Source organism: Haliotis cracherodii, unplaced genomic scaffold (genome assembly GCF_022045235.1).
Source record: "Haliotis cracherodii isolate W230 unplaced genomic scaffold, xgHalCrac1.p SCAF_13, whole genome shotgun sequence".
Lineage (NCBI taxonomy): Eukaryota > Metazoa > Mollusca > Gastropoda > Lepetellida > Haliotidae > Haliotis > Haliotis cracherodii.
In genome coordinates this window covers 29387435-29459523 of record NW_027266268.1, presented here as the reverse complement: position 1 = coordinate 29459523, position 72089 = coordinate 29387435, and the positions used below count along the sequence as shown (strand labels likewise).

The 72089-nt window shown below is 40.1% G+C and overlaps 2 protein-coding genes across 2 annotated transcripts; both read right to left on the bottom strand.

Moving 5' to 3' along the window:
* Nucleotides 1–36998: 36998 nt before the first annotated feature.
* On the bottom strand, nt 36999–40123 carry LOC139458599 (snaclec 5-like). The gene is made up of 3 exons (XM_071240026.1): nt 39865–40123; nt 37718–37903; nt 36999–37210 (listed from the first exon to the last, which is right to left on the bottom strand). The coding sequence occupies exons 1-3, from the start codon at nt 40121–40123 to the stop codon at nt 36999–37001; spliced, it is 657 nt and encodes a 218-aa protein (XP_071096127.1).
* An 11136-nt stretch (nt 40124–51259) lies between these two features.
* On the bottom strand, nt 51260–58776 carry LOC139459154 (snaclec 5-like). The gene is made up of 3 exons (XM_071240610.1): nt 58518–58776; nt 52498–52683; nt 51260–51483 (listed from the first exon to the last, which is right to left on the bottom strand). Exons 1-3 carry the CDS (start codon nt 58774–58776, stop codon nt 51272–51274), a joined length of 657 nt encoding a protein of 218 aa, XP_071096711.1. The 3' UTR covers nt 51260–51271.
* Between the last annotated feature and the right edge of the window lie 13313 nt (nt 58777–72089).

Below are 72089 nucleotides of genomic sequence, written 5' to 3'. Positions count from 1 at the left end.
GAAGAAACTTCTTAGCAATAAGCCTTGAAAGCTTAATGAATGGAATTAATATTACTGAAACTGATATGCATAAACACTTACCATTAAATATGCAACACGATTGCCTGTGGAACTTTCACATTGGTAGTATTGTTAGAAAGGTAAGCCCTATGGTGAATTGTCTGCATAGTCTCAAATACTGCCTGTTACGTTAATCGATAGAAATTATGTCTCACATCGTGCCAGCCTTTGATTCTTGCTCTCATATTTGTAAAAAATGTACGAAAGAACAAGAAATGACAAATTACAGTTATAGACGCATTAAGGACGATAGGTTGTATGCTGAGAGAAAGACAGAACTAACTCTTTTCTGTAAAGTCGCTTCACGCCTGAATATCTTTCTAAGGTATCTGCTAACAGTATCTGTAGATTGAGATAGTCAAATTTAAGAGATTATGAGATGTAGGACAAATTATTATACTAAATCGTTTTTACCAGATACTATTAAGCGCTGGAACCATTTACCTGATGATGTTATTAATACACAAACTGTTGGTGAATATATAGAGGTTATTAAACCAGAATAAACATATCAATTTGTATATTGATCTAAATTGTGGAAGTAGCTTTGACAGATTGTACACTCTCGCCTTAGGCTCTGTTGTGGTGATGTAAATGCTCATCGATATGAAGGACACAATTCTGATAATGCAGCTTCTTCTTGTGGATATATACAATTTGTTTGGTTGGTTGGTTTGTTGTTTAACGCCGCACTCAGCACTATTTCAGCTACATGACGGTGGTCTGTAAATAATCGAGTCTGGACCAGAAAATCCAGTGATTGACATCATAAACATCGATCCACGCAATTGGGATCGATGACATGCATCAACCAAGTCAGCGAGCCTGACCAGCCGATCCCGTTAGTCGCCTTTTACGACAAGCATAGTCACCTTTTACGGACCTATTCTACCCCGGAATCTTCACGGGTCGGATGTATACATGAACATGTTTCACACTATTTCTTTTCAAATCCCATTTAAGATAATGGGAGAGATGTTTCATTCTTCTACTTTGAGGGAGATGATGTTATGTTTTGTCTGTTTGTTGTTTAACGCCGCACTCAGCAATAGTCCAGCTATATGACGGCGGTCTGGAAGTAATCTAGTCTGGACCAGACAATCAGTGATTGACATTATGAACATCGATCTCCACATTTGGGACACGATGACATGAATCAACCAAGTCAGCGAGCCTGACCACTCGATCCCGTTAGTTGCCTTTTACGACAAGCATGGGTTGCTGAAGACCCCTTCTACTCCGGATCTTCACGGGTCGAAGAACACAATATTGAATGGTAATGCTAGTTTTACAAAAGAACTAGTAATCTAGATACCAGTATCTGAAATCACTACAATCATACACACTTCATTCCAAAAGGTTTCAACTAACGTAATACTATAACTTCCGCATGTATACTAATCTTCGACCAATCACTGCACCAAACTGTTGTTCATAACCACTTGTATACTGCCCTCATGAATACAACCTGTACTTATTAATATAAGCCCTTTTGGCTTGTTTACAATCGAGATTCATTGAATAGAAATATGTTTAAATCAGATTCATTTTTCTTCCATGGTTTAAAAGAAAATCATAACTTTGGTGGCCTTTTCATTTAGAATTTGCTTAGTTTTTGTAAATTTGGTTTTTTTCTGAAACGTGACGCCACGGTATTGATAAGAATCAACATTAAATTTATCTTAAATATCATTACCAATCTTAAAGGATTGCTTATAATCCTTTTTCAGTCCCGCCAAATATCATTATTTTTGTCTTCGAAGAATTTATTTCTAACTAACACTAAACCTTTGAATGAATCTATTATAGTAACATATTTTGGAAATCAGGAGGATCGTAGGATAATAGAGTCGTATTGTCGGCATATAACAATGCAAAAATAGCAATCAAGCTTTCTCGACGGTTATCAGCAGGATGTAATGTAAACAATCACAATCTTGAAATAATTGCTGAAAAAGGTGAGCGTATCCTGAGCCACCGCTGGTACCCGTCACAAACACATGCAAAGTCAAGTCAATATTGTTCGACATAAAGGAACAGTTTACTATTGGGAAGTTAAAATACAAACAAAACGAAGAATGGGTTCTGGATAATCATGGTCCGCACAAACGTGATTTCACTGTACTGAACCACATGCAATTCAGGCAAATGTCTTTTGGAATTCATATTCAAACAGATAAATAGTATATTTGAAATCGAGTTGATATTTGTCGAGAGAGACGTCAATAACAAGACACGTTTAAACTCTCTTTGTTATAAGGGAATTCCTTAAGTCACGTGACAGTTAACGTCACGATTGGTCGTCACATCAGGATTTGACGGAACATCTTCCTCTGGGAAGGAAGAGTTGTCGTTCCTTGGCTTCCAGGATCCGCACATGGTGGGTTCGAATCGCGGAGTTAATTTCCACGAAATCGGTGACTTTTGTCCTTTTGCTCACATTAAGCTGCCACACCGTGATACAACTGAAATGATACTCTAAAGCGGTCTATCACATCCTGAATGCTAGATTTGTTCTTTTAAGTCAGGTACACTGGATGGCTTCGACATTTTTTTTATATTTTGCTATCATTCAGACACATGGGGCAGGTTTTTGGTTCAGAGTTAAAACAGTTGTTCAAACTGTGTTTATGGTTCTCACAAAATCGCTGTGTTTACAAAACACCGGACGGTGTCACTTCCTGGTGGTTTCTTTGACCATGGATCTAACTCTGCGTCTATTTAGATCATTGTATAAACTCTTCTACGTCAAAAAACTAACCAAATACATGAACATAATATTTTGAAAACAAAATATCAACATTTCATTTGTCACCCCAGCTCGTGGTTATTTATCATTTCGATTTAGTCTTCCAAGACAACTTTTTGTATCAACCTTATTTCCCAGGGTCTATCGATCACTTTCCGCTTGAAGGCTGTTCTAATCGATACTCGAAACAAACCCCGCGTACTCCTTTCTTTCCCATTGCTCCGCACAATACCTACTCAATTAGAGTGTCGACTTAGGATTTCCTTGCATACACAGTCAATGGAAAAACACGGAATTGAAAGTGAAAGGACAAGGAATCGGTAAGTGTCATCAAAAGCGGACAAGGATTGGATCTAATTTCTGATAATAAGTAACAAAAAGATCAACTTGGCAGATCAGTAACGAAGAGCACATCAAGAAACATTCGTTACATCGGAACCATCCATTCGCCCCCTTGTTGCATAGTCTTCAGGCTAACGGGGGTGGTTAAAGGCTTGCTGGATAATTCAATGAAGATGAAAAAAGTTCAAGGGGCACGATTTACGATGCCAGGTTGGAAATTGAGAGAACATTTGGGACTTGTTGGAAGATTGAGCATCTATTACGGAATTTAAAGGGCTCTCCTGAAACGAGAGTATGCAGCAAGGATTTACGAGCTGGTAATGATTCATTTTCGTCATAATGGGATTCAAATTTTTTTTTTTTAGTTCGAATTTAATTTTAGTTGTATCGCAAATGTATTGGTGTTGCAAGCGGGGTGTTAAACAATTGATACAGGATGTCTGAACAGAAGGTGTTATTATTTATTCACACAAGGAAGTGCTTTCAAATATCAATTTAAGGACCCGTCGACAATAACATTTGGTTGGTTGGTTTGTTGTTTAACGCCGCACTCAGCAATATTGCAGCTATAGGACTGCGGTCTGTAAATAATCGAGTCCAGACAATCCAGTGATTGATATCATGAGCATCGATCTACGCAATTGTGATCGATAACATGCATCAACAGAGTCAGCGAGTCTGACCACCCGATCCCGTTAGTCGCCTCTTCATAAACATTTTTTTATAACATGTATTTTCTTAATTAATGACAATTTATGGCAGAATGTTTAATTCGGATATGCTAAATCTTTGAATAATATAAGCCCGTACCGCCGACATCATGAACGTGGTTCCTGATATTTGCAATAATGTAATTCCTTGATTAAACGATCGAGATCACCTGGGGTAACACATGCTTCACGTAACGTTTGTGTTTTTGTTGTTAAACGCCGCACTCAGCAATATTCCTGCTATCAGACTGTTGTCTGTAAATAGTCGGGTGTGGACCAGACAATCCAGTGACTGACATTACGCGCATCGATCCACGCTGTTAGGATATGATGACATGGTTGGTTTGTTGTTTAACGGCGCACACAGCAAGATTCCAGCTGTGTGACGGCGGTCTGTAAATAATCGAGTCTGAACAATCCAGGGGTTGATATCATGAACATCGATCCACGCAATTGGGATCGATGACATGCATCATCCAAGTCAGCGAGCCTGACAACACGATCCCGTAAGACACCTTTTACAACAAGCATAGTCGCCTTTTACGGCATGATGGCATGCAATCAACATGATGGTACCGAGCCTGTCTACCCAATCCATACAGTCGCCTCATACAAACAAAGGTTGTTTGGGGTGTATTATGAAATGTGTAAAACGTCTACATGTCCAAAGTGGACTAACTCTCACTCACTCACTGTCAGAGACGGTTTTCACAAAGCGTACCCTACCCGTGAAGATAAGATCCGGGGTAGAATAGGTCTTCAGCAACCCATGCTTGCCGTAAAAGGCGACTATGCTTGTCGTAAGGGACAACTAACGGGATCGGGTGGTCAGGCTCGCTGACATGGTTGATGCATGTCATCGTATCCCAACTACATGGATCGATATGCTCATCATGTCAATAATTTGATTGTCTGGTCCAGACTCGATTATTTACTGGAATATTGCTGAGTGTGACGTTAAACAACTAACCGAACAAACAACACATGGTGTATCCACGTGGGGAGTCGAAACCGGGCCTTAGACGCGAGGATCAATCGCCTGGCTGCCCTACCGTCAAGGGTGAGTGAGTGATCCATGAGTGAGTGCCTGGTGGTTTGCGCTATAGTGTTTGTTTGTTTTGTTTGTTTGTTGTTTAACGCCCCACTCAGCAATATTCCAGCTATATGACGGCGGTCTGTAAATAATCGAGTCTGGACCAGACAATCCAGTGATTAATATCATGAACATCGATCCACGCAATTGGGATCTACATTAGGACACCGCCAAATGCTCAAGTTCCTACCTATTACATGACAAAACATAATACGTCCCTGTTTCAGGATCTAATTTTTCAATGGTCGAATAGTGGAATAGCGGTGGATTTGCAGAAGTGTATAAATGTCTTTTCTTGTAGTAAAAGGCGACTATGCTTGTCATATAAGAGGCGACTGACGGGATCGGGTGATCATGCTCGCTGACTTGGTTAATGCATGTCGTCGTATCCCATTTGCGTAGATCGATGCGCATGATATTAATCACTGGCTTGTCTGGTCCAGACTCGATTATATACAGACTGCCGTCAATAATAACAATGCTACCATAATATGCATTGGCGCTTCTACGTCGTTTGCGACTGATACCTATGTTGGGGCGACTGACTGACTGACTGACACTTCTGCGACGAGTTTTCTAAAACGAAATTCTTATACAATGTGAAAAATCAACCAAATCTCATCAAACGCGTCACTGGCATCGCCAATTAAGTACCAAACACAAACAATTCAATTATCATCCTGACAGAAATTGACATGACATTAAGATGCCATTGATCACTCCGTTTCAACCAGCTGTTTTGCCCCATCTACGTGTGACCCGTACGTAGATGTCAACGAGTACAATACGACTCCCAGATCACATATGTTCATCTTCACAGATCCAGCCATGTTGAAGTAATGTTTAGTAATAGGATCACCACCAACTGCTGTCCAAAACAACACCATACTCTTTTCATGTCACTTCACCCGCATGTAACGCAGACTTCGATGACCGCTAGGGGACACTAGTGGTCACAAGGGATCCAACCCGTATACTGCGCATGTGTGGCGCCGCGTGGGCTGTTTATGATCATTTACAGACAATCCGAACTAAATCTGACAAATATCATTTGATAATAAAATTGATACTATGCTGCCTTGCAGATCAGGCTGTCTTGACGGTTTGTGGTTTGAGAGCAAATCCTTCCCCCGCTGTCGTGGAGGATAAGTTTACGCTTCTTTGGGGTGTAGTAATCGCCATTTTTATACGGGACCTTTTACGCTTGAGCGCCTTCGCTCTGTCAAGTAGTGCAATTTTGTGTCGATTTCCATCAATCAGAACAGACAACGTGTGTTATTAAACAAGACGGTATAGCTTGACATGAGACAGACTGACGAACAGGCCTCCATTGAATCTCGCTTCGCTGAGCTGAGATGTTTGTCGCTAAAATCAATCCTTAGAGCACGCGAGTTTTGCTTGACAGTTTCAGAGGCAGGGTGTAATTTTCAGCCTAAACTGTTAGAAGCAGCACCTAAATGGCCCCTCGCTAATGTAAGGATGTCGCCAATCTGTTCTCAACACCGAGGTTTTTTATTACGAAATTAGAGAGTAGTTTACAGGGAAAGTGAAGATTGTATTGTTTCCAGCGCCTTCCGTGTCTCCAAACCCATAGGAGTTTTAAAGGAGGGTTTCATAGTGCAAGTAAAGGGCAAACGCAGTATCCGCTTTGTGACAATACGGATTATTGTTGAAATTTGAAATTATTCAAATTGAAAAACCTACAAGCAAAAATAATCTAAGATGTACTACATTACACATAGACACGATAAAGTACTGACTGAACATATGTTTGTTTATTTCAATTTTGAAGGATATAAACTAAGTATTTCTGGTGCCAATCAATAGTGATGCTGTATATTGAAACGTTGATCTACTGTGCCATTTCTGCCCCTGCTCCCTGAGTAGGGAAGTCTGGATCTAATTTAATCTAAACCAGTGTACGCATATATGGAATCAACATATTTCTGTTTTTGTTATTTAAAACAGATATTTATTGTCTAATAAATGATTACAGAAATTATGTTAGTCTTCAGATATATGTATGTGTATGTCAATTTTTTTCAAATAAAATTTAACATTTTTCTCTTTACATATTACACGTGTAAGCTATTGCTAGAAACATGTTTTATTTCTCTATCTGATAGTTAGAATACATAATCATTCACGTCCATAATGAAGTAACAACAATAAATTGATCTCACATGTCAGTTACAATATTTATGCGAAACAGGAATATGTGTCCTCCATTCTCTTCGGCAACTGTTTTAGTTTGTGGTATTATCGGACATGTCATCGTCTAAAATTGTGTTATGAGTTATCAGAATGAGTGAGAGAGTTGTCACATCAGTTCAGCTATGTAATGGGTTTGTTTGTTTAAACTTGTGTAGATAGCTATATTTTATATTGGAAATGTATAATTGTGACTTAGATGGTTAGTGGCTGTATCCTCAAAGGGGGTTGAAGTAGCGTAAAATTATTGTCCCCTTGAGAGGATATGTAAGGCCACATCATTCAAAGTACATTATTCATACCTCAGTTTTAAACGTAGAATATTTGTTTATTTTAACTAATGGCTTCATTGCGTACCATCATCAGCAGCTGAAGGGATGGTGTAAATCCTGCTGGGGAGCCGTGCAGGTAGCAAAAGTATTGTAAGTCCCCTCGGTCCCTAGTAAGGTGGCCTAACTTTGGTTGCTGGTGATTTAAAGCCCATTTTTATATTGTATTGTTGATATATAATGTATTCCTTTAAATGTTCTCAACTAGTTTTAAAATCGAAACTGTGATACTCTAGTTATTCTACTGTCCTTCGCTGACAGGTTTTTATTACACGTAACTCTATGTATAATGTGTCAGTTCTCGTCACGATATGGCTGAAATATTGCCGATGTGACGTTACATTTTAACTCACTCATTCACTTATTTGTTGATCAACATCGCACTCAGAAATATTCCAGCTATATGACGGTGGTCTGTAAATAAACGAGTCTGAACCAGACAATCCCGCAATTGGGATACGATGACATGCATCAACCAAGTCAGCGAGTCTGACCACCCGACCCCGTTAGTCGCCTTTTACGACAAGCATCTGCAAGGGTCCTATATTATGGGAGAACAATTCCACACCCTGTACCCGTTTTACGATCGAATCAGGAGATTTGTACTAACTATCTGACGCTTTAAGTAGCCTGCTACACCACCTTCCTGTTATCAAAGCGAAACAAACACCTTCCATGTGCTTATACACTTCGGCGATGGAGATGATTATTATGGTGATGATGTTGACGACGACGATGATTATGCTGATAATGCTGATGTTGACCACTACAGACAATAACATCGACAACGACACCATGTTTTGTTTGTCTGTTGTTTATCGCCGCAGTCAGCAATATTCCATCAATATGACGGCGGTCTGAAAATAATCTAGTCTGGACAAGACAATCCAGTGATTGACATCACGACATCATGTAGTTGTCAATACAGATCACTACTATTGAGGATATTGTCAATAGAGGGCTTTCAGAAGAGACTTGTATCTATTTCACTATTTGATAGAGAATCATAAACGCAACATATTTGTGATAACACTTTCGTAGTAAAGGACAGATTCTAGTACTTTTTAGTGGTTCGAATCCCGCATCTGTACCGAGCAAGTGTTATCCCAAATATAACATTTGTTAATAATTCACGCATTTCTTAAAGTAACAGTCTGTAATCGGGTAATGATTATACACAAATGATGTCCAAATTGAACACGAGTTTGCGAATCGATACATCAATCCTAACAATTATTGATTTCATGACCACAGATTTAGCTATTCTATTTGTTTGTATTGGATTAATCATAATTGTCATAAACATACCGAAAATGAAAAAAATATGTAACACCATTTTATAATACTGGAGAGCCGCAGATCGATGAAGCAATTCAATTGAAAATCAAACGGGAAGACCCCACTCTACAGTCATATCTCACATGTGCTGCATGTACTAACGCCTCTTGACATATACACAATAACACAGAGTCCAAATGGTGCCAATTTCACCTTCAAAGACACCGACAGAAGGAGGTGCCCGCGAACCTATTGTCTCATCCAGCGCTTCTGGTTGCGAAACAGCCTACACCCAATTAAGCACTCCAGTGCGACAGAATCGAACCTTGCCCGCTATCAAGCGAAAATATTTCTCGATACGAAATGTGTCAGAAGACCGTTGCGTTCCGCTGTCCATTCAAACTCTTTACCGATGCTTCTTTCAACGTCGCAACTGACAACTGGCAAAGGCTGAGAGAATAGGAAAAGCTAATTATCTCCGCGCGTTTGCACCTGCGTCTCTGCGTGTGAGGTTGTCGCACAACAATACAGCCGCGTTCGGTGTCTGCTGGTGAAGAGTAAAAGTGTGCTTGGAGACAAAAATCGGAAGACAGCGATCAGTTAGTTCCGCAAATACGGAACAAATTGTAGAAAAAATGAGATAGAGTTACACGTTATTGGAAGTAGTGTTCATGGCGTCACTTATACGAATGCGGGTTTATTTGAAGAGAACCTTTCCACATTTTACCTTTTTTGACATAAAGTCAATATTTAATGGATGATTTGTCGACTTAAAGTAATGTGTTTTGCCCTTTAAAGAACTGTTTTGGAGAGGCATGTCAAACGACTCATTTGAGGTCGATTATGTGGAATTATTTAGTATAGTTAGAAATGAATAACATTTTCGTATGGCCCAAACACGGAATATTTAACTGAACTTTCATTTAAATTAGTCAATTGCCTGTGATTGTTATTAATAAAGGTGTATTACTTAAATCTGGAATGACCGGCATTGATTTTCTGATCCACGACTTTGCGTGCTAAATAATTTACTTCAAAGTTTAGTTAAGTTTTGTTTCTATTTTATTATATTGCCGTGCCATCATCATCATCATCACCATCATCATCATCATCATCGTCGTCGTCGTCATCATTATTGTTTTTAGTATTTACAGATTAAATTAAAAAAATACAGTAAAGAGGGTTTGAGCGTTCCCGTATTTCTGCCAGCAAACCCGGGTACTCTCCAATGTCAGTCAAGATTAGCATCAAAAGAGACAGGAATTATTTCATTGGATTTATCAAAAAGGACTAGATCAGGTTTGTTGGCCTGGATAGGTCTGAGGCTGTATACGGGCCTATTCCAAATAATTTGCTACTTATCATTTTCCACGACGCCCTCTACATATTTTGGGTCGTACCATGGCCTCTGAGTCAAAACCACAAGCATGGCGAAGACGGTACAGTAAACTACGTTTATAAAGAACACGCTTACAACGAACTGGCGGATATAACGAACTGTTTTTTTTGGGTCCAAGGCATTTGCTGTATATATGGTGTATATATGTCTATAACGAACTACGGTTACAGCGAACTAAAATTAGCGGTCCCTTTGAGTTCGTTATAACCGTAGGTTACTGTACTACCCATGCTCCCGGGCGTGTAGATTAGTCTGTAGTCGAGGCAAGAAGATTGGCGTGTCGCTCTTATTACTAGTATTTCTGAGACGATTTGGAGAGAGAGAGAGAGAGAGAGAGAGAGAGAGAGAGAGAGAGAGTTGTTCCGCTTATTGAATCTGGGGCTCGGGACAATAGACAGTTCTAGCAAATTTGATTTAAATAATTCAAAACCCATTTTGTGTTATTCATATGTTATGTATGTCCCAGATTGACACAAATTACTAATTAGAAGTCTAAACCTGTACCGAAAATAAGTACCAGGTCAAGCTTATCCTTCTAGGTCATCAGTCTAGATTTGTAGATAGCCTTTTAAACATTTCAATTTCGTATGTTTTCTGTCACGACACACAATCGTTTCAAATCCAATTAAAAATAATAAAACTATCCCTCGGGCCTTTTCCGCCGGTTTGTGTCATCTGGTTGTTACAGATACATGACTGAACGACTTCGTTATAGACGGTAGTGTTTTTCAGCGAAGACAAAATGCGGTGTGCATTTGCTGCTTGGGGTCTTCTGTCACAATTAACGACATGAGAATACGCAAACAAATGTTTTTTAATAACGCTGGTTTCCGAAAACTGACGAACAATCAAAAGCGAATCTTTCCCGCCTGTCATCTTGTTTGTTCGTTCATTTTTTATTTTTTATTTAACGCCGCAGTCAGCATTATTCCAGCTATAAGATATTCGTGTGTTGTTGTTTTTTTTGACGCCGCACTCAGCATTATTCCAGCTATATGACGGCGATCTGTAAATAATCGAATCGGGACCGGACAATCCAGTGATTGACAACATGAGCATCGGTCAACGCACATTGGATACGATGTGCGTGCATTAACCAGTGAGTCTGACCACCCGATCCCGTTATTCGCCTCTTATGACAAGCATACTCGCCTTTTACGGCAAGCATAATCGAATCTGGACCAAACAATCTAGTGATTGGTACTCTTGTGATGAGCAATGCCCCATGTACAATAGCACGCAATCAACCAGTTCACCGAGCCAGACCATCCGATCCATGCGGAGCCTCCTATAACCGGCTTTTGTTGCTGGGAACCCGTATTCGTGTTTTGTGAGTGTGAGTGAGTTGGGTTTAACGCCGCTTTTAACAGTACTGTTATTCCAGTTATATCACGGCGTGTCAGCTTAATGTGTGAGGAAAGCCCGAAGTGATGCAGGTCTTTGACGTTCACCACTTCGGTGAAACCCACGAGCACGGATATGGTGCTGACAAACCTAGAAACATAATCGGGGCGAATCGGGATTCGAACCCACAATCATAGGTTTCTGGCGTGCCCAAGGGACGCAACTCTGCACAGCGAATCGCGGCGCCTTAGACGACTGGGCCACCCGTGCCCCTCTCGTGTTTTGTAACCGGGTAAAATACTTATTACAAAACATGAACACATGACACGTTTTATGGATAGCAACTTCTTTTATTCTTTGTCACGACATTTCAGGGCTCATTGCTCCTTCGCCTGATGTATTCATATTATCCCAAGTTCTAAATGCCTATGGAAGACTTTATTACAAAACAATACATAAAAATTTAATATTGATGTTGCCAGCCGTTGCATTCTAGAACTCATGCAACTATTTTTATGAGAGGTAAAGCAGCATCCCCCCAAGGGGTACTAACCCGTGAAGATCGGGTAGAGAATAGGTCTTCAGCAACCCGTGCTTGCCGTGAAAGGTGACTATGCTTGTCAAACCAACCAAACCAACCACGTTGTACTACTATCTACAATATTCCCGAACAAAGAATGTACTTTTTAACATTGTACCTTATCATTGACTAATTGGGAGTCATTGGGAGGAACGTTTACGCCAGAAAACGGCGGCGTTCACCACAAATAAGCTTTACACGGTGTAATGACGTGTGGAATCAAACCCAAGTCTTCATTGAGGCGATTCCTCACTGAGTCGGACCCGTGAAGATCCGGGGTAGAATAGGTCTTCAGGAACCCATGCTTGCCGTAAAAGGCGACTATGCTTGTCGTAAGAGGCAACTAACGGGATCGGATGGTCAGGATCGCTGACTTGATTGATGCATGTCATTGATCCCAATTGCATTGATCGATGCTCATGATATTAATCACTGGATTGTCTGGTCCAGACTCGATTATTTACAGACCGCCGCCATATAGCTTGAATATTGCTGAGTGCGGTGTTAAACAACAAACCAACCACCCAACAATATCGACGTGTGGACGGGTCCTAAACAACTGGGCGTGAAGATGAGGTGTAGACGCAGCCTGGTTCCCTGAGTGTGCTGCGCTGCTGCTACACTGACCCAGGCAATGACTGCACAATGTCTCCACTAGACAAACAAGCATGGAGGACAAGATGTGTATTTTCTACAGGGTAACGCTGGAACGCCTGGTTAGAATTTTTTCGTAGCATTTTCAAGAATACTGCAACTATTTTGATGAGAGGTAAAGCGGCATCCCCCCAAGTGGTACTAACCCGTGAAGATCGGGTAGAGAATAGGTCTTCAGCAACCGTGCTTGCCGTAAAAGGCGACTAACGGGATCGGGTGGTCAGGCTCACTGACTTGATTGATGCATGTCATTGATCCCAATTGCGTGGATCGATGCTCAGGATATTAATCACTGGATTGTCTGGTCCAGACTCGATTATTTACAGACCGCCGTCATATAGCTTGAATACTGCTGAGTGCGGCGTTAAACAACCAACCAACCAACTTTACACGCTGTAATGCCGTTGGGAATCGAACCCAAGTCTTCACTGATGACGTAAATCCTCCTGGGGTATCATGCAGGAAGCCGAGGTACTGTAAGTCCCCATGATCCCCAGCCAGGTGGTCTAGCTTTGGCTACTGGTTGCCTATAGCCCGTGTTTTAAACTGTATTATATTGTTATGCTCAAATATGTTTCATAAATTGTCTTTAAATATAGTATGCATGAATTGATTTTAAATATTACTTTGCATAGATGACTCAATTGTTAACATATTAAACTTGGTCTCGTCGCTATATGGCTGGAATAATGCCGATGCGACGTTAAATTTTAACTCACTCACTCACTTCACTGAGTCGAGCTGACGCTTTAACCAATGTGCTTGCCAATATTAACTTGCAAAGCTCCAATGAAGCACTGAAGACCACGAAACCAACTGACATTTTTAAAGTGCATTTAATTGATTTTGGAAATGTTCATTGAAAATATTCAGGTAAATAACAAATATTTGTTTCAGAAGCCTAATTCAAATATGAATTATTGGCTCAGGGAGTCTTCAATACATCCCCGGGGGTGATGAAAGAAAAGGGAAAATATCTTTGACATAGGCTATTTTCTTATGGCATTGGTCACATATGCTTTAGAGGTGAAAAACGCGAGATTAAAACAAAGTGGGGAATTTCTAGTCTCGAAGCACAATAAATGATATTAATTGGATTTGAAATAATCCTTCAACATTTCACACGATCATGTATTCATTTCAATCAAATTCGATTTCTTCACAGTAACGTGTGTTTATAAATCCGCTTATATCGGAATAAAAGTTTGCAAAGATAACAATTATCTCGTCCATGAAATCGATTGAACGGCTTGAACTCGTGCTTCGGGGGGAATACCAGTGTAGTCTGGAAATAATTGGTGCAGAATCCAAGTACGAAACAATGGCTGTCAGTTACAAACTCATGTCACGTGACGCTATCGACCGGAAGTGTTGTTCAAGGTCTGTGGGAACTCTGTGAGGTCCCGTCTGCAATAATTACTGATGGAAAGACAACCGCATGCCATGTAATCGTTGAGAGACATATCGATGAAGATGATTTATCATCCCTATGGCATCAAATGTCTAAAATATCGGTTTACATACCGGTGCAAAGCGTAGAAATAAGTTGCCATGGTTACGTCGTTGCAAAACTATTACGTCAGACAGTCGACATTTGGTGGCATACGTTGTTTTTTTTCAATATAGATCGTGTGGATTATATGTGAGTGGAGGTTTCGCGTTTAAAATGTCAGTTGGACCTTGAAATGACTATGAATCACCTCCGATTGCTCATAAATCACACCTCTGATTAATAGTTGTGACTATGAATAAGTATGATTATATACAAGAGTGAGTGAGTATGGTTTTACGCCGCTTTTAGCAATATTCCAGCAATATCACGGCTGGGAACATTAGAAATGGTCTTCACACATTGTACCCATGTAGGGAATCGAACCTGGGTCTTCGGCGTCACGAGCGAACGCTTTAACCACAAGACTACCCGACCTTCCCTACATATACAAGAAGATATGCAAGCGGATTATAATACTTGGCTTAAACGCATAGCAGTGAGTGAGTATGGTTTTACGCCGCTTTTAGCAATATATTCAAGCAATATCACGGCGGGGGACACAAGAAATGGGCTTCACACATTGTACTCATGTAGGGAATCGAACCTGGGTCTTCGGCGTGACGAGCGAACGCTTTAACTACTAGGCTAACCGACCGTTCCTAAACGCATAACAGTAACAAACATCTTACAACAAATTTGTTTACGCCAGCTCATATCACGAGTGGTGTATACTGTTATTTGCAAAAAATGAAAAATATTTTATCCCTGTGATCAGGGGTAAATTTCACCTTACTGTAAACGCTTTATATCTTTAGGATAATGAATTTTGGAGCAAACAATAGAGTAACGATGAAAAATGAATTTTTCAAATAAACAATCTGTTATTGATGGGAAAATAATATGATACACTGAATGGAATCGTATAGAAATTGGAACCAAAAAAAAAAAAAAAAATCAATTTCGAAAATCTGTTTCCTAAATTTGAACTTTACTCTTTGAAACTGCTGTTTGAAAGTCCTGTTGTCGAAAGTCAATAGCAGATCCGAAAATCAACAAGCCAACAACTATAATTATCTTGTTGACGATGATTAATCTCCCTTTGAAACGACCGTGACCTTCACGCGACTCGCGGGTTTTTACACGCCCGCCATCATGTTGTCTGGTGTTAATGAAGGTGCTTAATCCTTTTTTAATTGGAGATATCTTGACAAATGGCGATTTGTACAACAATTATTTTAGATTTGGGTAATTTTAGTGAAATTTGCTGATAGTTGTGGATCCCCTGAGCTGTAACCTTGGTCATGTTGCCCTTGGGACTTGGCGAGACTCGCTGACTGCAGATGTGTCTGGTTTAAATGTTTGGGAGTGCGTGTTCACTGACGTCAGCAATGTTTACAAACTACAATTATTGGCGAACACGAAATTGTTGTTGCTTATAAGACCTCAACATATCCATATCGATGAGACCCGTGAAGATCCGGGTTAGAATAGATCTTCAGCAACCCATGCTTACCGTAAAAGGCGACTTTGCTTGTCGTAAAAGGCGACTAACGGGATCGGGTGGTCAAGCTCGTTGACTGGATTGATGCATGTCATCGATCCCAATCGCGTGGATCGATGCTCATGATATTAATCACTGGATTGTCTGGTCCAGACTCGATTATTTACAGACCGCCGTCATATAGCTGGAATATTGCTGAGTGCGGTGTTAAACAACAAACCAACCAACCAACCAACCAACCATATCGACGTGTGGACGGGTCCTAAACAATTGGGCGTGAAGATGAGGTGTAGACGCAGCCTGGTTCCGTGAGTGTGCTGCGCTGCTGCTACACTGACCCAGGCAATGCCTGCACAATGTCTCCACTAGACATACCAGCATGGAGGACAAGGTGTGTATTTTCTACAGGGAAACGCTGGAACGGCTGGTTAGAATGTTTTCGTAGCATTTTCATGAATACTGTTGGAATGTACACGTATCGAGAATAACGTCTATTGTTACTTTTAGTGAAGGAAAACATTATTTAAGCTCTTTCGAAAAATGTCGTCAGATAGGCGAACTGTAAACAGTGACACACCCGACTTACAACAGCGATATGTTCGTTAATATTTCATGTCAGCTCCCTATTGTCACGACATCGTATACGTAATACGTGGTAGTGCACGACAACATTAACGAAATATCGTTAACTATATTTAGTTTAGCCTGTTGTTTGTTGTTTAACGCCGCTCTCAGCACTATTCCAGCTATATGACGGCGGTCTGTAAAACGTCTAGTCTGGTTCAGACAACCCAGTGATTGACATGATTTATTTTGCTTGTTGTTTAGCGCCGCACTCAGCAATATTTCAGCTATACGACGACGGCCTGTAAATAATCGAGTCTGGATCAGACAATCCAGGGATTGTCATCATGAGCATCGAACCATGCATATGAGATCGATGACATGCATCAACCAAGTCAGCGAGCCTGACCACCCGATGCCGTTAGTCGCCTCTTACGACAAGCATGGTCGCCTTTTACGGCAAGTTTGGGTTGCTGAAGACCTATTCTACCCCGGATCTGCATGGGTCAAAAATAACACGTAACATGTACTTTTGACATTATTGTGTTTTATCATCAGTATTTTTCAAAAACTATGTGTTGCAGCTGTAAATATATCTATCCCGTTAGTCGCCTTTTACGACAAGCATAGTCGCCTTTTACGGCAAGCATGGGTTACTGAAGACCTATTCTACCCCGGAATCTTCACGGGTCTATAACAAGTATTCTTCAGTTTAACATGAATACCCCGCTCAGACACAGTATACCGACTCCGAGCCGACCAGTCCTTGTTCAGCTCGTCAATGCCGAGCGCATCAACCAAATCAGCGAGCCTGGCCACCCGATCCCGTTAGTCGCCTCTTATGACAAGCACAGTCGCCTATTACGGCAAGCATGGGTTGCTCAGCACAGATGCTATATTCACTTCACACACGTTGATCAGTCATACATTAAATAATGCTAAACGTTTGTATTGTGCATTTGTAGACTTCAAGCGTGCAATTATTGGTATAACTATGGTATAAGTTAGCGAAGATGAAATGAAAATTATTCTCTGTTATTTATTCTTATTATTTAAATGTGAGATCATGTATGAGTGTTTATGGCTGCAACAGCCACTGTCTAAAATATAAGTAAAATAGGCTCAATGCAGGGTGATGTGTTGTCTCCAATATTGTTTTCATTAAATGTGAATGATTTTGAGATGGCATTCCTGGAAGATAATTGCATCCCTCATGAGAGTAAGTCTCTTAGTAGTTTTTGTTACTGTGTCTTGTGATATTTTCTGAAACTGGAAATGGGTTACAGGAACAGGTTCATGCAGTCAGCTTTTTCAAATGCGTGGGCACCACATGTTAATGTTCCTAAATCTCAAATAGCTGTGGTAGAGCAGTTGAATTAGATAGTGTGTGTATATGGGGCAGTTGACTGGACGTATGGATCGGACGTGTATATTGGGCGTGTATATACAGGGCATTATGATTTTCACGTGACGCCCAGATTGGGATATTGATCTGGACCTACTTGCACAAAACCTTAAGTCTATGTTAGAGTATGATAGTTACGATAATCGTAGCGCTAAGATCGCTTTGTGCAAGTGGGCCCAGGTCTGCAGATCTGTGGTCGATAGTTCCACATTGATTTACTTACATCGGCGTAAATCCCAACTCACTCGCTCTCTCATTGACCTCAGTCGTTCACGTCGTCTTGGCGTACTAAACTCTTCAAAACATCGAAGCCGCCTCTTTTCCCACAACGAACACCATAAACTTTTCTCCAGTCGATCAAACGGTTATAATTAAATACATGAATTCTGTCATATCGAGATAAACAACACAGTTTTATTTTGGAAACCCCTAGTTGTCCATTTTAACTGGCAAGAATCTGGCACATATTTAAATACACGCAGCAGCTTTCTGGGAACTATCAAAGACATTTGGCAAACAACATGTGTCTTTTCAAGAACTACGCTGAAGATCAGAGTGAGTGAGTGAGTCTAACGCCGACGTGACAGTATTTCAGTTATACGGCGGCGTTTCAGCTGAATGTGGCGAGCCGGAAGAGATAACGGTCTTAGAGGTTTACCACTGAACTTCATGCCAGTAAAACCATCAATATTATTCTTTGTATTACACATCTCTATCTCCAGATACGGAGAAAGATTTTGGTAGGTCGGTCGGAAGAAAATAAACGAAACAGTACATGTCTAAGGTTAAAAAGAAAAACAGCCGATAACTGGTCTGACTTTTGAAATATGTGGAACAGAGGTACTTATGGCTGGTAGTGGTGACTCAAGACTCATTATTCATGGTTACAAATCGTTCAACAAAATTAACTTGGTCTCCCTTAAAACGGACCGGGTGGAATAGGTCTGCAGCAACCCATGCGTGCCGTAAGAGGCGACTATGCTTGTCGCAAGAGGCGACTAACGGGATCAGGTGGTCAGGCTCACTGACCTGGTGGATGCATGTCATCGATCCCAATAGCATGGGTCGATGCTCATGATATCAACCACCTGATTGTCTGGTCCAGACTCATTTAATTACAAACCGCCGTCATATAGCTGGAATATTGCTATCCAGTGATTCATATTGTCCGCAGTCGGGGTGCGGTGACCCACAATCCACCAGGTCACGTGAGAAGCCGGTCTGCCCAATATAAGACGCCTCTCAGGTTGCTGGGGTCCGGAATTGAACAGCTAGGAAAAAAGAAGCCATTGAACCCTTATTCAAGGTGTAGCACTGCAGTTCAGAAGCAACACATTGTCATCTTCTATACTGATTGCTCTGTGCCAGTTGCTGTCCCTATGAGAGCCACGTTCTCGTTATTCTGTAAAGTCTCCTTCGTATGGTGCGTTATCTTAAAGGGGCGGATGTACACGAGTGAGTTGTTTTAAAGGTTATTGCCTGAGAATTTGTTGTCGTTTTTACCCTTAATATTATTTTAAACATTCATTGTCGGTATTAAGTTGAGGCGAAATTGGGTTTCGTCGCGTTCAAGATCATTGCTATTATAAAGCGACACATGAGTGTGTGTGCCCGCTTGTCCGAGTCATGCATGCCGGTTTCATAGCGCTAAACTACAGAAATACACAACCGCGGTTGAACATAGATAATGACTCAGACACGGTATACTGACTCCGAGCCGGCCAGTCCTTGCTTTTTCCCCCCTTAATATATAGAGCGCTAGACAGGGTAACAACAAGTACCATCTTTTAACGTTTTTTGGTATGACGCGACAAGGGGATCGAACCGCCGACCTTCTGCTCTCCGCACAAATGGTCTATCCACTTGACAACGGAGGGTATTACAGAGTATGAATGAGTGATTTGACGCCGGTTTTTGAACAGTATGTGTAATATGGGGAACTGGTGGCAGTTCGTCTAAGGTGCCGCAATTCTTTGGGTATAGGCATGTCTTGAAGCGCCCCATAGACACATGTTCGTTGGTACGAATCATAGATTCGCCCCGATTATGTTTCTAGGTGTGTCAGCACCATACCCTTACTCGTTGGTTTCACCGAAGTGGTAAACGTCTAAGACCTGCATCACTTCGGGCGTTTCTCCCACATCAAGCTGACACGCCGTGATATAACTTGAGTACTGTTCAACGCGGCGTTAAACCCAACTCACTTATTTACTATTTAAATTATATCATGGCGTGTCCGAATGGCAAATTCGACGCATTTTTAACGTGTTTTGGCACCTACGTGAATCGGGACCCCAGCCCATATTCATTCGCATACCATGACGGTCTTGTTTTTAAACAGGTTATTCTTCAAAAGAAGAGAAGATTTCTGTTTTATTGTTTGTTTGTTGTTTAACGCCGCACTCGGTACTATTCCAACTATCTGACAGTGGTCTGTAAATATTCTGAACCAGACAATCCATTGACTGATACCACGAGTTTCGATCGACGAAATTGGGATACGATGACATGCATCAACCAAGTCGCCTCTTACGCCAAGCAAAGTCGCCTTTCACGGCAAGCATGGGTTGCTGAAGACCTATTCTAACCCGGATCTCGTTTCTGAGCACACATACTCGACTGTAGTGACATCACGTTAGTTGATGATTCCAGCATCAAATGTTCCGATTCTATGTCACGAAGATCATAATTTACTCAGTTTACAAGTTCTTTATTTACAACAACAAACATTCAAATGTGTATATATTATGTCCCCATGAAAAAGAATCAGACAACACGTTCACCTGAGTATAAAAGCTGGAATTTATGCTGGAACTATTTACGTGACCTCAACTTGAAACCCAATATGGTGGCCGGCGTGAGTGAGTGAGTGAGTTACAATTTAACGTCACATCGGCATTATTTCAGCCATATAGCGTCGAGACCAAGTTAATACGTTTACAATTAAGTCATTTATGCAAGGCTATATGTAAAAACAATTTATGACACATATTTGAGCATGACAATATCATGTGTACAGTTGTAAAACACAAGCTATTGGCCACCAGTACCTCTGCTTCCTGCCTGATACCCCAGGAGGATTTACGTCATCACTTTAGCGGGGGCACGGGTGGCCCAGTCGTCTAAGGCGCCGCGATTCTCTGTGCAGAGTTACGTCCCTTTGGCACCCAGAAACCTATGATTGTGGGTTCGAATCCCGGTTCGACCCGATTATGTTTCTAGGTTTGTCAGCACCATACCATGCTCGTGGGTTTCACCGAAGTGGTAAACGTCAGTGACCTGCATCACTTGGGGCTTTCCTCCCACATTAAGCTGACACGCCGTGATATAACTGGAATACTGTTAAAAACGGCGTTAAACCCAACTCACTCACTCACTCATCACTTTAGCTACTGGTGGTTATGCACAATACTAGCCAATAATAAACAAATTTTCAGCGATATTGTTTTTGTTTTTGTTTGTTGTTTAACGCCGCACTCAACAATATTCCAGCACTATGACGGCTCTCAGCAATGAGTTGGCTTAAAAACATTGGTTGATGATAGTTACACAGGGGATGTAAAACAGGGGACAATAATTTTACGATACTTTAACCTCATGGACAAAGCCATCAGTAATATCAGTTGAAAATAGCATCGCACCAAATTTAAAAACAAGCATTTAATTAACTACATACATATTTAAAATATATCATACAGACCAATTTATTTCAAGTAACTTAAGATGAGATGCCCGCTGACACGGGAAAAGAGACTACGCTTTGATAATTTGAATCCCAGGCCATTGCAAAGTCCACACAGTCAAGCAATATATGCTTGACGGCGAACCTTTCATCACAGGGGATACACTTTGAGGTTCGCCCTCATCTGTCTGAAGCAGATATTCGTGGGTTATAAACCGACTGTGGCCAATACGACATCGTCGTAAAACGACCTCATCATGTCTTGACTGACAACCCAAGTAGGTATGACCGATTGTTGGTTTTAATTCGTGAAGTTTATATAATAATTATTGCTTCCTACCTGGGTGTCCCACCTCTTTTGCATGAGATCCCGTGTATAACTTTTAATAGTTGGTTTGAAATTAAAAAATACTCAGCAATGAGATGGCTTAAAACACGATTGATGATAGTTTCATCGATAATGATAGGATTACATGTCACACAAGGGGGCAATACTTTTACTGTACTTCAACCTCCTGGACAGAGAATTCAGTAATGTAAGTTGATAATAGCATCACATTAAATTTAAAAGCAAGCGTTTAATTATTCACATACATGTTTAAAATGTATTATACAGACCAATTTCAAAGTAAATCAAAATGAGATGCCCGCTGACACGGGAAAAGAGACCTTTCAGATTTACACTTGACAGTGAAGTTTTCATCACAAGGGATACCTTTAGGAGGTTCGTCCTCATCTGTCTTGGGCAGATATTCGTGGGTGAACCGACTGTAAAACGACCTCGTCATGTCTTGACTGACAACCCAAGTAGGTATGACCGATTGTTGGTTTTAATTCGTGAAGTTTATTGCTTTCTACCTGGGTGTCCCACCTCTTTTGCATGAGATCCCGAGTATAACCCTTGATGATTGGTTTGAAATCACTGCTCGGGATAAGTAGTGGGGATAACGGTAGGTCAAGAGTTGCCTTAGCTGCAGCATCGGCTTTAAAGTTACCTGTTATGCCTACATGACTTGGTAACCAGCAAAAGACGATGTCACATTGGCCAGTAAAAAGACCATAGAAAAGTTCTAAAATGTCTTGAATAATAGGCCGATATAATGAGACACTTTGAAGTGCCTGAAGGCAAGACAACGAATCAGAGAAGATGATGGAATGTTTAGATTGGTTTTGATGTTTGATATAGGTCAAAGCTGTAAGGATAGCTTTGGCCTCAGCAGTAAAGATAGAACTAGAATCTGGTATTCTTGAGGAGACAGTTCTGGATCCAATGATGATGGCACTAGCAACTTTGCCACCATCCTTGGACCCGTCTGTAAAAATGGACCTGTGAGAATTATATTTGGAGCGTAATTGGTTATAAGATTGTTGATAAACCAAGGATTAGTTAATGACATTTTTAGCTGGGTAGAGTGAGGTCTACTTCTGGCTTCACCATCTGCCCGGGAAAAGAAGACAGAAGACGGTAAGGTGATATAATATTTAGATCTATTTTAGCTGCAGTGATGTGTGGTTGAATTCGGATTCCAAGTGGTGGAATCAAGTTGGAGAGATTTCGAAACAGGTGTTCATATTGAGGCAGGAAAACACAATTGTATGGTAGATTTGATTTGCAATTAAGTGATGTACTTAAGTGATTAAGTGATAGTTTATTGTCCCCCTGAGAGGCTATGTAAGACCACGTCTTTCAAAGTATGTTTATTTCTGCCACGTTTTTAATCGCAGTATATATTTTCCTTTAAGTCTTGGCTAAATTTGTCAATAATCGCCAACAGCTGAGAGGATGGTGTATATCCGGCTGGGGTCCATGCAGGTAGCAAAAGTACTGCAAGTCCCTATGGACCCTAGCATGGTGATCTACCTTCAGATGCTGGCGATCTATAGCCCTGTTTTACATTGTGATGTTTCATGACTATTTAGTGATGTCTTTTTATTGTTCTATGCTAGTTTTAAACATTAAATCTGTGATATTCTAGTAATTTTACAGTTCATCGCTGACAAGTTCATATTTGGTTTATATATATGTATAAATATTGTATAACGTCTCGTCACGATATGGCTGAAATATTGCCGATGTGACGTAAAGCGTAAACTCACACACCTTTACGGGTGAAGGTTCATCAGCCTCCACATACAAACTGTCCACGTAAGAGGTCCTAAAAGCTCCAAGACAGAGTCTTAGGCCTTGATGGTGTATTGTATCTATTTATTTCTAAATTGCTTTTGCCGGCTCCACCAAAGACAATGGAACCATAGTCTAGTTTGGAGCGCATTAACGATCTCCACAAGCCGGCGGGAAGATTGTACATAGCAGGGTGGTCATAAGGGGTTGATTTTACGTACGCATTGATTGATTACTGGAATTACTGAAACTTCATTGAAACTTCTTTGTTGTTTAACGCCGCACTCAGCAATATTCCAGCTAAATGACGGCGGTGTGTAAATATTCAATATCCAGCGATTGACATCATGATCATCGATCCACGCAACTGGGATACGATGACATGCCTCAACTAAGTCAGTGATCACCCGATCCTGGTAGTCGCCTCTTACGACAAGCGTAGTCGCCTTTTACGGCAAGCATGGGTTGCTGAAGACCTATTCTACCCCGGATCTTCACGGGTCTGCATACTTTACAGTAGCCTGCATATTCTATAGTACACGAACACACGTCTTGCACACTCTACAGTAATATATACATACTTGGACACTCCATAGAGCATTCGCATGCATCAGCATACTTTACAATAGCCAAGATACTCAATAGCACACCGCAATACTCCATAGTACACCAGTAGACTTCATAGTACACCATTATGCTCCCAAGCACACCAGCATACATTTATATGCTCAACAGTAAACAACATTCCCGACAGTACACCAGACTACTCCATATCACACCACAATACTCCATGGTACAAAAGCATACCCTATAGTACAGCAGTATACTCCATATCACACCACAGTACTCCATAGTACAAAAGCATACCCTATAGTACAGCAGTATACTCCATATCACACCACAATACTCCATAGTACAAAAGCATACCCTATAGTACACCAGACTACTCCATATCACACCACAATACTCCATGGTACAAAAGCATACCCTATAGTACAGCAGTATACTCCATATCACACCACAATACTCCATAGTACAAAAGCATACCCTATAGTACAGCAGTATACTCCATATCACACCACAATACTCCATAGTACAAAAGCATACCCTATAGTACAGCAGTATACTCCATATCACACCACAATACTCCATGGTACAAAAGCATACCCTATAGTACAGCAGTATACTCCATATCACACCACAATACTCCATAGTACAAAAGCATACCCTATAGTACAGCAGTATACTCCATATCACACCACAATACTCCATAGTACAAAAGCATACCCTATAGTACAGCAGTATACTCCATATCACAACACAATACTCCATAGTACAAAAGCATACCCTATAGTACAGCAGTATACTCCATATCACAACACAATACTCCATAGTACAAAAGCATACCCTATAGTACAGCAGTATACTCCATATCACACCACAATACTCCATAGTACAAAAGCATACCCTATAGTACAGCAGTATACTCCATATCACACCACAATACTCCATAGTACAAAAGCATACCCTATAGTACAGCAGTATACTCCATATCACACCACAATACTCCATAATACAAAAGCATACCCTATAGTACAGCAGTATATTCCATGTCACACCACAATACTCCATAGTACAAAATCATACCCTATAGTACACCAGTATACTCCACAGTACACCTGCATATGCCATTGCAGACCAACATACATCTGCATTCTCTACAGTAAACAACATACTACATAACACACCAGCATACTCCATAACACACCAGCATACTCCATAACACACCAGCATACTCCACAGCACACCAGCATACTCCACAGCACACCAGCATACTCCACAGCATACACTACGAATATCCATAACACACCAGCATACATTTGTATATTCTACAGTAAACAACATACCCCAGAGTACACCAGCATACTTCATAGTATGCCAGTATACGCCACAATATACACCAGCAATCTGACCTGTGAAGATCTGGGGTAGAATAGGTCTTCAGCAACCCATGCTTGCCGTTAAAAGCGCCTATGCTTGTCGTAAGAGGCGACCATCGGGATCGGGTGGTCAGACTCGTATCGTATCCCAATTGCGTGGATCGATGCTCATGATGTCAATCACTGGATTGTCTGGTCCATAGCTGGAATATTGCTCAGTGCGGCGTTAAACAACAACCGACCAACCAATGACTTCAACTTTCCAAACATGTCGATCATTATTCCAGCAATTCCAGCCTTTGGAGTTTTACATTTCACAGTGTTTGAGTTACCATTAAAGCTTTCAAAATGTTTTATGATAGACCTGTGAGGACATTCCCAAATTTGACGCTCTGACACAAAAGGTGTCCGATGCAGTTCCCTATTTTGACTTGTACCATATGTTCCCGCGTTGTTGTTTTTTTCATGTGAAGAAATCACTTGCCATTGCATGGATGTGTGGATGGATGTAGCCTAGTTGAGTAATGGACGTGAATTCTACCGACAAACTGATCTATGCTCATGTTGAAGAACTTTTTCTCATATTACGTACGCTTCTTTTAGTTACGGAACAATTCATGTCCCGCGCGTCGAAAGAATGTCAAAATTCCAATTAGTACCCCTCTCAGTGAGAATATTGCGTGCGTTCAGAAACAGCACGAAGACAACTCCAGGCATGTCCTAATACACGTTCGGTTTCAAATGAAATTTACTCGTAAGCCAGGATAAGATGAGTTGTGACTAACGGGATCGGGTGGTTAGACTCGCTGACTTGGTTGATTCATGTCATCGTTTCCCAATTGCGTGGGACGATGCTCATGATATCAATCAATGGATTGTCTGGTCCAGACTCGATTATTTACAGACCGCCGTCATACAGCTGTAATATTGCTGAGAGCGGCGTTATACAACGAAGGACAAAAGTAGGGCTGGGACGGGTAACTCGGGTACTCGGGTCTCGTGGGTCCTAAGAAGGACCCGGGTACCCACAGGAGTACCCTAACCCGCGGTTAGTCACGTAATATATTGTTTCATGACAAAAATGATCTAAATCTCTATGGTTACACATCAAGTTCATTATGTTCCCATTTGTTCCTGACAATGCACCCTTCCTTCTGACTTTTATATATTTTAATTAGGATGAAACATCATGCAGTAAACTTCAGTGTATGCATGACCAGATCGCTTTACACGTGTATCTTAATACATCTAGACAGGCCTACGGTCAAACTTTTCCAAATCGGACAGTTTGTACCTATCTCTAGATATCTACAGCGGGTATCCGGGTAGGGTCGGGTAATAGGGTGATGGGTACCCGGGTAGTAAATTTGGCCTCGTCTCAGCCCTAGTAAAGTTCCCATACTGAAACCGAATGCATTTGATGCGAAAAAAAAAGAAACAGTATCGGATTGACAGCGGTCGTTAGCAGAATACGTGCACTGCCGCTATGGGAAACTCGACCAAATGCAATGGCTGTGTCCGTCAAAAGCCGATCGTAGTTAAGTGACAACAATTTTTTCCGGAAAAACCGCGTGCGTTTAATGGCGGGTATATACAAACAAGCGACATGTGAAGTAATTTCTTTTGATTAGTCTGACTCGGAAGTCTTGACTATAAAGCATCAAATCCATGAAGTTGAACAACTCGTATTCACATGGATCAGAATACATCAGACACGCTTATAACCAGCATGATGTTGTTCAAGACCAATTGGAACCCGGATCTTCACGGGTCTGAAGTGCTGCAACCCATGCTTGCCGTAAAAGGCGACTGTGCTTGTCGTAAAAGGCGACTGTGCTTGCCGTAAAAGGCGACTGTGCTTGTCGTAAAAGGCGACTGTGCTTGCCGTAAAAGGCGACTGTGCTTGTCGTAAAAGGCGACTGTGCTTGTCGTAAGAGGCGACTAACGGAATCGGGTGGTCAGGCTTGCTGACTTGGTTGATGCATGTCATAGAGATAATTGTCACTGGTGACCCACATGCTTCGTCTGCAGGCCTATTCATCTTGTCCCACCCTCTACCTACCCACAAGAACTCGATGATAGCGTGTCGAGCATACTATCTTCGTATAGAAAAATAAAAATAGTGTCATACTATCATAATATTAGCACATGGTGAAGGGAGGGAAAGTCAGTGGTAAGCCTGCTTGCACAATGTTGGGGTTGGCAAGGAAAACTACAGCACATTGAAAACATTTCGAAGCAGATTTATCCTTGACGGTGTTGAATGTCCCTCCCTTCACCATGTGCTGATAATATTATCCACTGTTTTAATCGGCAGTGTCGTCAATCTAAGCTTGTTTATGTTAGGTGTAACTATTCCCACAACCTTAAGGCTATAGATCAAGGCAACTTGGCAATATCAAGAAACAAATCTCAGACCAAACAGATCTATCGCCAAACGTTGTCACACCAAGATTACACATGCATTACCAGGTGATTACGAGAGCATATGTTTTGAATAACACGAAAATGGGGTACGTCCTAGTTCGTTTCTCAACCCGTGAAGATTCCGGGGTAGAATAGGTCTTCAGCAACCCATGCTTGCCATAAAAGGTGACCATGCTTGTCGTAAAAGGCGACTAACGGGATCAGGTGGTCAGGCTCGCTGACTTGGTTGATGCATGTCATCCATCCCAATTGCGTGGATCGATGCTCATGATATCAATCCCTTGAATGTCTGGTCCAGACTCGATTACTTACAGACCGCCGTCATATAGCTGGAATATTGCCGTGTGCGGCATTAAACAACAAACCAACCAATAGTTCGTTTCTCAAGTGGAATAAAAGATTCTCTCTGATTTTTTTCCCAATCCGAATTTAAAATATCTGCCATATTGTATCGAAAGGTTACTGGATGTCGTATTTCACACCAGCATCAGCACCCGCCAGACGAAACCTGCCCAATATGAAACGGTAGATCACTCCTTTGATGTGTTTAGTGAGTGAGTGAGTATGGTTTAACGCCGCCTTTAGCAATATTCCAGCAATATCACGGAAATATTGGGCTTCACACATTGTACCCATGTCGGGAATCGAACCCGGGTCTTCTGCGTGACGGGCGAACGCTTTAACCACTAGGCTACCCGATCGCCCCTTTGATGTGTTTGAAATCAGTTGAGCCTATATTCATTTAATGAATCATTGGTGATTGGTTTGTTCTGACAACCATTCACAGAAAATGAATTGCAACTTTGCGGGGAAACTATTTGTAATCCATTTTAAGGCCAGATTTTTACAAAAGTGTTTACAAACTACGAATATGGACAAGAAATATGAAAATGTTTACGAAAAGCTCATTTACTGTCACTATCATTATATATTAATTATTTAAGATACCATAATATAAATTGTTGAAAATTAGTTGAATTAATTAATTTTTAAATTCTGACCTCCATACCTGCGAAAAATCTGTAACAACTACCCCTTATACTAATAAGCAGATCTACCCCATAACCATGATAACAACTAGCTTGATGTTTTTAATATTTTTTATCTTTCATATATCATGGATGCTATACCCTGTGTTCAGTGTGTTAACATACCTTATGTAATGTGGTAAAAAAACAACCAATTCTCAGTAGAAGATACAGTATGTGCTATTGTTTGCTGTTGTATACTTCTTACTGAACTGACCGCCTCCGTGGTCTTGTGGTAGAGCGTCCGCCCGGAGAGCGGAAGGTCCGGGGTTCGATCCCCGGCCGCGTCATACCAAAAGACGTTAAAAGATGGTACTTGTTGTTACCCTGTCTGGCGCTCGGCATTAAGGGGTTAAAGCAAGGACTGGTCGGCTCGGAGTCAGTATACTGTGTCTGAGTGGGGTATTCATGGTATCTCAGTGGGCTAGCACTATTAATCGGCATCAGTCTGGTCTAGTACAAGCAGCCACACAAACACACACACACACACACGTGCATGCACGTCGCTATATAAGTGCAATAATCTTAGACGCGACGTTAAACCCAATTTCACCTCACCTCTTACTAAACTGACTGTGCTGACCTGCTATGATGAAGTGAGTGAGTTGATATGTAACGTTACTGCTATGATACAGCACTTGCTGTACTGACTGGTGTGATACAGCGCTTACTGCACGTACCGACGGACCTAACCTGATATGATACAGCACGTACTGTACTAGCTCTTACTGTAAATAAGTGTCCTGACCACTGTGATAAATGATTTCTTTGCATAGCCCTTAATACACAAGATGAAATATTTGATATTATTCGTAATCCAAAATGCAGCTTATCCTCTGGAATAGATGACACTATTTCTCAATGTTTTATACACTCGGCTGGTCTCCCTATGCCTTGGGGGCGGTCGGGTAGCCTAGTGGTTAAAGCGTTCACTCGTCACGCCGAAAACCCGGGTTCGATTCCCGACGTGGGTATTATTTGTGGAGCCCATTACTGGTGTCCTCCGCCGTGATATTGCTGAAATATTGCTAAAAGCGGCGTAAAACCATACTCACTCGATCCTTATGCCTTGTTAAGAATAGTTATCAAGAGACATGAATCATGGTCTGTTGGTATTTTATGTCCGTCTCATATGATCAGTGATTCAAATAATGTTACCAATTATAGGGGGACAGCCCTTTTTTGGTTAACATGTGTGGGATGAAATGAAACTTTGTTTACGCCAACTTCCAAACCAACCGACCAACCGATGATGCTGCGACAGGCGGTGCAGATCTGGAAATTACATCCAACAAGCTTTCCTCAACCATCTTGTGTTTTCAATTAGGCCCCGTTGTGAAGCTTGTCTCAATATTTATGCTGTACCGCCCTTTCGTGTGATTTTGGTTTTGTTGACTGGACGAAACAAATAATTTAGGATATTGACACCCTCACACGAAGAAGCATATCAGACAATTGATTCCATCACCCTCGCTCTTCCCTCAATCGCTTATATTTACCTATATTTACCTATAACTATAATGGGACGGCGTGGTTTGATTGGTGTGTAGGTTCTTCATGATAAAATTGCATTGTGCACTTTTGCACACATATATTTGTCTGATGATTCTCTCGTGAAGCATCTCAAGACTTATGATGAAAGCAAGGCATTCCATTAAACGAGCCAAGGATGTGGGACATAATTTCAGTATATTTTTAAGTGTATGGACTTGAGAGTGAATTGACTTTCAATATCAGTTGTAAGTATACCAAGAGGGCTTTCCAATATATTTACCAAATACGATGAAGGGGCAATTCAGTGTAACAACGAAAACAAGCTGTTGAAAGTCGGTCACAGTGGCCTGTCATCATCTGTCATAATAACTATTAAAATAATATATCAGCTACATGCATAAACTTATCCCCAGAAAACGTCATTTTAGTGGAAAAGGCATATCTTACGAATGACCTTGACCTTGACGGAATACGAAGGTCACACAGGACCTACAGGATCTGTTCCACGTCCATGTATATGTACCAAGTTTCATTCACTTACTAACTGCCTCAAAGGTCTGGTCGATATAGTGCCTGGAGTACGAAAGGCGAGCCGTGTCAAACCACGAGGTTGATGCATGTCATCGTATCCCAATTGCGTGGGTCGATGCTGATGATGTCAATCATTGGATTGTCCTGTCCAGACTCGATTAATTTACAGATCGCCGTCATGTAGCTGGAAGCTGAGTGCGGCGTTAAACAACAAGCAAACAAACAAAACAAACAATCATACCACGAACAATTCAGGCAGAGCCTTAGACCATGGTGATGCTTTATTCATGAGTTGTGTTTGTTTGTTTGTTTGTTTGTTTGTATATGTATGACTTTGTTGTTGGCAAAGTTTAGGCTGTTTAATGTTTTATTGCTTGCGAAAGCGGACCGTGTAAAAACGGCCTCACATTTGGCCAAAACGGCCCCAGAAAACAAATATGACAAGAAATATAATAAAAATTGAACCTTTATTTTACCGCTTGCCTCTACATTCAAACATAACATAAAATATAATAGATTATTACATAATTTGAAACACCATATATGGCACAAATACTTCATATACATATAGCAATAAATAAATTGTCAAATATTTCACAAATGTAACAAACATTTTTCATTTATACTGAAACGCAAAAGAAACGTCACCCCAAGTAACATTGCATGAAAAGTTATCATAATTTTTGTCAAAGTTTCTAAAATTTAACATTACCTTGTCCGAAAAAAAATGAAATTTGATGTTAAAAAAACAAAGCAGATGACAATAAAACCGATCGCCCAAACGCATCACGGCAAAGGCCATGGTCACCCGATGCACGTGAGTTCCGAGCAAATTGAAATGCACATGCGTTCCGCCATTTCTTGCCCTATAAAAATCCACCCAGAACAGATAACATTCCTTCGTTATTGAATTGCTACCACATGCCAAGATTGACAAGAAATCAGCCCTTGGACGATTGCAAGCAGGAAAACCGCCCGGCAAGTATGCAATGCATTTCAAGTCCACGTAAGGACCATATACAGGCTCCAGCAACGATACCAGACCACCAACACAACAGATGACCGACCACGTCAAGATCGTCATATTGTGCGACAGAATCTTCAAGATCGCTTTGTTACTGCTGCGGAAAGAGCTCGACAGACAATGGGGACACACCAGCGACACATTAGTGCAGACACCCTGCGTCGACGTTTGACGAGCAGACACCTCCGCTTATCACAGACCCATTCTGACACAACGTCATCGCCGGGACGGTCTTCAGTGGCCAACACAACACCAGCATGGGCGCCGCCAGCAGTGAAGAAGAGTCCTCTTCTCGGACGAGAGCCGTTACTGTATCTTAGCAGCAGATGGGAGAGAGAAAATCTGGCGACGACGTGGGGAGTGAGAGATTCTTGGGGTGGGGTGGAATTGGTCTTGCACAGAGGGTCGGCCCTGTGGTCTTTCAGAACATCGGTCCAGGGAGACGCAATGGTGTCACAACAGCTCGGTACATTGATCAAGTCTTGAGACCACACACCATACCTCATTTGGCACGTCGCCGCAACCACGAGTTTTAGCATGATAACTCCCGTGCCCACATTGCGAGAGCAACAAGAGACCTCCTCCAGCAGAATGGCATCAGAACCATGCAGTGTCCTGCCCTCAGTCCCGATTTAAATCCCACTGAGCACCTGTGGGACGAGATTCAAAGACGGCTGATTGACGTCCGACCAAGGCCGACAACTGCAGCTGAACTGCGTCAGGCGTTCCTGAGAGTGTGGGCTCAAGTGCCCATGGCCTTCATCAACCGCCTCATCTATTCCATGTATCGACATTGCACGGCAGTCATCAATGCACAAAGCGGACACACGAGATACTGACTTGTGATGCCATTTTCTCAGAGGTTAGTGTTGTGTTTCTCTTTAAGAACATTTGACACTTTAATTTCAACCTTGATGATCGGTTTTGCCAAGTTTCATCTTTTTAATATGTCTCAAAGTATGTTTACAGTGTTTGGACAAATACGGTATCTCATATATCTAGCCATGGTGACGTTTCTTTTGCGGTTCAGTATATATTAGGCACATTAACACAACGTGAATTTATATACTGAGTGTCAAAACTTCATACAAATATTCCAGAAGTGTATCACTATATGCACAGCTTGCAAATGAAGTGGTAAGAAAGCCTAGTGGTTAAAGCGTTCGCTCACAACGCATGAATCATATGGGTTAATGTGTGAAGCATGTTTCTTGTGTCCCCATCTTGATAGTGCTGGAATATCGATGAACGTATAACCAAACTCTCACTCACAAATGACAGAAGATTAATCCGACGGTGTCTAAGGGATGGCTTATCAACCTCCACATACAAACTGTGAATAGGTGAAGTTCGGAAGGCTCCAGGACAAAGCCTCAAGCCTTGGTGATGAATGGTGCCTATTAATTTTAAATTGCTCTTACTAACCATACCATAGATGATGGAGCCATAATAAAGTTTAGAACGGATAAGATCTCTGTATAGTTGGAGGGGGGATTTCTGATCCCCTCCCCACTTGGAAATAGAGACAACCTTTAACAAATCTAGGGCCTTCAGGATTTATTCTTTAAGTATTTTATATGTGGTAAAAAGGTTAAATGATGATCGAAAATTATACTTAAAGTTTTCGCCTCTTTTACAACCTTGATAGGGTTTTCATCTAATATTTGTTCTGGGTCTTTGTGAGGTTTGTATTTTCTGCAAAAATGAATAGTTAGTTTTGGATTGGGAAAATTTAAAGCCATTTTCAAGACACCATTTCTGGATTTTATTTAATCACAATTACATTTGCCTCATAAACGTATGCAGGTTCTTACCCCGACAAGAAACATTAAAATCATCCACAAACAACGATCCATCAATTGAATCGTTTAAAACCTTTGATAAACTGTTGATTTTGATGCTAAACAAAGTGACAGACAAAATGCTGCCTTGTGGGACACCCTGATCCTAATTATAATGATCAGACAGGGTAGAACCCACGCGGACTTGAAATTGCATGTTAGTTAAAAACTTTCATATAAATTGAGGCAAACGGCCTCGCAATTCAAAATCATGTACAATCTTTTAAAATACCGTGCTTCCATGAAGTGTCATATGCTTCTTCTAAATCGAAAAAAAGAGACACTGTATGTTGTTTGTTTATAATGGCATTCTTAACGAATGACTCCAACCGAACTACATGGTCAATGGTACTGCGAGTTTTACGAAAACCACACTGAATATTTGTGATTAAGTTTTAGGATTCTAAGTACCAAGTTAATCAATTATTGACCATGCGTTCCATGGTTTTGCAAACGCACCTAGTCAATGAAATTGGTCGATAATTGGAAGGATCAGTATGATCACGTATGGGAACAATGATAGCTTCACGCAAGAAGGAATTTCTCCTGACGTGCAGATTTTATCAAATATACTGAGTCAAATTAAAAACTTCACATTTTTAAAAGTAATCCCATATATGATATACAACGGACAAATGTATCAGAGAAGGTAATTTTTAATCATTAATGTCCAAAGAAGGATTTTAATTAACGATGGTAACCATGATTTGTTCCAAGCACCAACGGTATTCGGTATCTCATCTTCGGGCATCTCATCTTCATTTACTTGAAAGAGTGAGTGAGTTGGGGTTTAACGCCGCTTTTAACAGTATTCCAGTTATACCGCGGCGTGTCAGCTTAATGTGGGAGGAAAGCCCGAAGTGATGCAGGTCTCAGACGTTTACCACTTCGGTGAAACCCACGAGCACGGGTATGGTGCTGACAAACCTAGAAACATAATCGGGGCGAACCGGGATTCGAACCCACGACCATAGGTTTCTGGCGTGCCCAAGGGACGCAACTCTGCACAGCGAATCGCGACGTCTTAGACGAATGGGCCACCCGTGCCCCCTTACTTGAAAGAAATAGGTCTGAATAATACATTTTAAACATGTTTGTGAATAATTAAACGCTTGCTTTTAAATGTAGTGTGATGCTATTATCATCTTACATTATTGAATTCTCTGTCCAGGAGGTTGAATACAGTAAAATTATTGCCCCCTTGTGTGACATGTAATTATCGATGTAACAATCATCAATCGTGTTTTTAAGCCATCTCATTGCTGAGTATTTTTTAATATTGGCTAGTATTGTGCACAACCACCAGTAGCTAAAGTGATGACATAAATCCTGCTTGGGTATCATGCAGGAAGCCGGGGTACTGTAAGTCCCGATGATCACCATCGAGGTTAGCTAGCTTTGGTAACTGGTGGTCTAGTTTCTAGCCCTCGTTTTAAAATTGTATACATGATAGTGTTTTGTTCAAATATGTTTCGTAACTTGTTTGTAAATATGACTTTGCATGAATGACACAATTGTGAATGTTAACTAATGATAAGTGTAGACTTAAAATTTTAGCTTGTTCATGCCATTTTCACTGCAGTGTGTATTTACAAACAAACGGATAGTTGTTGTTACACCTGACGTCATCCCAACCCTGGCTGCGGTGTGATGACGAAAATCACGTTGGGGTATCATGCTTAGGTGGCTTAGATTTGGTAACTTGTGGCCTATAGCCCTCGTTTTAAAATTGTATACATGATATTGTTATGTTTAAATATGTTTCATAAATTGTCTGTAAATATGACTTTGCATAAATGACACGATTGTGAATGTTAACTTCGTCCCGTCGCTATGTGGCTGCAATAATGCTGATGCGACGTTAAATTTGAACTCACTCACATAGCAACAATCACTGAAAGTAAGAATCTGGAATTCAGAGTACATTGATTTCAGTAATATTGGTTACAATGAAAAGCAGGGTTGGTACGGAGGTGGTATTGAACTTTTTTAGCCAACGTTAGCAAAATTGAGGAATGGTCTACATGTTTCCTCGTTTAACTGGAAAGGATGATTGAAAAACACCAAGTTCTGATTAAGTATATACATACCATTCAGATGGGCAGCACAACAACATGATGGGATGGGTTGGAGATCATGTGATCAGCATTTTTGAATGAGACAGGCACGTAATCCAAGCATTTCATGGGCAAGAATGTATCAAGTTAATTGGCGCATGTTCATGAACACACACTCCAGGCAGAGTGTGCAGACTAGACCGCCCCAATCCAGCATACACGGCCGTCGCCGAACGCCGTGTTATATTTTTTTAGTTTCTAGAAATAGCAGAGAATATTAATATTGACGGGCCTTATGACGTCATATGAGCCTTGATGGAATAGATGTCACCATACGTGAAAAAAACAACATGAACCCAATAATTCACATTGTGGAAACATCTATGATCAACGCGATTCACTAGCGGTACTATGAGCATATAACAACTATTCAAAAGCATATCCTTGATATCCGGAATTAGACATAATTTTCTAAGGCAGTAATTCAGTAATTCAGTAATTCAAACCTTGTAAATTTAGAAAGGTGTCGGTGTACAGCACCTGTTACAATCAAAAGAAATGCATTGGAAATACTCCATCAACTTTTGAAAATATTTACAAATATTTCACTTTCTCATGTGAATTAGCTACATTTTCATTGGTACAATGTGTGAAGCCTACTTCTGGCGTCGCTATGATGTTGTTGTGATATTGCTAAAAGCTCATTTACTCATTTAATAAACAGAATTATTAGTACAAAGATTATGTGTTTACTTACTAATCTTGTCAGCATGTGTGTAATCCATCAACAGGTTTCAACAATTGGCTCATTCAGATTACCATAATATTTTTAATGTATGATCATGGGGAAGGTCAACAAAACAGGTACATTAACATTTCAATGGTTCATGAATTGCTGACCTGAAAATTTCAGTTTGTCCTTTGCGATGAAGCTTCACAAACTACCCGAATTTAAAGTAGCTCCTTAAGCCTCAACAACCTATGTCAGTGAAAGATATATGCCATCTATATCAATATAAATACCGAAGTCTACACACTACTTTAAATGGTTAGATCACTTAGATTATTTTAAGCAACAAATATTCACATGTTCTGAATGAGGCATGTGTAGACTTAAAATTTTAGCTTGTCCATGCCATTTTCAATGCAGTGTGTATTTACAAACAAACGGATAGTTGTTGTTACACCTGACGTCATCCCAACCCTGGCTGCGGTGTGGGTTGTAACATACACAGTTACTTGTACGACTAGATAATGGTTCCCCTGGGTTCCAGTAGTTTGATGTCAAGGCCGAGCCATCTACCCAGACCCAGGCTTGTTCCGAGGCAATGTCATTCAATCCAATCCATACCACTGAAAGCCAAAGTAAACAGTGAATATTTGTGTATTTAACCTATGTCAAATTGTCTGGGCGCACATGTTAGGTTGTTTGTTTGTTTCCCAACTGATTAAAGTTTCACCCAATGAAATAATGAACCTGAAAACATACTCTATTTGAGTTAATCACCCCTTTTATTGTCAGTGCCAAATGATCGGAAATATATGCAAGGGCAGTTCAAGCCTTTGCTACAGTAAACTACGTTTATAACGAATACCCTTATAACGAACTGACGGATATGCCGAAATGGTTTTTTTGTCCCCCTCCATATGATGGATATATGCTGTATATGTGCTTATAAAGAACTACAGTTAATATAGCTGCAATATTGCTGAGTGCGGCGTTAAACAACAAACAAAACAAAACAAACTAAATTGAGAGCTTAAACGTAAATTTATCCAATAGTTAGGTCTGGCTTATCACATCAATAAAACTGTCAGTTTTAATGATCAAAGTATTTTTATAGATACACTAAGACTTACCTCCTGCAGATATTAACGATCTCATCAGGTCACGTGATCTGTCATCATGGATAGGAATCAAATTAGCACCGACAGACGCACATTCCTGTTGGGCAGCATTCCATTCTTTCTTTTCAGTGTTATACCTATAGCATTGGTCAGATATTCTTGAAAAGTCATATCCAGAGTCTGCTCTGCAACCACGGGCTGTGTGGAACAAAACACTTTAGATGATATCATAAGACGTTCGTCAACACAACTAAAAGTGAATAAGGCAGACGCTTTTTGACATGTACTTTCAAACATGGAGTTCTACTGTAGATGTTTCTAGCAAATGTGAATATTATAGATATTTTAAAATGCAAATATGCGCAGAAAAATATTTAACTGATGTAAATATAAGAAAATGCAGAATATCATTAACACAATTTAGATGCAGCTCACACAGGTTAATGGTTGAAGTTGGCAGGCACAACAAAATACCCAAATGTTTAAGATTATGTAAACAATGTTCTTTAAATGTTGTCGAAGATGAATTTCATTTTCTACTTGTATGTTGTAAATATGACAATTTAAGGAAAAAATATATTGAACAGAAATACTATGTACATCCAAATAAATACAAGTTTATCTCTTTAATTTCACATGTGAGCAAAACGGCTATACAAAATCTCTCTCTCTTTATATATCATGCCATGTTATTAAGAAATGAATCCTTGTAACATTCCTAACCGCTTCCACATTGTCATGTATTCTGTACTATGGGCCTGTGGCCTTACAGTTATATATGAATAAACTGATTGAATAAAGTATCTGTTTTTGGAAAACTGCAATAGATTCGTAATTAAGATTTCGGAATAAAACGCCATCCTTGTTTTTGTAGAGCAAACAAAATTGTTTTGAAAAGCCAGATAGGTGCTGCTGGAAACGAGAAATGTGGGTAGGAGCAATGATACATAAAATATACTTCTCATAACAAAATAAGCATAAATTTGATTGAACTTCAAAATAATATGTTTTTAGCATTCTCAACTTAGACGTGATGTAAGGTTCTTGTGAAAGGACCTTTTGCAACACAGAATGTGGACAGAAAAGCAAAGAGTTGTCAAATGACCAAACGCAACATTTTCCAGCTGTGAAATGACGCCTCAACCAGTAAAAAAGTTGTCAATATGTGGGTATTGTTCACTCCTCTTCCACAAACGTCCCAAACCACAGTCTTTTGCATGTTTCGGTAGAAAACAGACAAAGGAGTGGACGGAAAACTGCGTGTCACTTGAGGGATGAGACATTGAGCGGGTGTCAATTATGATGTGGGTGTGTGTCATATGTGTATGTGTTGTCATTTTGACTGACATTAGTTCAAATATGAACATAAAAAATGAAACACTCTGGCCTAGATCTATCAGTTTAAGATCAAGGCCACCACGTCAAATTCTAATGTTCCAGTTTGAAATAGTTACTGTTGTTTTAAAATGTACAAGCTCACTTGAAAGTCTATCAAATATACCTTACTTGTGTGGAATCAATCTACACAGTTTGATGTTGTTAAGAATGTGCAGACGGACTAAAGCTTTGGTTATCGTTCCGTAGTCACGAGAGCTAGTGACTTTGAGGCGACTGGCGGCCTGGCAAACAGTTTGAACCACACGTGTTTGAATTTTGTATAAACAATAATGCCAAGTCATTTTATATTCATTGTGGTACTAATAAACATCAATCAAACATCATCTTTTTCATCAAAATTACACTACTTAAATTGTCGAAATATTAATGCCGCTCAAACGAACTATTTCGCATTCACTGAATCTTAATGTTGAGTGCTGACTGTGTGATCAGGTAAAATTCCACGGATTCGATGCGTTTTCACCAAGTATGAATATAATGAATGCGACCCCGTCTCTGTTATAAGAATAAACTGTTTCTCGTCTTTTAAGCTTCTCATTTTAAAACGTGACGATGGGTAATAAAAACAATAAACTACTCGTGAAAAGGAATGACAAATTATCTGTCCCTCATGAAATAAATGTTGAATGTGACTTAAAACTTTTATTTCACTTGGGACAGACAATCCGTCATTCCTCCTCACTCGAAAATTATTGTCTTTTTATGCCCCTGACCAGAAATAACATTACAGTTAGCAAAAGAGTAAAAACAGTTACACCTACCTTGGTCAGTAAGATAGTAGCCGATGCCTTCTGCTTCTTCCATTCCCCCTCGATGGTACACCCGGTCCTTAAGGGTGTAGGAGAGGTAACAGTACCTGTCATGTTTGTTATAGAAGAAAGAGTTACATCTTAAGTCCTCCGAACACAGCCCAGCACATTGGACACGAGACACAGATGCGTTGATTGGGATGGCGTCAGAAACTATCAGTCCAGTAAAGCCCACAATGTAGTTAACCGACACACATGGAAAACAAGACATCTTTCAGGATAACCTGTTCTTGTCGCCCTACTCTAAGTATGACAGAACTTTAGTTAACAGGAGAAAACATGCATATATTATTCAAGGCAGTATTACAAAAATCGATTTTTGTCAATGCTTTCGCAGATGGTCTCCATGCAATTAAGATGAAACTGAATGCATTGCTGCGTCTTTACGCTCAAACGTTTAATCAAGACAAAATATAATACTTACAATTGATTCTGTTTAAAACGGAATAAACTTTCAATTATCAGTTATGAAAAAGTATAAATGTTTAGCAAAGACAACTGCATCATTAACTTGAAGTGCTTTTGATAAGCTTGACTGAACAAAGTAGGAAGTTTGTAATTTTATTTTTTCAACATAATTTCCCTGCTTTTCAATACACTTCTTTGACCAGGGGTGGTCAGGCTCACTGATTTCGTTGATGCGTGTCATCCTGTTCAGATTGCGTAGGACCTGTGAAGGTTCCGGGGTAGAATGCATATTGGTCTTCAGCAACCCATGCTTGCCGTAAAAGGTGACTATGCTTGTCGTAAAAGGCGACTAACGGGATCGCGTGGTCAGTCTCGCTGACTTGGTTGATGCATGCCATCGATCCCAATTGTGTGGATCGATGCGCGTTATATCAATCACTGGATTGTCTGGTCCGGACTCGATTATTTTACAGACCGCCGTTATATAGCTGGAATATGGCTGAATTCGGCGTTAAAGAACAAACAATCACACAAACAGTCTTTGTACTGTCACTGGTCCTCAAGCTTACAAAGCATAGATCTTCTTTTGCTTGGATTGTTCAGCATCAACCTCTGGTTTTCCCATTTAATAAATGATATCTGATGATGTATCCAAATATACAGAAGTACTTTTTTAATGCAAATACAAGATAGGTGCCAACAACAGCCTTGTTTTGTAATACTTGTCGAATCATCAGCAATAACATGGATATAAATGTTACATAACAAGATGCAGAGGAGTGTGGGGCGCACTTACGACAGAAATAGTCATATGTGTGAGTTGTTGAATTCCTGATAGACAATATCTTTGTTAGATGAGGGAATAGATGATATAGACAAGTAGTAGGTACCCACCATGGGTACTTTTTGTACCACTCTCATAGCTGATCTCTGTTTCTTTGCATGCGAATTACACTGCTGCTACGAAGTTCAACCTCAAAATATATGGTACAAGTCATAACAGGAGAATAGCTTCGGACATCATTTTTGTTACTGATGCGTCAAATTTGGAAATGTAATCCGTATGTCTGCAATATAACTTTTTGAAAACTTCACAAAGGTCTTGAATGTTGTAACCCTGATCAAACACCTTTTGGGCAAGAGTCGTATGACGCTCTTTAATGTCTCTGTAGATAGAGCGTGCTCCATGTTACCTCAAAAGTTGCGAAATGTAAATAACAAAGGCTCTTCATGGTCTTGTTGAAAGTGCTTTGTCACTTTGAATCTTTATGCAAAGGTCTAAATAGATAATATGTAGATGATACATAGTTCCAGTTATATTGATGTCCTGGTGTCTTTCAACAATGCCAAGATAAATGAGTTTCTTCACGTCATCTAGTAACCAGGTTTGAAAGGCAAGGAAACAACTGTGAAATCGGTGTCCTATCTGGATGTATGTATAGACGTTAAAAATAATGGCAACCTCTGCACCATGCTATATGACAGTTTCGATTTTCCAAAAGTGAATTTCCCCTTCATATCGAACAATATACTATCAGCTCCAGCTCATGACGTTAACATTCCTCAGTTGGTTAGGTAGTGAAGAGCGCGTGCATTTTATTCAAATTATACGGAAAGACACATTTTGCTCACAGAGCCGGTCAGGTTATTTTAGAAATTATCTAAATATGACTCGTTGCTTTTGGCAGATATTTCTTATGGGTATGGAAGATAAGTTGTAGCAGTATCAAGATGTGATTTTAAGCGTCCCCGGAAAGATACTGCTACAACGAATTTGTTTTGTCGACTTGCTTTAACCTGCCATTGTAAAAGAATCAAAACAAATTCAAAATTGATAGAAACCGATTTTTGATCGAGCTGAGGTTAAGTTTGTCCTCTGTTACATGACTTTCCTTGACTCTGAAAAAGCGTGCGGCTTATTGCTTCAAAGCAGGGGAAAATTTGCTTAAAAAAGTACTTCTGTATATTTGGATACAACATCAGATATACTTTATTCAATGGGAAAACCAGAGGTTGATGCTGAACAATCCAAGCGAAAGAAGATATATGCTTTGCAAACCAGTGGACCAGTGACAGTATAATGTTTTTTTTATTGTTCTTTAACGCCGCACTCAGTAATATTCCAGCTTTATAACGGCTGTCTGTTGATAATCGAGTCTGGACCAGGCAATCTAGTGATTGACATCATGAGCACTGGCCTACGCAATTTGGATAGGATGACATACATCAATCAAGTCAGCGAGCCTGAACACCCGATCCCGTTAGTCGCCTCTTACCATAAGCATAATCGCCTTTTACGGCAAGCATGGTTTGCTGAAGACCTATTCTGCCCCGGATCATCTCGGGTCAATGTTTCATACTTAGATCTATGCATAAAGATTCAGAGTCACTGTATGACAAGAGGGATGACAGACTGATTTGGAAATAGTTTGAAAACATGAGTCAGGATGTTAACAATATTACCTTCCTGCGTCTCTCTGGTAAAATGTTTTTTCTGCATTTCGCCTTTCACCATGCAACTTAATAGTACCGCTGACGCATACATACATGTATCAGCCATTGTGTTAGTTCAGGTTGATGCTGAAGCTGTTGTAGTCGGTGCAGAAGTTGTAGTAGTCAATGTAGTTGTTGAAGTAAAAATGGGAGTTGGGGTTGTGATAGACGTAGGTGCTTGAGAAGATGCTATTGCCACAGTGGTTGTGGCTTTTGCAGACGTTGTTGCTATTACTGTCTCAGTAGTTTGTGGTATTCACACACCAATACGTACACAGCTGTGTTGACTGATTGGTACAAATGGGCAAATGGGCAAATGCAAAAACGGACCGTGTAAAAACGGCCTCACATTTGGCCAAAACGGCTCCAGAAAAAAAATGACAATAGGATAGATTATTACATAATTTGAAACACTAATATGGCACAAATACTTTATATACATATAGCAATACACAAATTGTCAAATATTTCACAAATGTCACAAACAATTTTTCATGTGTATTAGGCACATTAACATTACGTGAATTTATACTCTTCAAAAAAGGAAACGCGAAACGGATATTGTTGGCCATAAAAGCAAAATAAACGGACAAAGAGGTGCAACATGAAGAGTTTAATGTGTTATAGTGTCAGTGACAAATGTTCCGGATCAATAGGACATGCAAACCATTATTCGGGAAACACGTACGATACGGAAAAAAACGTACTCAGTGCATTAACAGAAGGGCCATGGAGCTGCACGTGCAACAGCACTATGAACGGTTTTAAAGTGCAGGGAGGGGGGATCCCGATCTGCTGTAGCCAGGGTCTTCAATGTAGCGCCCGGCACCATCACAGGCCTATGGTATCGGTTTTAACAGCATGGGTCAACGCGTGATCTGCCAAGATCGGGACGACCAAGAGTAACCAAGAGTAAACCCCGCCCAAGATCGGTACATCTCTGGCTGCGCCACGTGAAAGGACGACCACAGCCACCTCAATCACATTCCGAATACCTGGACTGCCTAGAATCTCCGACCAGACCATATGAAACCGTTTAAGAGCAGCAGGTCTACGAGCAAGACGTTCTGTTCCATGCGTCATATTGAGTCGACAACATTGTCAACAATGACTGCACTGGTGTCGTCAACACAGAGTATTGCCTCAAGTGCGATGGAGAGATGTCTTGCTCAGCGACGAATCAAGATTTCTCCTCAGTCAAGGGGATGGAAGAGCACTGTTCTACATACGTCAGGGAGAACGTTACACCAGGAACTGCATACAGGAAGCGGACAGGTTTGGTTCGGGTAGCGTTATGATGTGGTCGGTATCTCTCATCATGGCAGGACAGGTTTGGTCCAAATCCAGGGCAATCTTACGGCTCAACGATACATCAACGAAATTTTCCCACTACACGTCCTTCCAATTGCAGACAACAGCAACGGTGTATTCCATCAGGACAACGCTCGACCGCATACAGCACGGTACACAAGATCCTGTCCACACAACATTAACGTTGATGTTCTCCCCTGGCCCTCCAGATTTCAACCCGATAGAGTACATGTGGGCATGAATTAGATAGACGGCTATGCCAACGTCAACCACAAGCCCGGACGTTGCAGCAGCAGCCTTTTGCGTTGAAGGCCGAGTGGGCTACCTTTCCCCAGGACGTGATTCGCACACTAGTCTCTTCCATGGGCAGGAGATGTCAGGCCGCTATACTCCAACAGATTGTTGGTTGGTTAACGCCGCACTCAGCAATATTCCAGCTGTATGATGGCGGGATTCCAACGGGGACCAAACGCGTTATTGATGGTTGCTGACGTTCACCTTGGTCTATTCCTGTGTACCAATAACTGAGATGACTACAATCGCAAAGTGTTCTCTCCACAACATTTTGGCTCAAACCCCGTACGGTTCCACGTATAAATGTATTTTCCTACCTCACACAAATCTGGCTTTACGTTTGTTTTTCTTTAGAAGTATATATACTGAGTTTCCAAACTCCATACAAATATTTCAGAATTGTATCACCATATGCATAGCTTGCAAATGAAGTGGTAAAAAAGCTTAGTGGTTAAAGCGTTCGCTCACAACGCATGAATCACATGGGTGAATGTGTGAAGCATGTTTCTTGTTTCCCCGTCTTGATAGTGTTGGAATATCGATATACGCATCGATCCACCCAATTAGGATTGATGACATGCAACAAGTCAATACGTATAATTAGACTGAATAAAAAGGTGTCAACGAAGGACAGTACAATAACTAGAATATCACAGATTCGATTTAAAACTAGCTGATAATATTTAAAAGCAGAAAGTATTAGTTGACAACACAATATCAAAGTGGGCTAGAGATCGTCAGTCACTGAAGGGTGACCACCCTACAAGGGACCATGGCGACCTACAATACCTTTGCTTCCTGCATGGACCCCAGCAGGATTTATATCACCCTACGATCACTGGCGATAGTTTACCATTTCAAGACACCATTTATGGATTTTATTTAAACACAATTGCATTTGCCTCTCAAACGTGTGCAGGTTCTTACCCCTAGAAGCATTAAAATCATCTACAAACAACGATCCATCAATTGAACTGATTAAAACCTTGGATAAACTGTTGACTTTGATGCTAAACAAAGTGACAAAATGCTGCCTTGTGGGACACCCTGATCGTGATTATAATAATCAGACAGGGTAGAACCCATGCAGACTTGAAATTGCCTGTTAACTTGGATATAAATTGAGGCAAACGGCCCCGCAATCCCAAATCATGTAAAATCTTTTAAAATACTGTGCTTCCATGCAGTACTTTTTCTGGATCGAAAAAATAGACACTTCATGTTGTTTGTTTATAATGATATTCTTAACGAATGACTCCAATCGAACTAAATGGTCAATGGTTTTGTGATATTTACGAAAACCACATTGAATATTTGTGATTAAGTTATTGTATTTTAGGTACCAAGTTAATCAATTATTGACCATGCGTTCCATGGTTTTGCAAACGCACCTAGTCAATGAAATTGGTCGATAATTGGAAGGTCACGTATGATCACGTATGGGAACAATAATAGCTTCACGCCATGAAGAAGGAAATTCTCCTGACATCCAGAGTTTATCAAATATTATCATACGGGTTTCTAAACAGGATTGCGGTAAATGTTTTAAGAGTTGATAATACATATTATCAGAACCAGCAGCAGTATCATGAGCTTTGCCCAAGTGCAGTATGGAGCTCATGAATAGAAAAGACTTCACTGTTATCTTCCCCATTATCTGAATTAAAAGGTTTCTTTTCCCGAGCTTTTCGTATTTTTTAAATTGAGGGACATCCTTAGACGAAGAGGAATGTTCAGCAAGAGTTTCACCAAGTTTATTTGCAATATCTGATTTGTCAGTTAGCAATTGATCCCCATCTTTGAGATAGTGGATGCTTCATTTAGTACCCTAACCTTTTATTTTCTGAATCATGTTCCATGGACATAGCCGTCCATGAATTACATACGGACGTACATAATTTTGCCAAGATTGGCGTTTGTTTTGTTTGAAAGTGTGCCAGGTTTTAGCATTTACAAATTTGAATTTATTGAATTTATTGAGATTATGGATCATTGGATGGCGTCGGAAATATTTTGTAGCCTTTTTCCGTGCCTTCCTAGCTTGTTTGCAATCATGTCGAACCAGGGTTTACATATGTAAGGATTTGACGAGGACTTCAGAATACATTGATCAGCTATTCTATTTTAGTTCATCAAAGAAAAGTTGTATCGGGTCGGGAACATCAATAAAAACTTCATATAACGCCCAGTTGGCTTCAGTAAAATTCCATCATGATGATGGAACATCAGATGGTGTAAAAGATTTCAATGGCCATAATCTCCTATGGGGGAGTACTGATACAAATAATAAGGGAAATGTCCTTGAAGATTTTATCTCAAATAATGATTTATGCATCTTTAATGTTGGTTCTAATACCTATCTGCATCCTGGCACTGGCACATACTCTGCCCTAGATATTTCACTGACAGATTCAAATATCTTAAATGAATTTGAATGGGCGGTCGACGATGACTTTTGTGGAAGTGACCATTTTCCAACAATACTTATAACTATCAATCTGCCTGACGAGCCACCTTCAACAAGGTGGAACTTAACAAAGACCAATTGGTCTCTATTCCAAATACTATGTGCTGAAAAACTAGAACCTGATAGTTATTGGAAACGAAAGCATTCATAAGTCCTCTGCAAACCCTCATATACTTAAACCATGGTTTGATAATGATTGTAAACAATCCATAAAAAATAGGAAGAAAACTGATAAATATTTCTGATGACATCCAAACTGTCCACAACTTGGACAACATTATAATCACGGGCGCCAAAGCGAGACGTACCTTAAAACAGAATAAACGTCAATCCTTGAGGAACTATGTATCCAAAATCAATTCCCGAACACGAATGTCCAAGGTGTGGAACATGATTCAAAAGATTAAGGGCAAAGGATCAAAATTTGGAGTTCGCTATCTCAAAGATAGATAGATACACTTTTAACTACTAAGTCTGAACTTGCGAACACACTTAGTGACACTTTGGCATACCATTCCTCATCGTTAAACCATAATCCTCAATTTCAAAGGTTTCGAAAACAACAGGAAAAGAAAAATATAAATTTTAACTCTGCTAATGGTGAGGACTATAATGAATCATTCTCACTCCATGAATTACATACTGCCCTAGTGCAAGCTCATGACACTGCAGCAGGAGCTGACAACATCCACTATCAGCTCATGAAACACTTGCCCGATTCATGTTTGGAAAAGTTACTTAATACACTCTTTTAACAAAAGAAACGCATAGTTAAAAAAAATGGATAAAAGTATCTACACAAAATATGCGTGAACATAATCAAATGAAATTAGACACAGTGATCCACAAAAGCATTGTCGTCATTGTCAGCATTAATTCAGTTCATTCATTGAACATGTGTAGCCACAAGGGGGCGTCATGGTCAGTACCTGGTCACACAACCTCTTTTAGCCGTCACTGCTCAACACCTCCTTGGCACAGATTGCACAAGTTTTCGGATTTTTTCGTGGGGAATTCTTCGCCATTCCTCCTGTAAGGCGTTGGCGAGTTCTGCCTGGTGACGTTGACGGACGCGTCGATCAAGTTCGTCCCACAAACTTTCAATTGGGTTGAGATCAGGCGATTTGGACGGTCATGAAAGGACATTGATGTTCTCATTAACAAGGAAATTAACTGTTGCACATGCTGTTTGGGGTCGAGTGTTGTCATGTTAGAACAGCTCCCTCTGGCGGGCCAAAGTTGGGAGGAGGTGAGGACGCAGAATTTGGTCAATGTATCGGTTTGCTGTAAGATTGCCCTGAACAACCACTGACTGTGATCTACCCGTGTAGGATATGGCTCCCCACACCATAACACTCCCTCCGCCAAATCAGTCCACCTGTCGAACGCAGTTCGGCGCAAAACGTTCATATCGACGTCGGTATACACGTTGTCTTCCATCCCGTCGTTGAAGACGAAAACGTGACTCATCGCTGAACCAAAAGCGTCGCCAGTCCCGGAGATCCAATGCCTGTACTCTGTTGCACCACCGGACACGTCGTTGACGGTCTAGACGTCGCAAGACAGGTCCAACTTTGGGTCGTCTCTCTCGAAATCCCACTTCCCTCTGACGATTTCTGATGGTTTGGTCGGAAATTCTTTGCATACCAGGCACTTGTCCTGCAGTGTCCGTTGCTGTAGCAAATCGATTCTGAAGGTGATGCAACCGGATGTACAGATCCTGGGCAGGGGTGGTCATCCTTGGTCTTCCACTTCTGGGATGATCTTGAGTCGCATTTGCGTGGGTATATCGATCCCATAGTCGAGATATGGTGCTTTGGTGGACGTTGAAGTGTCTTGCAACGGCAGACTGGGACTCCCCTGCTTGCAAACGTCCAATGGCGATATTTCGGTCAGCTGCAGTTATTCTTGGCATTTTTCGATCTCCGTTCACGTCAGAATCTTTTATAATCAGTGTCTCTACTTTTGTTTCCACGTGCATTGTGCTGAAAACTTTTTCTGAAAGCAATTTCCGTGCATCCTTTGCATTTTTGCTGATAAACGTTTACAAAAACATTATGAGAAGTGTTTGCGTGCAATGCACAACAAACATGACATGATTAACAGGAATCAAACATAAGAATTGTCTTTATGACGATTGCGGGGAAAAAAAATCTAATTGGAATTCTCAAAACACCTATGCGTTTCTTTTTTTTAAGAGGGTGTATATGATGAAATACAAATGTATGGACACCCGGAAATTTCCCTCCTTCGTGGAACAATGCTATTATTATTCCTATTCTAAAGCCTGAACGGGATCATACAGATCCATCCAATTACCTTCCAATATCATTAACTAGCTGTAAAACCATGGAACGCATGGTCAACATTCTATTAGTCTGGTACTTGACCATTAACCAACTGAGTGACACCCAGTGTGGTTTCCGAAAAAAACAGAAGTACCATTGACTCTTTGGTGCGTTTAGAATCATCCATTAAAAATTCATTGTCAACAAACAACGTTCTGTATCGATCTTTTTCCATCTAGAGAAGGCATATGAATAGCATCAAAATTAATTGTCTCGCTTTAAGTATTAAGCAATTACGTTTATGGTTTACTTTTTGTGGACTATTTCAACATTTCTCATCGTGTTAAGAATATGAATACAAAAGAAAGACAGCTACAGCCCTGACACATTCTTACCACACATCAAATGTCTGGAGTCAAAGTTCCTGAAGGCTTTCGACTTGTTAAAAGTCGTTTCATATTCCGAGTGGGGAGGGGATCAGACCACCATCCTTCACTTGTAGAGACCATTAATACGCTCCTAACTAGACTATGGTTCAATTGTCTATGGTGGATCTTACAAAAGAAAGTTAAAAAAATAGATATAATACTCCATCAAGGCCTAAGGCTCTCTCTTGAAGCTTTTAGGACCTCTCCCGTGGACAGTTTGTATGTGGAGGCTGATGAACCTTAACTCGAACAGCGCCGCATTAAATTGTCACTGCAATACGTTACTAAATTGCATTCAAATAAATCAAATCCAGCATACAATTGTGTTTTCCAGCCTCAATATGAACACCTGTTTCGAAATCTGTCCAACTTGATTCCATCACTTGGAATCAGAATTCTACCACACATCACTGCAGCAAGATCTAAATATCATGCACCTTACAGTCGTCTGTCTTCTCCCTGGCAGACGGTGAAGCTAGAAGTAGGCCTTATCCTCACCCAGATCAAAAAGTCCGAAACAAAGCCTTTGGTTCAACAGCAATCATAAAACCAATTACGAACAAAATACAATTCTCACAGATCCTTTTTTTCAGAACTGTCTCCTCAAGAATCCCAGGTAATAGTTCAATCTTCACTGCTGAGGCAGAAGCTATCTTAACAGCTTTGACCTATATTCATCCTATCATACTGAACATTTTAGAACTATATAATGATCATTCTACTGGCCAATGCGACATCGTATTTTGCTGGTTACCAAGTTATGTAGGCATAACAGGTAACTCAGCCAATGCTGCAAGTGAAGCAGCTCTTGACAAAATTTTATCTCCACTACTTATCCCGTACAGTGATTTCAAACCAACCATTAAGAGTTATACTCGGGATCTCATACAAAAGAAGTGGGACACCCAGGTAGAAAGCAATAAACTTCACGAATTAAAACCAACAATCGGTCATACCTACTTGGGTTGTCAGTCAAGACATGACGAGGTCGTTTTACAGACGGTTCACCCACGAATATCAGCTCATGACAGATGAGGACGAACCTCCTAAAGGTATCCCTTGTGATGAAAGGTTCACCGTCAAGCACATTATCAAAGTGTAAATCTGAAAGGTCTCTTTTCCCGTGTCAGCTGGCATCTCATTTTGATTTACTTGAAAGAAATAGGTCTGTATGATACATTTTACATGTGTAAGTGAATAATTAAATGCTCCTTTTAAATTTATTGTGATGCTATTATCATCTTACATTATTGAATTCTCTGTCCAGGAGGTTGAAGTACAGTAAAATTATTGCCCCCTTGTGTGACATGTAATTATCGATGTAACAATCATCAATCGTGTTTTTAAGCCATCTCATTGCTGAGTATTTTTTAATATTGGCAAGTATTGTGCACAACCACCAGTAGCTAAAGTGATGACATAACTCCTGCTTGGGTATCATGCAGGAAGCCGGGGTACTTTAAGTCCAGATGATCCCCATCGAGGTTAGCTAGCTTTGGTAACTGGTGGTCTAGTTTCTACCCCTCGTTTTAAAATTTTATACATGATAGTGTTTTGTTCAAATATGTTTCATAACTTGTTTGTAAATATGACTTTGCATAAATGACACAATTGTGAATGTTAACTAATGGTAAGTGTAGACTTAAAATTTTAGCTTGTCCATGCCATTTTTACTGCAGTGTGTATTTACAAACAAACGGATAGTTGTTGTTACACCTGACGTCATCCCAACCCTGGCTGCGGTGTGGGTTGTAACTTACACAGTTACTTGTACGACTAGATAATGGTTCTCCTGGGTTCCAGTAGTTTGATGTCAAGGCTGAGCCATCTACCCAGACCCAGGCTTGTTCCGAGGCGATGTCATTCAATCCAATCCACACCACTGAAAGCCAAAGTAAACAGTGAATATTTTTGTGTTTAACCTATGTCAAATTGTCTGGGCGCACATGTTAGGTTTGTTTGTTTGTTTCACAACTGATTAAAGTTTCACTCAATGACTTAATGAACCTGAAAACATAAACTCTATTTGAGTTAATCACCCCTTTTATAATCAGTGCCAAATGATCGGAATTATAAGGAAGGGCAGTTCAAGCCTTTGTTACAGTAAACAACGTTTATAACGAATACCCTTATAACGAACTGACGGATATGACGAACTGTTTTTTGGCCCCGCCCATGTGATGGATATGTGCTGCATATGTGCTTATAAAGAACTACGGTTATTATAGCTGGAATATTGCTGAGTACGGCGTTAAACAACAAAAGAAAACGAACTTAATTTAGAGGTCCCTTTTAGTTCGTTATAACCATAGTTTACTGTATTTATATTTTGCTACCTTTGAGGTACAGTTGAGCATACTCTTTCTACAAAGATTTCAAAGATCGCCATAGGACTGTTGTTCAGAAATTGTTAAATCAAGGTTACATCATTCATGGCCTCAGTAAAGCTTTCAAAAAGTTTTATGGTATGTATGTGGAGGACATTTCCAAAATTTGACGCATCGGTGACTTAAATGTCTGATGCAGTTCTCCTATTTTGACTTGTGTCATATATTCCTATGTTCCTTTCAGGTGAACAACTTTCTTGCCTTTGCATGTGTTTGTGACGGGTGCCACCGGTGGGGCAGGATTTGCTCACCTTTTCGCGAACATCTGGTATCATCACTATTTGAGAGTGATTCACAAATACAAGCTTATGAGATAGTTGGTATTGTACAGAGATGTAGAGAGATTTCTGATGAATATATAAAAGGGTTTGTTACTTTTAATAATGGAGTAAACAAACATTTTTACAATTTAAACGCACATTTATCCAATTGTTAGGTCTGGTTTATAACATCAATAAAATTGTCAGTTTAATGATCAAAGTATTTTTTATAGATACACTAAGACTTACCTCCTGTAGATATTAAAGATCTCATCAGGTCACGTGATCTGTCATCATGGATAGGAATCAAATTAGCACCGACAGAGGCACATTCCTGTTGGGCAGCATTCCATTCTTTCTTTTCAGTGTAATACCTATAGCATTGGTCAGATATTCTTGAGAAGTCATATCCAGAGTCTGCTCTGCAACCACGGGCTGTGTGGAACAAAACACTTTAGATGATACCTAAACACGTTCGTCAACACAACTAAAAGTGAATAAAGTTTCTGTTTTGGGAAAACTGCAATAGATTCGTAATTAAGATTTCGGAATAAAACGCCATCCTTGTTTTTGTAGAGCTAACAAAATTGTTTTGAAAACCCAGATGGGTGCTGCTGGAAACGAGAAATGTGGGTAGGAGCAATGATACATGTAATATACTTCTCATAACAAAATAAGCATAAATTTGATTGAACTTCAAAATAATATATTTTTAGCATTCTCAACTTAGACGTAATGTAAGGTTCTTGTGAAAGGACCTTTTGCAACACAGAATATGGACAGAGTTGTCAAATGACCAAACGAAACATTTTCCAGCTGTGACACGATGCGTCAACCCGCAGAAAAGTTGTCAATATTGTGGGTATTGTTCACTCCTCTGCATCAAACGTCCCAAACCACAGTCTTTTGCATGTTTCGGTAGAAAAACAGACAAAGGAGTGGACGGAAAACTGCGTGTCACTTGAGGGATGAGACATTGAGCGGGTGTCAATTATGATGTGGGTGGGTGTCATATGTGTATGTGTGCTGTCATTTCGACTGACATTAGTTCAAATATCAACATAAAAAAATAAAATTGAAACCCTTTCCCCGTGTATTTAAAATACTGACAATTCCCCATGTCAAAAATAATATTTGAATGGACGCAGAAAGAGTTATAAAACATTTGCTTGAACTGTCCAGCATAGTCGCTTCACATTAATATGACAGAAAATCGCGAATAGCGAGTAGTCACATATTGAGTATACCCCAGCAGATACGAGACGTTTTGACTTCCGTAACACCGCTCAAAATCCAAAGTTTCTAATAGTCAATCCAAAAGCTCTTCTTCACGTCATCATAGCCAAATAAAATACATCAAAGAACAAGAAAATCTGGTAAGGTTCATTTATCCAGTAAAACTTTAGACGAATTAGAGCTTACACTTGCACTATTGAATTATGTGTTTGTTTCTTTGTTGTTAAATACTGACCTCTCCCGCTCTATCACCATTGGACCATGGTGTTGGGGTCGTTTGGGATGAATATGTTGACAAGGAATGTTGATGTTGGAGCATTTTTATATACACTTCCAAGGGAGGTTACTATAGTCGCTTAATGTGTAAAAGCATGAGTAATATAAGCTGTCTTATGATAGTAGTATAATTATTATGGTAGATTATCAGTTATTACAAGAATTTAGATTTAAACACCCTAAAGTTGATTTATGCTGTTTTCTCAGAACAGATTTGTGTTATGAACATGACGTCAGAATATTACCTGGTTGTAATGAAATGGTTATTCATCAGAAGCCTATGATTGCATAATTTGTTTGGGGTAAACAGTACCTGACTGCCATGTGCGTTGAACGCATGCGCAGACATACTGTATTAAAACAGGAATGTGAAAACAATTGTTCATCTTATTTATTGGAATCATTTTCTTCAGGTGAGGAATCAATGCATAAATACACATTCCCCTTATCCAACAAATCATATAGATCATGTTATATGTCCAAAGAAGGATTTTAATTAAAGGTGGTAATCATAATTTGTTCCAAGCACCTACGGTATTCGGTAATAACATCAACAGTTTAAATCATAAGTCCCAAGCACGAGAATCTGATGGCACACAAGTTCAGTAGCGTGTATGACCTATGTGCGTTGCCACACAACGCCTCCGCATGGACCTTGTGATGCCTGTGAACACATGACCCCATTGTTGCTGCAAAATGGTGCCAAGATCTTGCAAATTCTGTGGTTGGTTCTGGAGAATGCGCAGACTTCTGCCAAGAGCATCCCAGACGTGTTCGATGGGATTGAGGCCGGGAGACCTTGACGGCCAGTCCATGACAATGACTCCCGCATTCTGAAGGAAATTCCTTGTCAAAATTGCTGTGTTGGGTCTGGCATTGTCGTGTTGGAAGATCAAACCGGGTCCATGTGCTGCCATAAAAGGCAGAAGTTCTGGTGCCAGTACCTGGTCGCGGTAAGCAGCAGCGTTGAGGTTGCCACGGATGTCAAGAAGCCTTGAACGTGCCTCGAAATCTGTCAACTTCCTGTACACAACACTGGGCGTAACGTTCATGACGGCGCCTCCACACCCTCGCCCTTCCATCAGCAAATCGAAGATTAAATCGGGATTGACGTTGATGTCTGTGTAATTGAGTCAGGCCCGCAGTATGGCCGTCGTGCTTGAAGGTGAGCAGCTCTCAGACGGTTTCGAAAAGTTTGCGCACTCAGTCTACCCCTAAACAGTTCATTTCTGGTTGATGTAGCCGTCAAAAATCGGTTACGGAGGTGACGTAAGACAATCTGACGATCCTCTGCATGTGACGTCACACTTGGTCGACCTGCCCGAGGAAACACTTACGATTCACCTGCACAAAGGCGGGTGTTATCTGAAGACAATACGTGGCCATAACTGTTTAAATACACAATAAGGGCCAACAATGATAACTTGTCAAAATGTTGAAATTTTAGAATTGTGAAGTTTTTAATTTGGTTCAGTATTTGTATCAACACACAGTCTCTCCGAAAATGTTGTTATATCATGCTAGTTTAATTTAGACATGAGATGGAGAATAAGTAGTTCTTTGATAGTTTTCGCATTGAATACAGTGTCGTTGATGCCTTAGTACAAAATAATTTTGTCGGAATGGAATTTTAGCGGGCTCCGTAAGTGTTTTAGCGGAACGCGGAGTAAGTCTATGAAGGGAGTAACGTCCCTTGGCTGTCGGCCACAGCGGAAGTAAACAAACTCGACGTCCCATTCAATGTAAGTTAATGGAAGGCCTAACTATGGTACAAGTGGTTTGATGAGGATATTCTTGTAGATAAGTGCGTTGTGTATTATGAAGTGAATTAGAAAGTTTTCCTACCTTTTACGCGCATGAAAGTATTCATTTGTCCAATGTTGACAAATATATTTGTGCAGTATTCCTTTTGTAAATACACATTTAAGGGTTACAACATTGTTATAGAATCATTGTGAGATTAAGAAATAATTATCTTAGCTTAGGAATAACAGTTGCATTCCAATTAAGGGGAAATAATTCTGTCTTGTTTCTTAACAATCAGCTGTCAGTTGAAGATGGTTTTTTTCAGTTTGTGTTCAAACGAGCACAGTGTTCTGTATCTTGTGTATGATAGTGTTATCAATATTTCTCTGAGATCAAGATAAATATTTCAGGTCAAATTTGATAAATTTGATCAAACATTTTAAGTATTTGTGTGCATCGTATTATGTAAAGGGAGATAACTCATCAGGAATTATTGTCCTGAAAGTTAATATTGGAAACAGTTAATGTTGATAACAATACTCTACAGTATTTCTAAGTTGAAATTGTTCACCTTGGTTGATATTTTCAGGAAATTTAGTTGTCCATTCAAGTTGTGAATTATTATTTAGATGGTCTTGCCCGTTCTGATCGGTACTAGTAACAACACTATGATGTATTAAGTACTGTATCATGTGATTATGTCAGATCTACAGATCTGTTTGTAGAAATTGTTGATGTAAGGCTTTGATTATGTGCGTTTAACGCATGCGGAGACATACTGTATTAAAACACGAATTGAAAACATTTGTTCATCTTATCTATTGGATTCGTTTGCTTCAGTTTCAGGGATGATGGCAAATGCAGATTGAGAAAGCCTGTATTTTCATTGCTTAATGACGCATTGCCGGAAATACATTTCCCCAGTCATCATGTTTATTAATCTGTTTCACACATGTTTCACACATCTCTGCCATACGAGATTTGTCATATTTGTAGATTAAATTTGATTGAATAAATTGTCTGCTATACCTGCATGTAAACAATAAAAGTGAAGGAAGGATCTTGTGAATTGGTTGGAAGAGTAGTGAACATACTACAGCCATTGAACAGTTTCGATGCCTTTGTGGTGAAAACTGACATGAGTGAGCGACAAGTCCCTCATTAAAGGCTTCGCGTAATACCTGAAACCATGACTTCAATGTCTGCCATACCTCAACACTTTGGTCTAAATCAATGTCTGCCACGCCCCAACATTTTGGTCAAAATCAGTCAGATCTTAGTTCTGGCTGCCGCTAAACAAAGATCTGAGGACCTCCCATTACGGGTCACATCAGACCGACCTTTCACAAACTCTGACAGACCAATGGAATTACTGAGAAGAAGTCAACAATAGCCAATCATAATTCAGCTTTCTTCTGCTCTGTGGCACTAATTTCAAATTGGCGACTACGCTTCGAAAAATATTGTCACAAATTCTCGATTAAAAATTTGAAATCTGAACAAAAGAACATTCTCGAATGGCTAATACGTGGTATAGATTGTATAGATTTAGTCGTTGATCCCATAACTATCGTTCGGAATAGCCCGTTTTATATTTTTTGAGGTTGTATGATGAGAAATCACATTCTGACTGTCACTTTCATGATCTGGTAAGCAACGCCCTGATTGGTCAGATGAAAGGTTGTTCTGACGTGACCCGTTATGGGATGTCCTCAGATCTTTGTTTAACGGCAGCAAGAACTAAGATCTGCTTTTAAAGAGATTGGGAACATAAGGGATGTTATCCAAGAAATCATTAAACATCAAATCATCCAAAATTGATTGTTTAGAGGTAGTGAGAACGAAGATCTGATTTTAATGAGATTGTCATGTTCCTAAACAAGCAGAAAGATGTACATGATGGCGACATTGACAAAATCCTGGCAGAAAAATAAAATGCAAATACTATAAAAGACATTATGCTCAACATGCGAGTTGTCAGGTACAAAAACACGGTGTATGATTCACTGTCTGTTTTCTGGCCCGATATAGGGTGGCCTATTCAGCGTAAATATTTCCAAGCCTGCTGAGTTGGAAGTTGAATCCAGTGCACCCAAACGTCGGCACATTGGTGACATATCTTTGGATTCAGAAGGAACTCTTGCTCAAATGTTCATGGTTTATGGACATTTACGTTTACCTTTCGTGAAAATGCTGCATAAACACTCTGGCCTAGAGCTATCAGTTTAAGATTAAGGCCACCACGTCAAATTCTAATGTTCCAGTTTGAAATAGTTACTGCTGTTGTTTTTTTCAAATTGTACATGCTCACTTGAAAGTCTGTCAAATATACCTTACTTGTGTAGAATCAGTCTACACAGTTTGATGTTGTTAAGAATGTGAAGACGGACTAAAGCTTTGGTTATCGTTCCGTAGACATGAGAGCTTGTGACTTTGAGGCGACTGACGGCCAGGTCGACTGAGAGAAACTGGCAAACAGTTTGAACTACAACTGTTTGAATTTTGTATAAACAATAATTCCAAGTCATTTTTTATTCATTGTGGTACTAATAAACATCAATCAAACTATATATTTTTCATCAAAATTCATTACACTACTTAAATTGTCGAAAAATTAATGCCGCTCAAACGAACTATTTCGCATTCACTGAATCTTAATGTTGAGTGCTGACTGTGTGATCAGGTAAAATTCCACGGATTCAATGCTGTTCACCAAGTATGAATATAATGAAATGCGACCCCGTCTCTGTTATAAGAATAAACTGTTTCTCGTCTTTTAAGCTTCTCATTTTAAAACGTGACGATGGGTAATAAAAACAATAAACTACTCGTGAAAAGAAATGACAAATTATCTGTCCCTCATGAAATAAATGTTGAATGTGACTTAAAACTTTTATTTCACTTGGAACAGACAATCCGTCATTCCTCCTCACTCGAAAATTATTGTCTTTTTATGCCCCTGACCTGAAATATCATTACAGTTAGCGAAAAATAAAAACAGTTACACTTACCTTGATCAATAAGATAGTAGCCAATGCCTTCTGCTTCTTTCAGTTCCACTCGATGGTACACCCGGTCCTTAAGGGTGTAGGAGAGGTAACAGTACCTGTCATGTTTGTTATAGAAGAAAGAGTTACATCTAAAGTCCTCCCAACACAGCCCAGCACATTGGACACGAGACACAGATGCGTTGATTGGGATGGCGTCAGAAACTATCAGTCCAGTAAAGCCCACAATGTAGTTAACCGACACACATGGAAAACAAGACATCTTTCAGGATAACCTGTTCTTGTCGCCCTACTCTAAGAATGACAGACCTTTAGTTGACAGAGAAAACATGCATATATTATTCAAGGCAGTATTAATTAAATCGATTTTTGTCAATGCTTTCGCAGATGGTATCCATGCAATTGGAGGATGAAACTGTATGCATTGGTGCGCTTTTACGTTCAAACGCCCAACTAGATAAATGATATACTTAGCTTACAAGTGATTATTTTTCAAACGGAATAAACTTTAAATTGTCAGTTATCAACAAGTATAAATGCTTTGCAAAGACAACTACGTTATGAACTTGAAGTGCTTTTGATAAACTTGACTGTACAAAGTAGGAAGTTTTTAATTTTATTTTTCAACATAATCTCCCTGCTTTTCAATACACTACTCATATCCATAGTGAATCTTTTCATTTCAAGTCAAAGAGAAGTTTTCTGAAGCCACACTGAAAAACCTATTCACGACAGCTTTGAGGTCATCGTTGTCGTCATAGCGCTTTCAACTAAGGTGTTCTTTCAGTTTAGGAAACAAGTGGAAATCACTTCGTGTCAGGTCTGGCGGGTGAGGAAGCTCTTTGAAACCACATTGTCGCACATTTGCCTTTGCAGGTCGAGAGGTGTGACAAGAGGCACTATCATGAAGTAGTAGAACTCCAGAAGTCAATATTCCTCGCCTCTTTTCTTTGATAGAATATCAGCATAGTATCTTTGAAACCACATTGTCGCACATTTGCCTTTGCAGGTCGAGAGGTGTGATAAGAGGCACTATCATGAAGTAGTAGAACTCCAGCAGTCAGTATTCCTCGCCTCTTTTCTTTGATAGAATATCAGCATAGTATACACCAGTAATCGTCTTTAGACAAGGATCACGGCCTTTTCATACCAGAATACAGTGGCCATAACTGCCTTCACTGATCTTAAAGACTTTAATGTCTTTGGTGCCAGAGACGTAGAATTGTGCCATTCAATTGAATGTTTTGACTCATAGCGGTAGACCCATGTTCCATTACCCGTTACTCATCTCTTTTTCGATTTTAACGAAATTCCCCTCAATTAGCTCTAAATTGTTTCTGGCAATGTCTGTACTTTTTCCTTATGATCAGAACTTAGAAAATTTGGCACCCAAACAAGCAGGTATCGTATTCATCTGTAAATGTTCAGGAATAATAGTTTCAGTGGATCCATGACATGTGTCTTCCTTAAGTTCAGCAATGGTTATACGTCTATTTGACAGTATAAGGATTTCTATCTCCTTGTTTGAATCTTCATTGATGAAAGATGTGGGACGTCCAGACCTAGGGGCATCATCAAGGCTTATTCTACCAGCCTTAAACATAGCTGCCCAACGTTCAACGGGGAATAGCTAGGGCACTTATCCCCCCATACACCTGTGACCTGCCGTCATGAATTTCTTGGGGAGCACTTTTCTCTAAAGTAAACCACTTGATGACTGCTTGGTACTCGTTCTTTTCCATTTCTGTGCCCATTTGGACCCCTATCACGTTCAACATTCTGTCACTAATATACAAACGGCCTCAACAGACCAAATACACTTGCAATGAACTACTCAAACAATGAACTCCATTGACAACTTCACTTTGTTGTGGCCCATAGTTGAAAGTTAGTCAGGCTAAGAACTTTTTGAACGGTCCTGAAACTGCCATTGAAACAATTTTCATAAAAAAAGAAATGTTCGTTGTTGCAGCAAGAAACACAGTACGATATGCTCACCAAATGTTAATTCGTATTTTCGTTTCCACAATGTTGCAGCGTTAGCGTTAGCGTTACCGTTATAAGACATTCGATGGTGATGATGAGGTTCAGAAAACTACAACGAGAAACAAAACACTTCCTAAGTTTTCAACACAAATCTGAACAGTTTAAAGTATACCAATATTCTAAATCAAAGTTGCATAATAATAATCATTTAAATCAAATGTTTCATTTAACGCCTAATCATCTTCTGATGATGAGGTCAAATGTGTCCATACCACCTCCAGGTCATTTTCAACGTGACGATTTCTACATGCGACAGAGATGGCGAAGGATTCAATATCTTGCAAATGTAATCTGGTCTCGCTGGCGAAAATAGTATCTGGTATGACTCTGTCAACACAACGTACAGCAACACGCATTCTGATGCAGGGGATACTGTGCTGCAACCTATCATTCCCGTCATTGTGCAACAAATAGGCAACGAGAAATCCGTAAAGACATATGCACTGTTGGACAATGGTAGTACCGGTTGTTTCATCACAGAAGATCTCAGATATGAATTTAGAGCTAGATATACCAATTCAATGCTGAAGCTGCGAACGATGCATGGTATCAGTAGAGTAAGAACCCCGGCAGTGGAGGATCTCATTATCTCCAATATTACTGATATAAATGCAGTGTAATTACCAAAACATCTGGATTAGGTATCTGACTGTGACCAACTGGTATCTCTTCCTTCGTAAACGTTCCTGGTAATAAACCTGCATTTCTATGAGTAATATCTCAGATGATGATATTGTTCTGATCATGGATCATAGCTTACCAAGAGTGCACTGGCCAATGGGACGAGTGATCGCAACCGAATCCGCCATAAGATGACTTGTGAGAAGTGTATTATTGAGAACACTGTTCAAAAGGTGAATTCCGTAGACCAGTTCACAAACGTGTGGTACTGCTCTCTACAAGTGAATGAGTGAGAATATAATACAAACAGAGAATGTTACACAAGGAACTGATACCAGCATTTTGCAGTGTTATATTGTGTGAGTTCTGCTCCTTCTAAGTTTAGTTAAACATTTATGTTGAAGAGGCCGAGTGTGTACGAGCAGAACACTTAGTCTAACGTTTCGAGCTATTAAAAGTATAACATAAGTATAATATTTTAAAATATCAACATAAGTCCTCAAGTGTCTTTGGTTTAATGAGTAAATCACTTGCACCGACAATTTAATCATGTGTTACAACTGAGGTACAGGGTTCAAGCCCAGCAAGCTGCCTAATTTTTTGCAGCTGGCTGAGGGAAATAGATTTCTCAGCAGGAGAAAATGAATCCATCATACCCCGACACGAAGAAAACGGGCAACATGTCCGTGAAGACCAGTGTGGAATAGGTCTTCAGCAACCCATGCTTGCGGTAAAAGCGTAAGAGGCGACTAACGGGATCGGGTGGTTAGTCTCGCTGACTTGGTTGACGCATGTCATCGTATCCCAATTGCGTAGATCGATGCTCATGATGTCAATCACTGCATTTTCTGGTCCAGACACGATTATTTACAGCCCGCCGTCATATAGCTGGAAAATTGCTGAGTGCGGCGTTAACCAACAAACAAACATGTGGATTTCTGACCAGGATAATAAATCCCTTTTCCCTGCTTTGAAGCAAAAAGCTGCACGTCTTTTCAGAGTCAGGGAAAGTCACGTGACAGAGGACAAAGTTAACCTCAGGTCGTGCAAACATCTGTTTTCTATCAATTTTGAATTTGTTTTAATTCTTTTACAATGGCAGGTTGAAACATGTCGTTGAAACACATTTGTTGTAGCAGTATCTTTCCGGGGACGCATAAATTCACATGTACCTCTAGTGATACTGATACAACTTATTGCTATTCCATACCCATAAGAAATATCTGCCAAAAGCAGCGATTCATATTTAGAAAATTTCTCTGATTAGTTCCCAATTGCGTGGATCGATGTTCATGTTGTCAATGACTGGATTGTCTGGTCCAGACTCGATTATTTACAGACCGCCGTCATATAGCTGGAATACTGCTGAGTGTGGCGTTAAACAGCAAACAAACAAAGGAACAATCCAAGCAAAAGAAGACCTATGCTTTTTAAGCTAGAGGACCAGTGACAGTACAAAGATTGTTTGTTTAATTGTTTGTTCTCGGCATAATGTTCGACATATAGGGAAAGTTGTCCTACAGTCATGTGGAGAGTGTTTTGTCACTCTAAAGCTTTATGCATAGATCTAAATATGACACATTTCTAGTTCAGGTGGGTAAATCAGTGGAAATTGGCTACTTGATGGTTATTGAACGGTATCAAATTATCAATCTACCTGAAGCTGAAGTTCAACTTCTTGGACAAATAACCTTGATTTGGCTTTGACAATCCGAGCAGAAATTCCGATTGATAAGCGTAAAGAAACAGAAATAGTAACGGTAACATTCTCGTACTCAATAGTAAGGTAAATGTTGAAGCAATCCCTCTTGTTATACAGTATTGTGGATTGTGTTTTGTTACGCTGAATCCTTATGCATACATTAAATATTGATTAGAGCACTGGCACGCATTGTCTGTCAATATGAACGCACAGTCAACAATAAATTAACCATGAAAGTATGCAAAGAGAACAGTCCGACCAATCGCAGCTTTTTCTTTTTCCCATGACACCTTTGCTTCTGTGTAAATATTGATGTGCTTGAGTGGCACTGTTGTAAGGAACTCAGAAGATGGAGTTCAAAGGCGAATGAAATATTCATGTTGTATATCTCAATGCAAGTTACTTAACTGTGGATGTATGATAAAAATCGTAGATTGTAAAATGATCTTTAGATATGGCTTTATCTACTGAAATTGGCTAAGCGTTAAGTCACATTACCTGTCCCTTTGTTCAATAAGGTTCGCTTCTACATACCCTTTCGTTTTGATCCGTGGGAAGCTTACCAGAAGATCCTCTTCAATATGCTCGATTTAAAGACAAAGATATATGTATAACCTTTCAACAATACTCATCAATAAAGCATATTGTACTGCAATTTGAGTCGGCCGTCATGGCGTACAACGTGAGTAGGCAGATGGATGGATCAGTATGCAACTACCGTGAAATCCTGACTTTGTTTTACAGCAGTAGTTTGTACTGAAATAGACTGAGTGCACGCGAATGACGTCTTACGATAATGATACACAAGAAATGTAGTTCACGGAGTTCTTTTTAATATCCAACAAGGAACATGATTAAATAATAAAATGTTACAAAATAATACAACCACTGCTACTCCAATTGGCAGATTGTAAGTTGTAGCTATATCACGAGGGGTATGTTGTTTTTTATGCGAATTGCGTTAAGTATAGTCTTTGAGCCAGAGGTAAATTCCTTGTGGCAGTATCACGAGTTTTTTTGTGGTGTTAAGTGGTTTTGGTTTTATACTTCGTGCCGGAGGCGAGTGGTATAAAAGCCAGTAAGGGACGTATGAAGCCACCTATACCCCTCGTGATACTGCTTTAGGGATTTATGATGTCCACTTGATTCAATATGCAATTGCAAAATAATTAAAACAAATTGAAAATTAATATAAAAAACAGCTGTTCGATTTAGTTGAAGTTTACTTGTTCTGTGCTACATAATCTTCATTTACTCGTAAACAACGTGCAGATGTTTCCTTCGTAGCGGGTATAAGGGATGTATTCTCCCGCTCAGAAATGCACGTACTGCCTGTTTTCGTCGTGGCGGGATATACCATATATTCACTGTATGTTTATGTATTTTGTTATCTGGGATAGTCTTCATTGTATGTCTATATATTAATTCTATTTAGAACAGTCATCTCTTTGTGTCTATAGTTTGCGGCCTAGAACTGTGCAAACACAGCACCTATATAGTGTAATCTAGGCTCCTCTTTAACCTGTACCCAAATGTTACACCCGAGAAGAATGTTTACCCTTTAGGGATTTAAGAGAGCAGAAGGTCGGTGTTTCGGTCACCGGCATCGTCATACCAAAAAAAGTTTTAAAGATGTCATTTCTCCTGCCTGGCGCTCGGCAGTAATCTTGTACACGACGTTAAATATGAAACAAAAAGAGATTATCTGCCGAAACATCATCTCACCCTCACCTCACCTTCACCTCACCTTCACCTCACCTTTACCCAATTGTTGCAACCTAGAATTAGTTTCATTGTAACATAGTTTATAAACCAAAAATGTGTTCGGGTCATAGCAATACTTGTTAACTCCTGAATCGTGTTCAGTAAGTGGATGTACCTGAGTGTCAGGGCCAAACAAAGAACTAATCGTCACCATCGTCTTTGAAACGACTTTTGTACGACGATGCCGGTGATTGAACCACCGACCTTCTGCTCTCTCAAATGGGAAAAGGGTAAACATTCTTCTCGGGGGCAACATTTGGGTACAGGTTGAGGTGAGGTTAGGTGAAATGGGGTTTAACGTCGCGTCCAAGATTACTGCACTTATATAGCGACGTGCATGTATGTGTGTGTATTTGTGTGGCTGCTTGTCCAGACTGATGCCGATTTATAGTGCTAGCTCACTGAGATACTATGCCGCAGTTTAACATGAATATCCCACTCAGACACAGTATACTGACTCCGACTCCTGGTTTTAGCCCCTTAATGCCGAGCGCCAGACAGGGTGACAACAAGTACCACTTTTTAACGTCTTTTGGTATGACGCGGTAGGGGATCGAACCCCGGACCTTCCGCTCTCCGGGCGGACGTTCTACCACTAGACCACGGAGGCGGTCGAGCCAGGTTGAAGAGGAGCCTAGATTGCAATATATAGGTACTGTGCATCTATATGCGATCTCACAACTTAAGGTTAATATTACGGAAAATAACATTTTTCGCGGGTCCTCGCCAACGATGTAATTGAGTTCACTGAGGCGGTGAAGATGGGTTAAAAGGATTTTATTGTCTGTAAAAAGATATAAATGGCATCAATATGAATTGATGACTCGAGGGAGAAAGCAGGTCTTCCTTCGGCTATGGCGTGACAAAAAGTGGCATTTGAAAGTATCCACATGACACCCCAGGAACGTGCACGAAATACTGCTGGTAAGACAACCAGAAGAGTGAGTGAGAGATGAAGCGTCCCTAAAATGATATAGACGTAACACTTGGCAACTAACCTGAAATATATCCGGCGACACATTAAACACTGATCATGTTCAGGATCAATGTGATGATCACGGTGACGATTAGTTCTTAGTTTGGTCTTGACACTGAGTAACATTTACTTAATACAGACGATTCTGGAGTTAACAAGTGTTTGTGTGACGTGAAGAACACTTTTCTCGTTTCGACGAAAACAGTTCCAGGTTGCAGTAAATGGGTGAAGGTGAGTTTCACATTTAACGTCGTGTACAAGATTATTGAACTTAAATAGCGATGTGTGTGTGTGTGTGTGTGTGTGTGTGTGTGTGTGTGTGTGTGTGTGTGTGTGTGTGTGTGTGTGTGTGAGACAGAGAGAGAGAGAGAGAGAGGTATCCAGCAATTTAACGGTTAACGTCACTATAGAGAAGGTACTAATAGCTCCACGATAGGGTACTCATGGCTCCACGATAAGGTACTAATGGCTCCACGATAGGGTACTAATGGCTCCACGATAGGGTACTAATGGCTCCACGATAGGGCACTAATGGCTTCACGATAGGGTACTAATGGCTTCACGATAGGGCACTAATGGCTTCACGATAGGGCACTAATGGCTCCACGATAAGGTACTAATGGCTCCACGAAACCTTTACCTGTACTGCTTGGTTCTATCCTTTGTTAACAATGAATGGTTTGATATTCCTTGTTAAGGAAGCGGTTTTATAATATTCTAATATACATGACATCTTTCATACTTGTGGTGATTTCTTCACAGCAACTACGGAGGGTTCGCTCACTCACTGCAATCAACTACATGTACATTCAAGCACAACATTCCTGAACGACACACACCACACACACGCATACAACGTAATAGAAACATTAGATAATAGTTGTATTACAACTGAAGTAGAAATAGGAGGTTTCTTTCTTACATGCCTTCAGCCAATAATATAAGTGCACTGCCTTCGAAAGGTTAAGACAAACTTTTGCGAGAAAAAGTCATCATATAAAAATGCTGATGCATGCTTTTACAGGTTAGTTATAACTGTACTGACAGTTCGATTAATATCTGACTGTCCCGACCTCTGTGAGATAGTTCTTACTGTATTGTCTGCCCTGACTGATGTGACATAGCTCTTACTGTACTGACTGTCCTGACTGATGTGACATAGCTCTTACTGTACCGACTGCCCTGACTGATGTGACATAGCTCTTACTGTACCGACTGCCCTGACTGATGTGACATAGCTCTTACTGCCCTGACTGATGTGACATAGCTCTTACTGTACTGACTGCACTGACTGATGTGACATAGCTCTTACTGTACTAACTGTCCTGACTGATGTGATATAGCTCTCACTGTACTGACTGTCCTGACTGATGTGACATAGCTCTTACTGTACTGACTGTCCTGACTGATGTGACATAGCTCTTACTGTACTGACTGTCCTGACTGATGAGATATAGTTCTTACTGTACTAACTGTCCTGACTGATGTGATATAGCTCTTACTGTACTAACTGTCCTGACTGATGTGATATAGCTCTCACTGTACTGACTGTCCTGACTGATGTGACATAGCTCTTACTGTACTAACTGTCCTGACTGATGTGATATAGCTCTCACTGTACTGACTGTCCTGACTGATGTGACATAGCTCTTACTGTACTAACTGTCCTGACTGATGTGACATAGCTCTTACTGTACTGACTGTCCTGACTGATGTGATATAGTTCTTACTGTACTAACTGTCCTGACTGATGTGATATAGCTCTTACTGTACTAACTGTCCTGACTGATGTGATATAGCTCTCACTGTACTGACTGTCCTGACTGATGTGACATAGCTCTTACTGTACTAACTGTCCTGACTGATGTGATATAGCTCTCACTGTACTGACTGTCCTGACTGATGTGACATAGCTCTTACTGTACTAACTGTCCTGACTGATGTGACATAGCTCTTACTGTACTGACTGTCCTGACTGATGTGATATAGTTCTTACTGTACTGACTGTCCTAAATGATGTGACATAGTTCTTACTGTACTAACTGCACTGACTGATGTGATATAGCTCTCACTGTACTGACTGTCCTGACTGATGTGATATAGTTCTTACTGTACTGACTGTCCTGACTGATGTGATATAGCTCTCACTGTACTGACTGTCCTGACTGATGTGACATAGTTCTTACTGTACTAACTGTCCTGACTGATGTGATATAGCTCTCACTGTACTGACTGTCCTGACTGATGTGATATAGTTCTTACTGTACTGACTGTCCTGACTGATGTGATATAGCTCTCACTGTACTGGCTGTCCTGACTGATGTGACATAGTTCTTACTGTACTGACTGATGTGACATAGCTCTCACTGTACTGACTGTCCTGACTGATGTGATATAGTTCTTACTGTACTGACTGTCCTGACTGATGTGATATAGCTCTCACTGTACTGACTGTCCTGACTGATGTGACATAGCTCTCACTGTACTGACTGTCCTGACTGATGTGATATAGCTCTCACTGTACTGACTGTCCTGACTGATGTGATATAGCTCTCACTGTACTGACTGTCCTGACTGATGTGATATAGTTCTTACTGTACTGACGGCCCTGACTGATGTGACATGGCTCTTATTGTACTGACTACCCTGACTGATGTGACATAGCTCTTACTGTACTGACTGCCCTGACTGATGTGACATAGCTCTTACTGTACTGAATGTTGTGACATAGCTCTTACTCTACTGACTGCCCTGCCTGATGTGACATAGCTCTTACTGTATTGTCTGTCCTGACTGATGTGACATAGCTCTCACTGTACTGACTGTCCTGACTGATGTGACATAGCTCTTACTGTACTGACGGCCCTGACTGATGTGACATAGCTCTTACTGTACTGACTGTCCTGACTGATGTGACATAGCTCTTACTGTACTGACGGCCCTGACTGATGTGACATAGATCTTACTGCCCTGACAGTCCTAAATGATGTGACATAGCTCTCACTGTACTGACTGTCCTGACTGATGTGACATAGCTCTTACTGTACTGACTGTCCTGACTGATGTGACATGGCTCTTACTGTACTGACTGTCCTGACTGATGTGACATGGCTCTTACTGTACTGACTGTCCTAAATGATGTGACATAGCTCTTACTTTACTGACTGCCCTGACTGATGTGACATAGCTCTTACTGTACTGCCTGTTATGACTGATGTGACATAGCTCTTACTGTACTGACGGCCCTGACTGATGTGACATAGCTCTTACTGTACTGACAGTCCTGACTGATGTGACATAGTTCTTACTGTACTGACAGTCCTAAATGATGTGACATAGCTCTTACTGTACTGACAGTCCTGACTGATGTGACATAGTTCTTACTGTACTGACAGTCCTAAATGATGTGACATAGCTCTCACTGTACTGACTGTCCTAAATGATGTGACATAGTTCTTACTGTACTGACTGTCCTAAATGATGTGACATAGCTCTTACTGTACTGACTGCCCTGACTGATGTGACATAGCTCTTACTGTACTGAATGTTGTGACATAGCTCTTACTCTACTGACTGCCCTGCCTGATGTGACATAGCTCTTACTGTATTGTCTGTCCTGACTGATATGACATAGTTTTACTGTACTGACAGTAATGACTGAAGTGACATAGCTCTAACTGTACTGACTCCTGTGATGACTGATGTGACATAGTTCTTACTGTACTGACTGACCTGTCTGATGTGACATAGCTCTTACTTTACTGAATGCTGTGACATAGATCTTACTGTACTGAATGCTGTAATACAGATCTTACTGTACTGAATGCTTTGATATAGCTCTTACTGTACTGAATGCTGTAATATAGCTCTTACTGTCCTGGATGCTGTGATATAGCTCTTACTGTACTAGATGCTGTGATATAGCCCCTCGTGTACTGACTGTACTGAATGCTGTGATATAGCTCTTACTGTACTGAATGCTGTGATATAGCTCTTACTGTACTGAATGCTGTGATATAGATCTTACTGTACTGAATGCTTTGATATAGCTCTTACTATACTAAATGCTGTGATATAGCTCTTACTGTACTGAATTCTGTGATATAGCTCCTTGTGTACTGACTGTACTGATTGCTGTGATATAGATCTTACTGTACTGAATGCTTTGATATAGCTCTTACTATACTAAATGCTGTGATATAGCTCTTACTGTACTGAATGCTGTAATACAGATCTTACTGTACTGAATGCTTTGACATAGCTCATACTGTACTGAATGCTGTGATATATTTCGTACTATACTAAATGCTGTGATATAGTTCTTACTGTACTGAATTCTGTGATTTAGCTCCTTATGTACTGACTGTACTGACCGCTCTGATATACGTGTAGCTCTTAGTGCATTGACTGTCGTGATAAAACTCATACTAGACCGTCCTGACCACTGTATTAAATTAGTTCTTTGGATATGAGAAGAAGTGTTCGGAGAAAACACATAAAAAATGCAAAGGCATCCTGGAATGTGTTTATAATATTCATGATGTTTAAAATATCTCGTTTTGCTGACTGTTCTATGCTTTTTAGACATCTGCTTACATATAATAACACAGACGGAACAAAATGTGTACCGGACGAATTTCTGGATGTGTCGTATGAAGAGTGTATCTATGATGACTTTACTTATACACTATATCACAATAAGGAAAATATTCCCATTGTCCCTATCGCACATGATGAAAATAAAATAGCATCCGTAATCTAAAATGAAACAAATACCCTGGAATAGATTTTCATTATATTATTTGTCAATTCTTCATAGACTTGGCTGATATTGTGCCATGGAATTCCCTCACTTCCCTCGAACATGGGTTATTGGTATTTTACGTCCGCTTCACAAGACAGGTGATTCAGATAATTTTGATAATCACAGAGTGATAACGCTAGTATGTATCTTTAATAAAATATTTACTTGTATTATTTAAAATCGACTTGTAACGTAGGCCGATAATATGGATAATAGTTCTGCTTATTACTCGACCGTTGAAGCTACCACTGTTCAGTAACAATAACATGGTATTACCCAGTGTTTCATACCAAAGCGCGTGCTGATGTACTGCCGGAAACAGGTTCACTTACAATTATTGAAAACTTCCAACATCTCTGGGATTATTCAATGACATTACGTGTAGAGATGATAGATCACTGAGCAGATCTAGAGGTTATGCACACTAGATGACCCCAGCAACCCTGTTGCTAGGCTGACGTCACATGGCATTGTTTCGTCGGTGATTCTTGCAACAATTTCCCAAATCACGTCATAGGATATTTTGACATGTTTGTAAACTGTGTGATGCTGGGCCTCGTTCCACAATACAGCGTTTTATAAGTAAGAAATATAGAAGGTTTATTCTTTGTTGGGTTTTTTTCTAAAGCGTTTGATTCTTACAACGTTGTAAATAGGGTGCTTGTTTAATCGGAATGAATTTAGTAGCAACAATTTGATGTGCCCCAAGGATGTATGTTGAGTCCATTTATATTATCTTTTCTAAATGAATTAGCATTAAAAAAGACATAGCAGTTACGCCAACGGTATTCAAGATTCACTGATGTATACCTTATAGCATCAAGTTTATTTACAGACCGCCGTAATACAGCTTGAATACTGCTGAGTGCGGCGTTAAACAACAAACAAACAAACAGGAAAGGGGTTTGCCGTTTTTTATTCACACCTTTTAGCACGTTTCCTCAACCCCTAGTGCTGAGCATGTATTACATGTGTTAACAGTAAATAACCTGTAGAAAATATTAACTTATTCCCCGTATCACTGAACAACTAGCTTATTTTCACAGCGAACGCGAAAACGGGATTTTTCCGTAAATGGAAAATGGACTTACGTGTGATTGTGTCTCCTTTCCACAGAAAAGTCAAAAACAATTTATGAAAGTTATTGCCTCAGTAATTTACCCCACTGCTGCAACATATTGTTTTGCTATTTTCCTATTGTATGCATAACCTCTTTGATAACGTATATTTACAATGAGTGTAGTTCAAAGCGTATCTAAAGTCGATAACAGATACACGTTTTGAAATACACGAGTTGTAAAAAAGTCATTAAGTCCATTATTCATGTACACTTATCACGTTTTGTAAATTCAACGTCGTAGGGACGTCTCTGTTGTAAGGGTTGCGTATGAATAAAACAATTGACCCAACATGGGACATTGCAATGAAGTGTGCAGCTTTTGACATGATCCGCCCACTTAATAAAAAAGAAACGTAAATTTATTTTTATTCCTTACAGGTGCAAGATCGCGTTACACTATGGAAAGGGAACTGTTTCTTGGAATTCTAACACACTGAGGGGAAAAAGGGAGTATTACGAATTTGTTTTTTTATGTTATTGAAATTGAAAGAACTGTTGCTAAATATGATTAAGTCTATTTAAACATCACTCATTCCTGCAAC

Bases quoted from the DNA above. Each gene is read 5' to 3' on its own strand.
- LOC139458599 (XM_071240026.1), bottom strand. From the start codon at position 40,123: ATGTCTTGTTTTCCATGTGTGTCGGTTAACTACATTGTGGGCTTTACT. The intron at 37,904-39,864 runs GTAGGTGTAACT...TGTTCCACACAG, and splicing joins CTACTATCTTACTGACCAAG to CCCGTGGTTGCAGAGCAGAC. The intron at 37,211-37,717 runs GTAAGTCTTAGT...TTTGGCTTTCAG, and splicing joins ATCGTTAATATCTGCAGGAG to TGGTATGGATTGGATTGAAT.
- LOC139459154 (XM_071240610.1), bottom strand. From the start codon at position 58,776: ATGTCTTGTTTTCCATGTGTGTCGGTTAACTACATTGTGGGCTTTACT. The intron at 52,684-58,517 runs GTAAGTGTAACT...TGTTCCACACAG, and splicing joins CTACTATCTTATTGATCAAG to CCCGTGGTTGCAGAGCAGAC. The intron at 51,484-52,497 runs GTAAGTCTTAGT...TTTGGCTTTCAG, and splicing joins ATCTTTAATATCTACAGGAG to TGGTGTGGATTGGATTGAAT.